This window comes from Bos javanicus, chromosome 7 (assembly GCF_032452875.1).
Source record: "Bos javanicus breed banteng chromosome 7, ARS-OSU_banteng_1.0, whole genome shotgun sequence".
Lineage (NCBI taxonomy): Eukaryota > Metazoa > Chordata > Mammalia > Artiodactyla > Bovidae > Bos > Bos javanicus.
Window position 1 is genome coordinate 42,244,255 of NC_083874.1, and position 72,089 is coordinate 42,316,343.

Sequence of the window (72,089 nt, forward strand, 5' to 3'; positions counted from 1 at the left end):
TTTAGATTTTTGATCACAGCTTCAATTCGGTGCTTGTAACTCTGTTGTTCATAATTTCTATTTCTTCCTGGTTCAGTCTTGGAAGATTGAACTTTTCTAAGAATTTGTCCATTTCTTCCAGGTTGTCCATTTTATTGCCATATAGTTGTTCATAATAACCCTTGGACAAAGTAATTTAGATCAACACTTGTAAAACATTGCAACACCATTCAGTTTTTTAAAGTTTATTTATTTTTAATTGAAGGATAATTGCATTACGATATTATGTTGATTTCTGCTGTACATCAACATGAATCAGCCATGGACATACAAATGTGTCCTCCCTCTTGAACCCTCCTTCTGCCTTCCGCTCCATCTAAGTCGTCACAGAGCACTGGGTTTGAGCTCGCTGCATCATACAGCAAGTTTCCACTGGTTATCTTTTACATATGGTAAAGCATATGTTTCAATGATAACTCTCTCAGTTTGTCCCACTCTCCCCTTCCTCCACTGTGTCCACAAGTCTGTTCTTTATGTCTGCGTCTCCATTCAGTTCAGTTCAGTCCTTCAGTCATATCTGACTCTTTCAACCCTATGGACTGCAGAATGACAGGCTTCCCTGTCCATCACCAACTCCTGGAGCTTGCTCAAGCTCATCTCCATGGAGTCGGTGATACCATCGAACCATCTCATCTTTTGTCACACCCTTCTTCTCCTGCCTTCAATCTTTCCCAGCATCAGGGTTTTTTTCTAGTGAGTCAGTTCTTTGCATCAGATGCCTGAAGTATTGATGCTTCAGCTTCAGCATCAGTCCTTCCAATGAATATTCAGGACTGATTTCCTTTAGGATTGACAGGCTTGATTTCCTTGCAGTCCAAGGGACTCTTAAGAGTCTTCTCTAACACCACAGTTCAAAAGCATCACTTCTTCAGTGCTCAGCTTTCTTTATGGTCCAATTCTCACATCCATACATGACTATTGGAAAAACCATAGCTTGAACTAGATGGACCTTTGCTGCCAAAGTTAATGTCTCTACTTTTTAATATGCTGTCTGCTGCTGCTGCTGCTGCTGCTGCTGCTGCTAAGTCGCTTCAGTCATGTCCGACTCTGTGTGACCCCATAGACGGCAGCCCACCAGGCTCCCCTGTCCCTGGGATTCTCCAGGCAAGAACACTGGAGTAGGTTGCCATTTCCTTCTCCAATGCATGAAAGTGAAAAGTGAAAGTGAAGTCGCTCAGTCGTATCTGACTCTTAGCGACCCCACAGACTGCAGTCTACCAGACTCCTCCATCTATGGGATTTTCCAGGCAAGAGTGCTGGAGTGGGGTGCCATTGCTGTCTAGCGTTTGTCATATATCTAGCGTATGTCAATATGTTTGGCATAGCATTTCTTCCAAGGAGCAAGTGTCTTTTAATTTCATTGCTGCAGTCACCATCTGCAGTGATTTTGGAGCCCAAGAAAATAAATTCTCACTGTTTCCATTGTGTCCCCATCTATCTGCCAAGAGTGATGGTACCAGATGCCATGATCTTCATTTTTTGAATGTTGAGTTTTTTTTTTTTTCCCAACCCAGGGATTGAACCCGGGTCTCCCGCATTGCAGGCGGATTTTTTACCAGCTGAGCCACAAGGGAAGCCCAAGAATACTGGAGTGGGTAGCCTATGTAGCAGATCTTCCCAACCCAGGAATTGAACTGGGGTCTCCTGCATTGCAGGTAGATTCTTTACTAACTGAGCTATGACGGCTTCCCTTGGGAATGACATAAATAATAATCTTGATACAGAGATTGATTGAGTACCTGCTAGTGTCAGACATTGTGCTCAATCCTTTATCTAAATCCTTCTACAACACTAGAAGAAACTACTGTTGTCTTCATTCATTTTTCAGATAAGGAAACTGAGCTTTCCAAAGATGAAACAATTTTCCTAAAGTACCCCAGCTAGAAAGTGGAGGAGTTGAGAATGTGAATGTTGAGTTTTAAGCCAGCTTTTTCACGCTCCTCTTTCACTTTCATCAAGAGGCTCTTTAGTTCCTCTTCACTTTCTGCCATAAAGGTGATATCATCTGCATATCTGAGGTTATTGATATTTCTCCTGGCAATCTTGATTCCAGCTTGTGCTTCATCCAGCCTGGCATTTCACATGATGTACTCTGCATATAAGCAGGGTGACAATATACAGGCTTGACACACTTCTTTCCCAATTTGGAACCAATCCATTTTCCATGTCTGGTTCTAACTGCTGCTTCTTGACCTGCATACAGATTTCTCAGGAAGCAGGAAAGGTGGTCTGATATACCCATCTCTTGAATAATTTTCCACAGTTTGCTGTGATCTACACAAAGATTTTAGGGTAGTAAATGAAGCAGAAGTAAATGTTTTTCTGGAATTCTCTTGCTTTTTCGATGACCCAACAGATGTTGTCAGTATGGTTTCTGGTTCCTCTGCCTTTTCTAAATTCAGCTTGAACATCTGGAAGTTCTTAGTTCATGTACTGTTAAAGCCTAGCTTGGAGAATTTTGAGCATTACTTTTCTAGCATGTGAGATGAGTGCAATTTTGTGGTAGTTTAAACATTCTTTGGCATTGCCCTTCTTTGGGATTGCAATAAAAACTGACCTTTTCCAGTCCTGTGGGCACTGCTGAGTTTTCAAAATTTGCTGGCATATTGAGTGCAGCACTTTAGGATTTGCTGGCATATTGATTGGCATATTTTACGATATGAAACTGCTCAACTGGAATTCCATCACCTCCACTAGCTTTGTTCATAGTGATGTTTCCTAAGGCCCACTTGACTTTGCAGTCCAGGATGTCTGGCTCTAGGTGAGTGATCACACCATCATGGTTATTTGGGTCTTTAAGATCCTGTATAGTTCTTCTATGTATTCTTGGCACCTCTTCTTATTATCTTCTGCTTCTGTTAGGTCCATACCGTTTCTGTCCTTTATTGTCCCCATCTTTGCATGAAATGTTCCCTTGGTATCTCTAATTTTCTTGAAGAAATCTCTAGTCTTTCCCATTCTAGAAAGGAGGAGGCAATCATCTCCATTGCTTCCCTGCAAATAGGTTCATCAATACCATCTTTCTAGATTCCATATATATATGTGCTAATATGTGATATTTGTTTTTCTCTTTATGACTTACTTCACTCTGTATAACAGGCTCCAGCTTCATCCATCTCACTAGGACTGACTCAAATTTATTCCTTTTTATGTAAAACATGTATAATATACATTGTATATATGTACTGCAGCTTCTTTATCCATTCATGTCTCAATGGATATCTAGGTTGCTTCCATGTCCTAGCTATTATAAATAGCGCTGCAGTGAACACTGGAGTGTGTGTGTCATTTTCAATTATGGTTTTCTCAGGATATATGCCCAGTAGTGGAATTATTAGGTCATATGGCACCCCACTCCAGTACTCTTGCCTGGAAAATCCCATGGATGGAGGAGCCTGGTGGGCTGCAGTCCTTGGAGTCGCAAAGAGTCGGACACAACTGAGTGACTTCACTTTCACTTTTCACTTTCCTGCACTGGAGAAGGAAATAGCAACCCACTCCAGTGTTCTTGCCTGGAGAATCCCAGAGACGGGGGAACCTGGTGGGCTGCCATCTATGGGGTTGCACAGAGTCGGACACGACTGAAGTGACTTAGTAGCAGCAGCAGCATGGTAGTTTTATTACAAGTTTTTTAAGGAATCTTCATACTATCCTCCATAGTAGCTGTCTGAATTTGCATTCCCACCAACAGTGTAAAAGATTTTCCTTTTCTCCACAGCCTCTCCAGCATTTATTGTTTGTAGATTTTTTAATGACGGCCATTCTGACTGGTGTGAGGTGATACTTCATTGTAGTTTTGATTTGTATTTCTCTAATAATGAGTGATGTTGAGCATTTTTTCATGAGTTTGTTAGCCATCTGTATGTCTTCTTCAGAGAAATGTCTGAACAACAATAATGTTCTCCAAAACCCTGTACTAAGTACCAACTGGGAAGTTTTCTCAGTCTAGTTGTTTATTGCTAGAACTGGATTACAAATTTTTCTCTTATGGTCAAGCCTCAAGAGGCTTAAAACGTAAGCCTCTAATGTTTTACTAAAGAATAAGAACCCGCCCCAATTTTATGAAAAGAACCTGACAAAATAGCTTTCAAGGCTCTACATCAAGCAGAGTTTGATGAACTTACCTGCCCCTTGGGTATCACAGTTATCAGATTCCCTTTTACCATTTGTCTCTGAAAAGGAAGGGAATGCCCTTGGGGTACTCATACAAAACAGGGGACTACCATCAGCCTTTAGGGTATTAATGTCAGCAACTGAACCAATGGCACACAGATACCCTCCTTGCCTTGAGTGCCATTATGGGTACTACCTTTTTGGTTAAGACCTCTGAGAAAATCATTGTGGGATCCTCTTTAACCATTTTTGCATCTCATTCAGTAAAAGTTCTCTAAAATTCTCATCACACTCAACATTCCTCAATCAGCTGCCTCACCTCATATGAAGTCCTATTGTTAACCCTCTTTACATAACTACTTTATGTTCTGATATCCTTAACCCTGATACTCTCCTCCCTCTATCTGATGCCCTTCATGATTGTTTAATGCTGATGGATCACTTTCTGATTCCCCATGGTGATGTTTAGATATTTCTTTGAGTAACACTGACTTCTCATGGTTCACCAATGGTTTGTATTTGAAAGGTGACAAAGGTAAATATTGTGCTGGGTGTACAGGAACTCCCATGGACAGAGGAGTCTGGTGGGCTACAGTCCATGCGGTTGCAAAGAGTTGGACATGACTTAGCGATTATACAACAGATCCTCTTGCAACTCCTTTTGATGTCGTTAAGACAGCATGTTTACTATGGCTGCTTCTATTCAAGTGGCTGAAGTATATGTTCTTACACAGGCTTGTACTTTAGCCAAGGACAAAGCTGCCAATGTTTATACTGATAGTAGGCTTGCTTTCTGCATAGCTCATGATTTTGGAATGTTGTGAAAGCAGTATGGTTTCTTTTCTTCTAGTGGAAATAAAATTTTAAATTGTCCCCATCTTCAGAAAGTATTAGATGTAATACTTTAACCTGCCACTTTCACAATTATTAAGATTCTGGGGCATTTTAAACTCGACATATTGGAAGCTAAGGGAAATTACTTTGCTAACATTTTGGCAAGGAATGCTGCCCTTAAAGGGACCAGCAGTAGTCAAACCTCTGTCACAGGCCAAAGAAAAGTGATAGTCACTCAGTCATGTCCAACTCTTTTCAACCCTATGGGCTGGAGTTCACCAGGCTCCTCTGTCCATGGAATTCTCCAGGCAAGAATACTGGCGTGGGTTTCTGTTTTCTTCTCCAGGGGATCCTCCCAACCCAGGAATTGAACCCAGGTCTCCTGCATTGCAGGTGGAGTCTTTACCATCTGAGCCACCAGGAAAGCCCTATTTCCCCAAATGACAACTTAGAAAAACTGACTAGAGGGACTTCCCAGATGGTCCAGTGGTTAAGAATTCACCTTGCAATGCAGGGGATTTGGGTTTGATCCCTGGTCAGGGAACTAAGATTCCATATGCCTCAGAGCAACTAAGCCCACACACCACAACTAGAGAGTCGACATGCAGCAACTACAGAATCCTGCAGAATCTGGAGCCATGGAACACACCTCCTGAGCCTGAGCACCACAGCTAGAGAGTCTATATGCAACAGTGAAATCCCACATGTCACAGCAAAGATCTCATATGCTACAACTAAGACCCAAGACAGTCAAATAAATATTTAAAAAGAAACACTGGTTAGAGAACCTCAACAAACGGGCCCAAGGAAGGGAAAAACAAGACTGGAAATAGAACAAATTTTGACCTGATCAAATTTTCTCACTTGAGGTCAAATAATAACTCAGTCCTAACCAGAGATTCTAAAATCCCCAATGTTCACCACTGTACACACATTAAGCCATTGGTCTATGGACAACATGATATCACTCAAGAGTCAATGTTGATGAGGGGAAATGAACAAGGCCACAGAAAATGCATACCTCACTTGCCCCACTTATACAAAGTACAACCCAGGGAAACATGTTCATACTGCTCCAGGACATTTTAATTGGCCCAATGGACAATTCACGTTCTGGTAAATGGATTCCATTCAACTTCCTTCATCTCATGAATATAAATATGATTTAGTCATGGTCTGTGTGTTTTCACATTGGACCAAAGTCTTCTCTTGGAGACAGGCTATGGCCTCTTCTGTGGCTAAAGTCCTTTGGGAAAATTTCTGTTTACCTGGGAAACTCCTCTCAAACTGCATAGTGATTGAGGAGTAAAACCTAATTTTCTGGTTAAGTACTTCAACAAACTGTGCTATTTGGCAGGTTTTCCCCACTTTCACTGTGCTTATCATTCTCAGTTATCTGGCTTAGTTGGATGCACTAATGGCATTATTAAAATTCAGTCAGCAAAAATTCACAGAGGCCTTCCCAATACCCTTGCTAAAAGCATTAACATTGGTCCTTCTAAATGTCAACATCACTCTTCTTATAATCTATAAATTCTCATCCTTTGAGATAGTCATAGGATGCCCAATGCAATTGGATCATGCTTATTTTGACTGACAGATGATGAAAGGAGAGATACTTCAATACTGCAAATGCCTAATTGCTTCTATTAAACCATTTTTTGGTGACATGAAATTGTTAGTCACTCGGTTGTGTTTGACTTATTGCTACCTCATGGACTGTACCTTCTGTCCATGGAATTCTCCAAGCAAGAATATTGGAATGGGTAGCCAACCTCTCTCAAGGGCATCTTCCTGACCCAGGGATCAAACCTGGGTCTCCTGCATTGCAGGTAGATTTTTTTACGATCTGAGCCACCAGGGAAGCCCATTCTTTGGTAGAGCATTTTCTTCACAGTGAGCTCTTGAGAAATGAAGGCCTTAAGCATCATATTATACTTTGCAACCTAGATAATTCATATTGCAAAAGTCCCCACCAGAAGAACTCTACTTAACCTCACTGGAAAGACTCCAATCAGGTACTACTAACCAACCCTTGTGCTGCCAAACTCCAAGGAATAGACTCTTGGATTCATGTGATATACCTTAAAAAAGTGCCAAACTCTGAATGAATCTACACATTGTCTGGTGACCTAAAAGTATAGATTTCCTCAAACTGAAGTAGATGACATCAGATGAGACTACTTTTCTAAAATATCTGGACCAGGCCTGTTGGAAGTTTGTTGCCCAACCTCTGATGATACATAACACTTCATATGATCTTCAATATCTGTGATCTTGATAACAGATAATGGGCTTTAGGTAAAACCTTCTTGAGACTTCTCTCTCCTACCCCTCCTTGTTATTTGAATGTGACCTTAATAGATCTCCAAAACATGCCATTTCCCTCCAATTTGAGACACTAAACCCAGTAAAGGTCCTTCTTGATGTTGAGACGAAAAGTCACTGAAACCAAAAAAAACAAACCTAATTCTTGACTAAGTTCTGCTTTCAGAGAAACTTCTTGCTTCAAAGGGGGAAATACAAAAAAATTAATCAACAGAAACCTCATTTAAATAGGATTGGGAGACCAGAAGAGGGAGCTCTCATACCTTGCAATGATAGCAGATCCCAGGTGGGATGAAGAGATGGTTTTTCTGGTAAAGACTCAGCCAACAACCCTGGAATTCTTGGCTTATGATAACCCTCCCAGCTTCCTTTTTCACTCTATAAGAGTGTTCTCCTTCCTTTGCTGTGCAAGAAACTTGTATGTGGCTTGCCATGGTTGCAGACCCTGAATTGTAATTCTTTGCTGAACCCAAATAGACCCATCTTAGCTGGAGAAATAAATGGCAGTCTATTTATTCCAGGTCAACAAACCTCATGTTTGTTGTCAAAACTCCAGCCTCTAGCCTGGTGTCTGGCTCAGAAAAAGCATGTGAGAAATGTTGGATTGAATTCTGAATCAAGATGTGAAGATAGTCTTCTGCGGTCTGCATTGCTGAAGACTGAGGCATGTGGCAGAAGCTGGGTTTGAAATGGAAGTTCTAAGGTCTGTTCTCACCCTCCTGAGATTTGGGTCCTCAGGACCTTCAGGTCCTCCCTGACTTGCAGATAGCCACCTACCTGACAGATCCTCACACGGTGAAGGAAGAGAGGGATCTGTTTTCTTCCTCTTCTTCTACAGGCACTATTCCCATCCAGAGGCTCCTCCCTCATGCTCTCATCTAAACCTACTATCTTCTGAAGGCTCCAGCTCTGAACATCACATTATGGGTCAAGGCATAAATCATACCTCTTGCCTCTCCAATCATCCTCATAATTAAGCTCATTTTCCTTCTGTATGCAGGAGTTTCTGAGGGAGAAGAAATTTCCGCACAGAGTGGTGCTGGGCAGTGGAAAAGAGGGAAAGTAAGGTGGAGCCTGGGTCAGGGAGGGGCAGAACTGGCTCACAGTTATGCAAGAAGCAAGTGAATTGGAAGCCCAAGGTTTTGGCTCCAGTGTGAGTAGTCACAGGGGTTAGGCCCTCTTTTTGAGCCAGTTCTGTACGTTACATATTATAATTCATCTAACAGTAGAGTGCTATTGCTTCAGTTTTACAGATGATCAAAGCAAAGATTAGAGATGCCAAGTCAACCTCCAAGGCCACACCATAGAGCTAGAAATGGTGGAGACAGCGGAGCCTGGCTCCTGGCCTTTCTGAATGTCATCCTTGCTCCCAGCATCAGAAGCATCATGTGAGAGGAGATGACCCACAGTGACTCACAAGTTAGGGGCAGCTTACATTTCAGTGTGAGTTTTTGTCAGTCTTAGAGTCTCTGGGTTACTCTTGGTTCTGTGAGAAGAAGAGGGTGAGGGAGGAGAGACCCCAGTGAAGTGGGAGAGTGGACCAACCTGCTTACTTATCTTGGGGCTCCAGCCACACAACCCAGAACTGAGGCAATTCTCGCAGCAGTACACTCCTTGGCTGGGCTGCTTCTTTGACTTCTTGTTTGGTCAGTGCTATTTACCACCAGACCTCAGACAGCAAAGGGGCTGTTTTCCCCACTGTGTGCCCTGTGGGCCTTTCTCAGTGGCACTCAGGATTCTTGTGGGTCTTCCCTGCCCACTTCTTCCTCACCCCTCCTACCTCTGCTGAAGAATGTTTGCAGCTTTTGGGTCCCCAGCACTGAGTTTGGAGACTCTGGGCAAGAAGATTGCTGAGGTCCCTTTCCAGCTCTGTACTCTGTGATCAGTATCATCACTCTCACTGGCCTCAGTATAGGGAGAATGATGCACTGGCCACTCCGGCCCTGCCCAGAGCTTCATCTGTGAGCCTTGGGCTTCTTTTATACTTAGCTGAGAACTACTAAACCGGCATCAAATATTTCCTATGCTTAATGCTTTATCTAGATGTCCTACTTCCTCCTGACCTTTCTACCTATTTTCCCTTGCTACTTACTTTTTAAATTTAAATATTAAGTGTATTTTAAATTTAATGCATTAAATACAGTTATTATGACCTGTTCTTGAACTTCATTTAGACAGCATCACCGTTCTCTCAGCTCTGTGTTTGTAGGATCTATTCGTATTTGTTTAAAATAATTTTATTTATTTATTTATTTTTGTCTGCACTGGGTCTTCGTTGCTGTGCTGGGTCTTCTCTAGTTGCTGCAAGTGGAGCTACTCTTGGTTGCAGTGTGTGGGCTTCTCATTAAGGTAGCTTCTCTTGTTGTGGAGCACTGGCTCTGTGGCCCCCAGGTTCAGAGTTTGGCTTCAGGGCTCTAGAGCACAGACTCAATAGTTGCCGTTCACCAGCTTAGCTGCTGTTCTGCATGTGAGATTTTTCTGGACTAAGGATGGAACCTATGTCTCTTGCACTGGCAGGTGAATTCTTCTCTGTTGAGCCATCGGGGAATCCTGCATCTATTTATGCTGTTGCTGTAGTAAGTTGGTATCATTTTTGACGCTCATGATATGCCACAATTAATTACTCATCCCACTGTTGATGAACATTTGGGTGGTTTCCAGCTTTTGGCTTTTGAGACTAAAGTTGTGAGAGCATTTTAGCACATGACTTTTGGTAGTGATAAGTACTTATTTCCCTTGGGCATATGTCCATTCTACCTGAGTTTTAAACCTACATCATGAAGGCCTTTTCTCTATGTCCAACTTCATTAACAATTAAGAAAAAGTAATTATAATACATTACTTTTACAAAAAAGTAAAAGTAATATTTACAAGTATAAATATTGTCTTTTGAATATATTTTGAATGTATTATATGAGTTGTCACTTGGGTCTGTAAAAAGATACTAGCCATTTGGGAAAAATAAATAAAATTAGATTACTACTCAATGCCAAAGCAAAATAAATCCAGATAGACTAAATTTTTGCAACTACTTTTATTGTTAAATGAAGCACAAATTCAGGAAACCAACAAATGACATAATACCTTTTACGAATTGCCACCGCATAACCACCATCCTGGCAAAAAAATCAGTCATCCAATGGCCCCCTCCTTGTGCCCACCTCAGTCACACTGGCCTCAACCAGGAAAGCAAACTCCAACTGATTTCGTAACAGTTTCATCTGCGTTTCTCTATAGCTTTACCACTCAAAGAACATCCCCGACATTATGATTTAGTCTCATCCTTCCTTCATTTTACAATTCACAATCTGCTAAAGGTGTTGGGTGTTTGACTTGTAGTTTCTCCTAGTCTGCACATAGCTGTTTGCAGACTTGTGGTGCTGTTTAACCTGCTTCTCTGTCCTCAGAGCTTTGGGTTAACTGGTTGAGAGGCTTGGGCAGATCCAGGTTTGTCCCCTTTGTCAGGAGATAGTGGCATATTCCTTCATCAAGAGGAACCTCATGTCTAATTTGTCTTTTGCGATATTAGCAGCTGTTGATGCTCAATGCCCGAATCCATTAAGTTCATTACTTCATTGGGAGTTACAAATGTGATATTCTAAAACAATCTTTTTTTTTTATTAGTTGGAATACTTTTTATAAAGAGGCATTTCCGCTTCTATACCTATTGGTATGAATCATACAAGAAAGATAAATTTTTCTCTTTAATTCACTACTTTTCAAGATAATATTCTATGCTATATAATTCTCCAAGTGTAACCAAAAAAATTTTTGGTATCATTATGAAATTGCGATTTTTAAGCATATAGGATACATTTTAACCCTTTGCAATTATTATCATTATTGAAGTTCAGATTGTCCCATCTTAAAAAATAATTGTCCCATCTTTGACTGGTGGTAGCCCTTTCAAGTTGACCTTTAAGTGCTTTAGTCATGACCCTTATAGTTCTTCTAGATTCTTGGCTTTCTAGCATTACAAGATGTTCTAGGCTTGTCTTGTGTATTTCTTGTTCTGGACCTGGAATCAACCATTTGTCCAAGTCTCTTTGGTTTCTTTAACAAGGAAATGGTATTTCAAAACCATGATCTGTTCTGGGGGTGAGGAATACTCAATGCTACTTAGCTGGTTATTATTTATAAGCCTTTTCAGTGGACAGAATGGAAACATTAGACACTTCATACATTCATACTTATAAATTAAATGCAGCTTCAAAGATTTTTAAAACTAAATCTCTTCTATAATACATCTTTACCTCATTTCTTAAACCTTGAGAATCCTGGATCTCAAGAAAAGAGGAAATAATGGAATTAGCATGATTTAGTATTATGTTTGTTTTTCCCTGTATCACATATGCAACAGTTTCAGTAAAGGTAATACTAATACTGACATCAATTTTATAATTACTGAAACCAGATTAACATTTTTTCTGTTCATTCTCTCCTATTTAAAATACATTTGTACTATATTTGCATGATTGAACATATAGACACTACAAACTATTTTCTGTCTTTCACCCTTTATCTAGTACTAGTTCTACAAATAACTCTGTATTTAATGTCCACTTGTATTCTTTACGTCAGTTTTCTCCTGTCATTTTCTTTGTCTAAAGCCCATTCTCTAGCAGATACATACAAAAGTGCTCATAGGAACAATTGTCTTTGAGCTCTTGCATGATAACCACCTTTTGTCTATTCCCTTTGGTCACAATGAGTATCAATTTTGTTGGTGATAAAAGCATTAATCATAAAATCATTAATTTCCTTGAGTATTTTAATGTCAATTTTTTTTGGTATGAGTGCTGCCAAAAGTTTGATGATAACCTAATTTCTTTCTTGTCAAGTCACTTATTCTTTTTGTGAACACTCTCAAATTATTTCTTTTTCTTTTTCTCTCAAATCCAATAATTTTACTAGTTTATATCTCAGTATCACTCATTATAGGTTGGTATATCTAGACTTATGGTGTACTCTTTCAAATATAGGTTCAAATATTTTTTTGTCTCTTTCTTGAAAGTTTTTTAAATTCTAGCTTTCAGAATTTTTTCTGTTATTTTGCTTTATTTTTCTTTATAATGCATTTGCATTATCCATATTGTGGATTTTCTTTATTATGTTAAATTTTTAAAATTATCTTGAATCATTTTCATTTTTTCATTTATTGATTTTAAATTGTTTTCTTCCTTTTCATCTTCTATTTGTATTAAGACTTTTTTGATATGGTCTTTTATTTTTGTATTCCTTCTAGTTTAGTTTTTGATTATGATATCAATTTTTCTTATTCTAATTCTTCCCTAAACAAAAACTCCAATGTTTTTCTATTTCTGATTTTTGTTGTTTTTTCACATCTTATGTTATTTTCTAAATGTATTTTAGTTCTTTTTGAACTCTTGGGTGATTTGTGTCATTGGCATGTCTTTCTAACTTATTTCCATTGTTTGTAGAGACTTTATTTCACTCTTATTCTCTCTTTTTTCTTATAATAGCATTGTATGAACTGAAAACTTCCAGATGTACAAGTTATGTTTAGAAAAGGCAGAGGACCCATCAATCAAATTGCCAACATTTGTTGGATCATGGAGAAAGCAAAAGAATTTCAGAAAAACATCTACTTCTGCCTCATTGACTATGCTAAAGCCTTTTACTATGTGGATCACAACAAACTGTGGAAAATTATTAAAGAGATGGGAATGCCAGGCCACTTTACCTGTCTCCTGAGAAACCTGTATGCAGGTCAAGAAGCAACAGTTAGAATCTTAAACATGAAACAACTGATTGATTCATAATTGGAAAAGTTGTATGACAAAGCTTTATAATGTCACTCTGCTTATTTAACTTATATGTAGAATACATCATGTGGAATGTTGGGTTGGAGGAATCATAAGCTGGAATCAAGACTTCTGGGAGAAATATCAACAACCTTTGATATGCAGAAGATACCATTGTAATGGCAGAAAGTGAAGAGGAACTAAAGAGCCTCTTCATAAGGGTGAAAGAGGAGAGTGAAAAAGCTGGCTTAAAAACTCAACATTCAAAAAACTAAGACCATGGCATCCAATCCCATCACTTCATAGCAAATAGAAGGAGAAAAACTGGAAGCAGTGATAGATTTTATTTCCTTAGGTTCCCAAGTCAGTGCTGAAGAGTTGATTCTTTTGAATTATGCTGCAGAAGACTCTTCAGAGTCCGTTGTACTACAAGGAGATCAAACCAGTCAATCCTGAAGGAAATCAATGCTGAATAGTCATTGGAATGACTGATGCTGTAACTGAAGTTCAAATACATTGGCCATCTGATGTGAAGAATTGACTCATTGGAAAAGACCTTGATGCTGGGAAAAATTGAAAGCAAATGGAGAATAGGGCAGCAGAGAATGTGATGGTTGGATAGCATTACCAACTGAATAGATGTGAATTTGAGCAAACTCCAGGAGACAGTGAAGGTCAGAGAAGCCTGGCCTGATGCAGTCCATGAGGTCACAAAGAGTTGGATATGACATTGCAACTGAGCAACAAAAATAAATCCAAGGAGAACTCTGTGGGGCCTTTCTGAGACAGACAACTCCAGTCGCTTATTGTGCCATGCCTCACGTTTGTAGAAAAACTTTAGCCTCCTAAGCCTTCCCTGAGTTCCAAAGAACAGATTTAATAGAGGAAGTGAGAAAATGCAGAAACAAAGGAAAACAGTCAAGCAAGACAAAATAATAATAGTTTAGCCATTAAACCTAACATCTTTAGTTCTTTTTCTCCGGGGCCAAAGATGATATTCTAAGCCATGTCCTTGAGGTACTTTGCAGATACTGAAACCCCCATCTGGTGGAGGAAGTTAACTGCATGCTACCACAAACACATAGGCTCCAGACCAATTTGAACCATGAGGCTGATGATGTTCATTCCTGATTACCTCACCACCAACCAATCAGAAAAATGCCTATGAAGTGATCATGCACTCTACAACTCTCTCCTTTACCCTGTCTTTAAAAACCTTTCCCTGAAAGCCATTGATGAGTTCAGGTCTTTTGAGCATTAGCAGTCCCTATTCCTTGTTTGGGCTTTTAATAAATATTGTACTTTACTTCACCACAACCTGGTATCAATCAACTGGCTATATTGTGGACAAGTGAGAGGACCTTATTTAGTTCAGTAACAATTTGACCTTGATTTTTTTTCTGCTGTTCACTTCCCTGTGAAATTTGTTGTCCTACACATTAGGAGCCATGGTTCAGGATAGCTTTTCTAACTTCATGGAGCTATCTCTTCTATTGCTTCTAAAAAGTGGTTGCTCACTCTCTGACATTTCCTGGTCTATCCCTATTTTTTCAGAGCACAGTTACTATTGAATTGGGCAAAATCCCTTCTAATTTCATCTGCTGTTCTCAAATTAATTGGCTTGCTAAATTTTCCAATAAGTATCTATTGACAATTTTGTTGTTCTCCTGTTTTCAGGTTGTCAGATACCTTCTTGTTTTGCTTTGCTTCCCCTACACAGACTCCAATAGCGTGCTGGTGTTGTGACCCACTATTTTGTCCTCATCCTACTGGTACTTTGGATTTATATGGATATGTGCAGGCATGTGTGCTAAGTTGCTTCAGTAGTGTCCAACTCTGTGTAACCCTATGGACCATAGACCGCCAGGCTCCTCTGTCCGTGGGATTCTCCAGGCAAGAATACTGGAGTGGGTTGTCATGCCCTTCTCCAGGGGATCTTCCCAACCCAGGAATTGAACCCTCATCTCTTAGTTTCCCGAAAAGTGGCAGGCCAGTTCTTTACCACTGCACCACCTGGCAAGCCCTCATAGAGATAGCTTGTCACTTAATGTTGTTATAAACACTGTTGATGAGATTTTGCAATCTAGTTTCTCTGGTTGTTTCTAGGACTGAATACAATAAAAACTCTACCACCAAGACTAACTTTCCAGAATCCTCCACTAAGGCTTTAAATCCAAAAAAAAAGGGGGAGGATTGTAAAAGTATTAGTTAAAAATACAGATGAATTATTTCATCTGCTCTAAGTGCAGAAGGTCTTTCTAAACATAGTATTAACCAAACATTATGGAAACCAAAGTGAAAAACATATGCATTTGACTACATAAAAAAATCTGTGTACAAACACCAGCATAAGCAAAATAAAAGACAAAACATAAACATGAGTACAATTCATGACAAAAGAGTAGTATTCTTAACATATGCTATCTTATAAATTAATTTTAAAAATTCATTGGAAGCTGCCAATTTATAAGAAGTAAGATGGACAAGAAATTGCAAAAAAAAAAAATTAAGATGACAATCTTTTTAAGAGTATGGGATTTGTAGAGTTTTAAATAAAATAATTGACATAACTTTCCTGGAGGAAAGTTTGGTAATATATATGTAAAACCCTTAAAAAAATACATTCCCTCCTACACAGCAATAATACTTTTAGGAATTTATTCTGAGAAAATAATTACTAAAATGTTGCAAAGATGTGTAAAGGAGGTTCACGAAAGTATTATTTTTATATGAGAAACATTGAAAAAATCTAAATCGAATTCATTCACTGAGGGATTTTTAAAACAATCATTGTTAAATGAATAATGGGATACCTCTCAGTCATTACAAATGTTGTTGTGTTTGCTGCTGCAACTCCATGGACTGTACCCCGCCAGACTCCTCTATCTGTGGAATTCTCCAGGCAAGAATACTGGAGTGGGTTGCCATTCCCTTCTCCAGGGGATCTTCCTGATCCAGGGATCAAATCTGAGTCTCCCACATTGCAGGCAGATTCTTTACCATCTGAGCCACCAGGGAAGCCCTACAAATGATGATGTAGTGCTAAGTTTATTGACATGGAAAGCAGTCAATGATTTATCGAGTGACAAGCCAAAAGCTTTAAAACAGCCATCATAATGTGGTAAGTAGGATGACTTCCTCAAACCTCAATGTGTAAAAATTTCTTCCAGCATAATCAATCACCATTTGCGGAAAGGTTAAACACAATTTTACATGTCTACTACAGTCCGTTAAAAATGTGTTCAGAAGGATAGTCAATTCCTGTTTACAGGAGAAAATTTGGAGAGGGCCAGGCCACTCACGGGCTTTCCAGGTGGTCCTAGTGGTAAAGAACCCAGCTGCCAATGCAGGAGACATAAGAGATGTGGCTTCAATTCCTGTGTTGAAGAGCCCCTGGAGGAGGGCATGGCAACCCACTCCAGAACCTTACCTAGGGAATCCCAGGACAGAGGAGCCTGGAGGGCTATAGTCCATAGAGTCACAAAAAGTCGGACACAACTGAAGCAACTTAGCATGCACACATGCACATACTCAGGCCACTTATACTCACTCTTAGGCACCTGTGTGGAGAAGGCGATGACACCCCACTCCAGTACTCTTGCCTGGAAAATCCTATGGACAAAGGAGCCTGGTAGGCTTCAGTCCATGGGGTCGCAAAGAGTAGGACACGACTGAGTGACTTCACTTTCACTTTTCACTTCCATGCATTGGAGAAGGAAATAGCAACCAGTGTTCTTGCCTGGAGAATCCCAGGGATGGCAGAGCCTGGTGGGCTGCTGTCTATGGGGTCGCACAGAGTCAGACACAACTGAAGCAATTCAGCAGCAGCAGCAGCAGCAGAGAATTAAGGTTGCACATGTAGTATATAGAATACTAGTTTGCTAATCGATGGACTTTGCAATGGAGAGATTATCCTAGATTATCTAGGTGGGCCAAATATAATCACAAGGTCCCTTAAATGTGGAAGATAGAAGCAGAAGAGCAGCTCAGAGTGAAGTGACATGGAAAGGACTTAGCTCGACAATGATCCTTTGAAGAGAGAAGAAGGGGCCATAAGCAAAGGAATGCAGACAGCTTCCAGAAGCTGGAAAATCAAGGAAACATACTGCCCCTAGAGTCTCCAAAAGGAACACAGTCCTGCCAACATTTTGACTTTAGCCTAGCAAGCCCTGTGTCAGACTTCTGATTTTCAGAACAGTAAGACCAAAAAATTGCATTGTGTTAATCCAATAGAGTATGGATCACAATAAACTGTGGAAAATGCTGAAAGACATGGGAATACCAGACACCGGACCTGCCTCTTGAGAAACCTATATGCAGGTCAGGAAGCAACAGTTAGAACTGGACATGGAACAACAGACTGGTTCCAAATAGGAAAAGGAATACGTCAAGGCTGTATATTGTCACCCTGCATATTTAACTTATATGCGGAGTACATCATGAGAAACGCTGGGCTAGAAGAAGCAAAGACATGGGAATCAAGGACCTGCCAGGAGAAATATCATGTATTTCTCATGGAACATGGTTCCAGAAAAGGAATACCAAGGCTTATATTGTCATTAAGCGGAACATAAAAACCTCTAGAAGCAAGCTGGAATCAAGATTGCCAGGAGAAATATCAATATTTCTCAGATATGCAGATGACACCAACCTTATGGCAGAAAGTGAAGAGGAACTAAAAAGCCTCTTGATGATAGTGAAAGAGGAGAGTGAAAAAGTTGGCTTAAAGCTCAACATTCAGAAAACGAAGCTCATGGCATCTGGTCCCATCTCTTCATGGCAAATAGATGGGAAACAGTGGAAACAGTGTCAGACTTTATTTTCTGGGGCTCCCAAATCACTGCAGATGGTGATTGCAGCCATGAAATTAAAAGACACTTACTCCTTGGAAGGAAAGTTATGACCAACCTAGATAGCATATTCAAAAGCAGAGACATTACTTTCCCAACAAAGTTCCATCTAGTCAAGGCTATAGTTTTTCCAGTGGTCATGTATGGATGTGAGAGTTGGACTGTGAAGAAAGCTGAGCATCAAAGAATTGATGCTTTTGAACTGTGGTGTTGGAGAAGACTCTTGAGAGTCCCTTGGACTGCAAGGAGATCCAACCAGTGCATCCTAAAGGAAATCAGTCCTGGGTGTTTATTGGAAGGACTGATGCTGAGGCTGAAACTCCAATACTTTGGCCACCTGATGTGAAGAATTGACTCATTGGAAAAGACCCTGATGCTGGGAGGGATTGGGGGCAGGAGGAGAAGGGGACGACAGAGGATGAGATGGCTGGATGGTATCACTGACTCAATGGACGTGAGTCTGAGTGAACTCTGGGAGTTGGTGATGGACAGGGAGGCTTGGCATGCTGCAGTTCACGGGGTCGCAAAGAGTCGGACACGATTGAGTGACTGAACTGAACTGAAGCCAATAGATTTGCATTTAATTTGTTATAGCAGCAAAAGAAAATTGCTGTTTTACAGATTTACCATCATTTGAATTTTCAAACCTAGTCTCAGTTCAGAAACAACACCCCTTCACATTATTAGACTCAAGACTAATAAAAGGATCCCACCCCATTTCTCATCATCAACAGGGCTTGACAAAGATAATCTCATCAGTCCTGTTGATCTCCGTCACCAGCCCCATCTATCTACATTGATAAAAAGAGAAAAGGGTCAGGGACTGGTTCCCCAATTGCTTCTTTCCTAAATTCTGCATCCAGAGATCTGTCTTACAGTGTGGTATCTGATGTCCATCAGATTGGTGACTCAGTTTATTTCTTTGTTTTGGCCACACTGTGTTAGTGATCTTAGTTACCCGACCAGGAATTGAACCTGGACATGGACCATGGCAGGAAATGGCAACCCACTCCAGTGTTCTTGCCTGGAGAATCCCAGGGACAGAGGATTGGTGGGCTGCCGTCTATGGGGTCACACAGAGTCAGACACGACTGAAGTGACTTAGCAGCAGTGAAAGCACTGAGTCCTAACCATGGACCACCAGGGAACTCCCGATGACTCAGTTTAAACTGAAGCAGAAAGAATCCTATTTTAATATCCTGCTACACAATCAAATACATAGTAGTTGCTAAATAAATACATGCATCCCTTGAGACCAGCCTATATATTAAATTTGATGTTAGAACAAAATTTCTTGTACCAAGTCCTTGCTGGGTGAACATTTTTCACAAGTTCATCTTGTCAAGTCCCCATCAAGCTTCTGCTCTTAGCTAGCTTGGAAATTGATCTCTTCCTAGCAAGCTTTCCTATCCTGCATGCATACATCAAAGTACGATGTGTTCCCTTTAATAATCCGTTTTAAGATAGTTTGTACAGACAATGGTTGCCAAAGGCTTTTCTGAGATTATCTCTGGTTTGCAAAACTTGCCCCACATCCAAACTGGCAAAGTGGTGAAGACAGAGCTCTCAGCTCCTGCCAGGTTTCTATGGGGAATGCTTATAGTTTATTGGCATAAAGGTAGAAATTAGAATTGTCAATGATATGCATTGTTAATAATAATGCAATAATAAATTCTTGTTAACGATGTTATTAGTAACAATATCATCAGCCTGATACTTAAGGGTACATCCATTAATAGAAATAGTGTTGTCTATACCCACTCCAGTGTTCTTGCTTGGAGAATCCCAGGGATGCGGGAGCCTGGTGGGCTGCCGTCTATGGGGTCGCACAGAGTCATACACAACTGAAGCGACTTAGCAGCAGCAGCATATCCATCCTAATGTGATCAACTAAATGAGTTCTATCCTCTGGGACTAATTATTCTTTTGAGCTGAGAAATGAAGGTGATTGTTAATTTGGTACCAAGAGATTCATCACTTTCAGGACTCCTTCAGGGATTGTTTCTGCTCCATCTGAAAGTTTGATCTCTTTGAATTAAAATTATACAGACTCAGGTTTTGAACAAACATTACAACTGAAAAGTATCTTCCCAGGTGTTGGGATGGGAAATGGGGGTTGGAGGATCTGGTTTTCATGTGTGGTTCAGGTCTGACAGCACATGCAGCCTGGCCTTCTGGGGACAGGGAATGTTGGTGGGGCCTAGGGACTTAGCATAATAAGTACTCCCTAACCAGTGCCACATGGGTCCTCCCTGGAGTGTTTAATAGGAAACTTAAAAAAAACAATAGATGCTTACTTTTTAATAATGCAAGCAGTCAACAGGGAACTTGCAGTGGAAGAATCACGCTTTCTCAAAGAGCAGGCTAATCAGAAAAACTCAACAGGGTAAAACCCTGTGGCCTGCTGGCAGCCAACTCACTCAACGTGGATCATATATATGTATGTTTATATGCATACATACATATATGTCTATGTGTGTATACATACATAGACACGTCTGCTACTTATTTAGAAAGAGTTTTAAACTTACAGAGAAGTTACAAAAATAGTAAAAAAGAGAATCCCTTTCAGTCAGGTTCTCCTAATGCTAACCATAGTACAGTTATCAAAAGCAGAGAGTTAACTAAACTACAGGCTTTACTCAAATTTCACAAGCTGTTTCACTAATGTCCAAACAGTATCTTGTATTGCATTTTGGTGTTGTGTCCAATCAAGGATACTGTGATTTTTAAAAAATTTTTTGTTTTGTGTTGAGGTATAGCCAACTAACAACATTGTAATTGTTTCTGGTGAACAGGGAATGCACTCAACCATATATATACACATGTACCCATTCTCCCCCAAACCCTTCTTCCATTCAGGCTGTCACATAACACTGAGCAGATGTCTATGTGCTATACAGTAAGTCCTTGTTTGTTATCCATTTTGAATAGAGCAGTGTGCATATGTCCATCCCAAACTCCTTAGCTATCCCTTCCTCCTGGCAACCATAAGTTTATTCTCTAAGTTTGTGAATGGCTCTCAGATTGGTTTGATTTTTTTTTTTTTTTGGCTTTTTACTCATTGTTAAATAAGGACTTGCATTCTCGTCAAGTGTCACAGAAAGGATGTTGTGTCCTTCCCAAAGCATTGTATCAGGAGATACCTGATGTCAGTCTGTCTTGTTAGTGATGATGTTAAACTTGATTAGCAAAGACAAGTTTTGAGTTAAGAGGTGGTGGGAGGAACATGTGTTACAAAAAGCGGAATGTTCCAGCCTGGGCAAGTGTCCAGCCATTGCTTTGGGAAGTATGTCTGTCCACTCACTGCCCACAGGGGAACTTAAACCTAAAGTGAACGTCTATCCCTCAGGCTTGGGCTGTACAAAACCACCATCCCTTCTTCAGGTGTTAAAAAATCAGGCTGGCTTGATGGAAGGCACTGACTTTGGCTTTGTCAATCATATCCTCTAGGTTACTATTTCTCAAACACTTTCTCATGTTTGACCATGATTTATAATAATAGCAACAGTAATAAGAATGATGAAAATAAAATAAATAGTACTTACTGAGCAAGGCATGGTACTAGATGCTTTACATTTTTTTTTTTAATTCAGTCCTTATGATAACCTTGAGGTAGTTACTTTTTTTTTTTTTTTTAAAGAAATTGAGACTCAATGAGTTCAAGAAAATTATCCAAAGTCACAAAATCCCTAAGATGCAGGGCCGGGACTCAAGGCCAGGCCTCTGGGCCCTTGACTCTTACCCTTCACCACTTAACCATGCTGTTTCCAACCAGCCAAAGGGCCTTAGGAGTTCAATTCAGTTCAGTTTAGTCGCTTAGTCGCATCCAACCCTTTGTGACCCCATGAATTGCAGCACGCCAGGCCTCCCTGACCATCACCAACTCCTGGAGTTCACCCAAACTTATGTCCATGGAGTTGGTGACGCCATCCAGCCATCTCATCCTCTGTCATCCCCTTTTCCTCCTGCACCCAATCCCTCCCAGCATCAGAGTCTTTTCCAATGAGTCAACTCTTCGCATGAGGTGGCCAAAGTATTGGAGTTTCAGCGTCAGCATCAGTCCTTCCAATGAACACCCAGGACTAATCTCCTTTAGAATGGACTGGTTGGATCTCCTTGCAGTCCAAGGGACTCTCAAGAGTCTTCTCCAACACCACAGTTCAAAAGCATCAACTCTTCAGCGCTCAGCTTTCTTCACAGTCCAACTTTCACATCCATACATGACCACTGGAAAAACCATAGCCTTGACTAGACGAAACTTTGTTGGCAAAGTAATGTCTCTGCTTTTCAATATGCTATCTAGGTTGGTCATAACTTTCCTTCCAAGGAGTAAGCGTCTTTTAATTTCATGGCTGCAATCACCATCTGCAGTGATTTGGGAGCCCCCCAAAATAAAGTCTGACCCTGTTTCCACTGTTTCCCCATCTGTTTACCATGAAGAGATGGGACCAGATGCCATGATCTTAGTTTTCTGAATGTTGAGCTTTAAGCCAGCTTTTTCGCTCTCCTCTTTCACTTTCATCAAGAGGCTCTTTAGCTCCTCTTCATTTTCTGCCATAAGGTTGATGTCATCTGCATATCTGAGGTTATTGATATTTCTCCTGGCAATCTTGATTTCAGCTTGTGCTTCTTCCAGCCCAGCGTTTCTCATGATGTACTCTGCATATACTGTCTCTTATGCTTCACCACTTAACCATGCTGCCTCCAACCAGCCAAAGGGCCATAGGAGTAATATACGTCAAGAAAGGACCCAGCCCACTCATGAACACATACCACCTCACACACTCTCCTATACTTACACAGTCACACACACAGATACTCATACTTACAGTTAACATAACTGAAATAAAAGGTATACAGAATCTGCCTCTACCAGGTGTGATGCCTGAATTTCATCTTGTCTTCCATTTCATTTTTCAAAATGTTGGACATCAATGATTCTCTGAAGGATGGGGAATCCCTGCCTGCAACCCACTAGCCTGAGAGATGCTCACACTGTACTTTCTTTCAGGTGTTGACCCTGGGGCCAGATATCAGTGGGACCCAGAGGGTAAGGACTGTGTAGATTGGCTGTGTCACAGATATTTCTGGGAAAATCTGTAATTATGACAGTGGAATATGGGTTAAACTTTTTGAGTTTCCTCATGTACATTTTGAAGATTTTGATTCAGTACTTATCATTCTTTTTAAAATATTAATTATATATTTTGGCTGCTCTGCATCTTTGTTGCTGTGTGCAGGCTTTCTCTAGTTCAGCAGTTGCAGCGCATGGGCTTAATTGCCTCGAGGCATGTGGAATCTTCCTAGACCCGTGTCCCCTGCATTGGCAGGTGGATTCTTAACTACTTGTCCACCAGGAAAGCCCCATCATTCCTTTTGCTTAATAAGAATTATGTACTTTGATGGAAAGTCACAAGAAAATCATCAAAGATACTTTTAAAATATGTTTTGAAGAAAAGTCCAACCCCTTGTAGCCAAAGTCTTTACAGATAATTTCTTCTTTTCTAGGCAATGACCAATGAAATGAAAGTTTCTAAGCCCTTTATGAGGTCTAGGCAGTAAAGACTAAGGAGATCTGCAGCTTCCAAACCTTGCACATTCCAAAGAAGGCTTTGCCTGGCTCTTGGGAAGTAACTTATAAGACCTTGGAATAACTTGTCTGATAAGAGTCTTTGTTTGCCTGGGGCTTGGGCCACCTCATATAGTCTACAACGATAACTTGAGTTATATTGGATACCTTGGGCCATGCAGTGTCGACTTGACCTCTGCAAGGGCTGGAGACTAAGATCAACCATAAAAACTTCCATAAAACTCTGAACACCAAGGCTCAGGTGAGCTTTTCTGGATGATAGTATTTTGTGTTGTCATCACTGGAGAACTAAGCACTGTTTGTATGACTCCACCAGGAGAGAACACCTGGAAGCCTGCTCCTGGTCTTTTCTGGCCCCTGTATGTTTTGGGGGGAACCTGGACCCTGTTACTTATTTTACTCTTTATCCTTCCACTGTAATAAACCATATAAATTAATATAAAAGATTTTCTCAGTTCTGTAACTCCTTCTATTGAAGCTGAGAATCGTCTTGGGGATCCCCAACAACAGGCTGGTGATTGGGAGTTTAAACAGAAAGCAGCCAGAGGGGTGTGACTGTGGCTGCTATCTAGTTTTGCTCTGACTTCATGGAGACTAGTCCCAACCCTGCAGTGTTAGTTCTTTTGGTGTGAGTGGCCCCCATACATGCAGAGGCCATATTGCCAGCCCAACTGAACACACACTTGGGTATAAAATATAAAGGGGAGGATGTGAGCAGCGAGGGGTCTGCTGCTCAAGGGAGCAAATCTGTGGCAAGACTGCCTTTGAGAATGTTGTGACTGATGGACTCTGACCCTGAGAAAGCTGCTGAAGGAGAAGCAGCAGCATGGGTATGAGGGTGGAGAAAGACTCCTGTCTGTCTTTGGTGGACCAGGAAAAACAAAGTCAACCCTTGCTTTATTCAGAACGCTGTTAATCAGTTCCCTCATTTAATTGGAAATGTGACTTTCTGATATCCCTTTTGGGGTGGGGTGGGAGGAGCTAAATTACAGGGAAATGAGCAAACTCAGAGATTTGAGAACTATAGCCTGGGGGGGCCTGGCTTCTGTTGGGGAGGTCCAAGTTCAAGAGCCTTATTCTAATAAAAATCAATGATTTGTGAGTGACTCAGTGGTTGTTGCCAGACTATGAGCAGATCAGTGAGTTTCAGGAAGAGTTCTACCCCGTTTCTGTTTTATCTTCACATAACAGAAACTTGAATTGAATACAGAACCCTAAGCTCCTTCTTTGAGATTTGTCTGAATTGTCTGGGCTCCCAGGCCATATCAGAGAGACCAGCACCCTGTTCTTTCCAGGTTGGTGGCTGAGATCTGGCCTGCATGCACAGGTAGGTATTGAGGCCACTGAGATATTGAAGTTCACTCAGCTCAGCCTCCTTGATTGGGAGGACAGGTGGCCTGGAAGGAGCTCCACTCATACCCTGCAATCCAATCCACTTACCCTCATGGCTTGTGCTTTCCTTGAGGCTGGCAGCTTTCAGTACCATTTATATTCTGCCTACCCCAGTCTATCTGTCTAGCCAGGAGCTCTACATTAATCTATTGGGATATTTAATAAGCACCTCACATGGGTCAAATTGATCTGCTAATTTCTGTCCATCCCAGCCCAAACTTGCTATCTTCCCAGTTTAAATAAAAATATCCCCACACTTCCAGCTGCTCAAGACAAAATCCAGGGGATCGTTCTGGATTCCTCACACTCACATCAACAGATTCCATCAACTCTACTTTCAACTTCTCAGCACTTCCCCTGCTCCTATCCTGGTCCCAACCACCATCTTCTGTCTGGATATCTCTGTAGCCTCCCAGCTTCTCTCCTTGCATCTGCTGGCCCCTACTTGTCTATTGTCAACATGGCAGTTAGAGACCATGTCTCCTTCAAGTGTTTAAATTAAGGGAAGGGCATTATACATGGATTCAGACTCTGTATTAAATTCAGATAAATAATATTTTTAAAATATAAGGACATATATTAAAAAAACAAAGAAATGAATTCTTTGTATTCAAAACTCTTTTCATGTGCTATATCTATATAGAAGATGTGAAAAAGAGTGACATATTCCTCTGTATGCCAAGTTTCCGTGCTTTCCCCACTAATATTTCTATTAATGCTATGTATGTTTAATTTTGTATAGTATATACTATATGTTGTCATACATAAGTATCATGGAATTAATACTATATAATATGAATATAATATTACCCTAAGCATGTACATTGTATTCTTGGTGTTACATAATACATATTATGTTTAATTGTGCATATGTTTATCATCTCCATGGATATTCTTTACCAATAGTAATTTTAGATTTTACATAGGACATTAACTCCTTAATCATACAGAGTGTATTCAATCAGTTCTATTCTTATCAGCATGCATATCACAGTCAGTATCATCCCTTAACAAGCAAGTTTGGGGAAACAGCAGCCTCTTGGTTAATGCCATTTTCATTGCCCTGGGCCTGTTAATAGCAAGAGATTCCAGCTTGACTCTATACTTGGCATCTGATTCTTTCTTCAGAGCCATCTTGCCTAAAAACTTCATGCACTCCCCTAAATAAGACACCTTGATGAACAGATGACTAACCTGCTAATGGTCCCATGACATAGTGATGTCATGCATGTGGCATACTTAATTGTTGAGTAGCCTGTGATTCTTCTCATGGCTAATGAAGGCCTTGACACTTAAGTTCAGGTAGCTGAGCTATAATTGAATGTTATTTATCAACATCATCAACCATAAAGTGTTATTTAGTTCATGCTTGGCAGACATGATAATTTTAATATGTAAAAATTTATCCCACACATACACGTGTAGATGTATATGCATACACGTGAAATAAACTCAGTGATCACTTAAATAAAGATAGAAGTTTCATTCCTCCTGTTCCTTTTCCTCCTTAAATATGTCTTACAGCATTTTTACAAACACCCTAAAAAAATCATCAACCCCCTGAAGCTCATTTATAAATGAGCTACAACAGATTTATTTGAAATTTGCTTTTAAGATAATAAATTTAAAACTTTTTTCCCCCAAATTTGTTTCTTTAAAACATCCTATTTCTCAATTAAAGACAATTTCAAAATTTATATTTTAGAAAGAATTCTGGTTTAAAGGCCTGATTTTTCTAATTCCTATAATGTAGGTTTTTTCCTCCTTTTCATCCCCAATTTTTTGCATCATTCTTCATTTGTTAATATGGTGTATCACATTGATTGATTTGTATATATCCTTTGCACCCCTGGTGTAAACCTCACTCGATTGTAGTGTATGATCCTTTTAATGTATTATTGGATTCTATTTGCTAGTTTTCCATCAAGGATTTTTGCATTTATGTTCTTAAGTGATACTGGACTGTAATTTTCCTTTTTGTGTAATATTATGTCTGGTTTTGACATCAGAGTGATGGTGGCCTAATAGAATGAGTTTGAGGATATTCCTCCCTCTGCAATTTTTGGAAGAGTTTGAGAAGGATAAGTGTTAACTTGTATCTAAATGCTCGATAGAATTCACCTGTGAAGCCATCTGGCCCTGGGCTTTTGTTTGTTGGAAGATTTTTTATTACAGTTTCAATTTCAGCACTTGTGAATGGTCTGTTCATATTTTCTATTGCTTCCTGGTTCAGGCTTGGAAGGTTGTACTTTTCTAAACATTTGTCCATTTCTTTGAGGTTGTCCATTTTATTGGCATATAGTTGCTTGTAGTAGTCTCTTATGATCCCTTGTATTTTTGTGGTGTCACTGGTAATTTCCCCTTTCTTCATTTCTAATTTTATTGATTTGAGCCTTCTCACTTTTTTTCTGAATGAGTCTGGCTAGTGTGGCACTAATGGCAAAGAACCCACCTACAAATGCAGGAGATATAAGAGACGTGGATTCCATCCTTGGGTTGGGAAGATCCCCTGGAGATCTTGGGGCAACTCATTCCAGGGTTCTTGCCTGGAGAATCCCATGGACAAAAGAGCCTGGCAGGCTACAGTCCATAGGGTAGCAAAGAGTCAGACACAACTGAAGTGATTTAACACAATGGTTAACCTATTTTGTTTATCTTCTCGAAGAAGCAGCTTGTAGTTTTATTGCTCTTTGCTACTGTTTTCTTCATTTCTTCTTCATTTATTTCTATAATTTCTTTGCTTCTACTAACTTTGAGGATTTTTGGGGAGCGGGGAGGGGTTGTTGTTCTTTCTCTAATTGCTTTAGGTGTAAGGTTAGGTTGTTTGAATCTTTTTCATGTTTCTTGAGGTAGGATTGTATTGCCATTAACTTCCCTCTTAGCACTGCTTTTGCTGCATCTCATAGGTTTTGGGTTGTGTTTTCATTCTTTTGTTTCCAGGTACTTTTTATTTTCTCTTTGATTTCTTAAGTGACCTCTTGGCTATTTAGTGGCATATTGTTTAGTCTCCAACTCAAATTTTAAAAATTGTTAATGTAGCTTAATTCCAAGCAAGGCACTGAAAATGTCTACATGGGCTCTTCAAATCTCTGTAATTAATTTTTCATAAAGTTACATGTGCTAGCATTCACGTGTAACATTAACAAAATGCTCCATAGGTGACAAACGCTCTCTAGATGCGAATGCTCTCAGAATTCTCTCTACATTATAAAAAGCTGAAGGGAGCAAGCTCTGAGCACACTGTCTACGTACTGTTTATGTATCTCATTACTCCTTGCTCAATTCACTTTCATGGGACACAGCAATAATAAAAATTCTGCAATAAATGAAAGTTTGACTGAGTTATACTCAGAAGCATATATAAGGGTTGATAAATTTCATACCAGTCACTGTGAGCATATGCTAACTCAACAAAATTTGTCACAACGTGTATTTAACAGAAATAAGAAAGTTAAACTTTAACCAAAGCCATTAAAAAGCTCTAGCTGAAATAAAAATAATCTACAAAAGTGATTTTAACATTTTAAAATACATGAAAACCAAGATTCCACCATGCTGAGCCCTAAACCTAAACAACTAACAAAACACATTTTTTGTTTGTTTGTTTTGCCAGAATACTATGAGCAACAGCTTAAAACACAAAAGTGAGATGATGGATGTCCTTATAGAAGACAGAAAAGCAGAAGGCACACACAGACACATGTTGAAGAGGCAGAGATTGAATTGATGAAGCCACAAGCCAAAAACACCAAGGACACTCATCATTGGATTTAAGCCCCACCATAATCTATGATGATTTCACTTCACCTTTATCATATCTGCAAAGACTCTTATCCCAAATAAGGTCATATTCTGAGGTTCTGGGTGGATATAGCTTTTGAGGGAGCATCAATCAATATGCTACAGTGCTGGTTAAAACATCCAATACCGCTAGCAAAGGAATTGTTTATATAAAAAATTTTCTTCAGTGTACTCTGAGAAGGCAGCTGAGTGTCAAAATTAATAAAAGGAACTATATTAGAGTTGGGAGGCCAGAATGGGAAGCTTCACACACATACCACTCCATGGCAATACAAATCTTAATAGGAAGACACCTGCTTTGCATCTCTGGCTGAAAATGACCCTACTTTATACCCACTGCCAGCATGAGGAAGAAAGATGTTTTTCTCCTTGTTTGGCAACAGCACAACAAACGTGACATTGTCACAACTCAGCCAATGAAAAGTCACTATACTTCAGTGGACTTATTGTAACAGCCCATCCCAACATCTTTTATTCTGTAAAAGGTTTCCTCTCCTTTTATAGGACTTGCATGTGGCTCACCATAATTGCAGTTCTTTGCTGCCCCCCCCCCAATAAACTCATTTTTGCTGGTAAAATAATTGGTTGTTTTATTGTTTTAAGGTAACATCAGTCAAGGAGAGAGCACCTGCATTACTAGATGGGCTCACTTGGAGAACCCTGGCACTACCCCATCATTCTCCTCTTTCTTCTCTTTTCCACCTCAGTCCATCTTTTCATGATTATTTTCTTCTCCATTTTGATCTATGCTTATTTCTCCCTGTATCTTAGACCCCCCTCTCCCCCAAATCTCTATGATCCTAATATCCCAAAATAGGGATCTGATATTTCTAGTGGTTTGTATGCAGGTTTATTCTGGAACAGTGTTGGCCTCTTATTCTCAGAGTCCTCCATCCTCTATTTGAGGTGATTTGTGAATGAAGAGCCACAGTTGCCAGCACATGTACTGCTGTATGAATAGTGCAATCCTTTCGCATACCCCTTCTGTTATCTGAAGAGGAAGGAATTGGGGATCCAGAATGGAGGGGGATGGTTCAGTGTAATCCTTCCCAGGCTAAACTCTGTGAATCACCCAGGGATTGTGAATATTTTCATTATTTATATGAAGAAGCTAAATTTTGAGTGTAACAAACCAGTCATCCAGGCAAAAATCTCAGATTTTTACTGAGCATTTATGCAGGAGAAAATGACTTAGCTAAGGATCCTAACCATCAATTTAGACAGAGGTGGGTATGAGTTGAGTAAGTATTTCTCCATCTAGAAAAGAAAGCCAGTCAGTCACCTCCACTAACTTGTGAAGCAAGGTCCCAAAAGAATGAGGATTATGTTGTTGTTTGGTCGCTCAGTCATGTCTGATTTTTGCAACCCCATGGATTGCAGCATGCCAGGCTTCCCTGTCCTTCACTATCTTACAGAGTTTGTTCAAACTCAAGTCCATTGAGTCAGTGATACCATCCAGTCATTTCATCCTCTGTCTCCCTCTTCTCCTCCTGGTCTCAATCTTTCCCAGCATCAGGGTTTCCAATCAGTTGACTCTTCCCATCAGGTGGCCAAAGTATCAGAGCTTCAACTTCAGCATCAGTCCTTCCAATGAATACTCAGAGTTGATTTCCTTTAGGATTGACTGGTTTGATCTCCTTGCTGTCCAAGGGACTCTCAAGCATCTTCTCCAGCACCACAGTTCAAAAGCATTAATTCTTTGGTGCTCAGCCTTCTTTATGGGCCAAACCTCACATGTGTACACGACTACTGGAAAAAACCATAGCTTTGAGTATGCAGACCTTTGTCGCCAAAGTGATGTCTTTGGTTTTTCATACGTGTCTAGTTTTGTCGTGTCTTTTCTTCCAAGGAGCAAGTGTCTTTTAATTTCATGGCTGCAGTCACTGTTCACAGTGATTTTGGAGCCCATGAAAATTAAGTCTGTCACTGTTTTCATTTTTTTTCCCCATCTATTTGCCATGAAGTGATGGGGCTTCAGCAATATGTGAACCATGAACTTCCTGATGTTCAAGCTGGTTTTAGAAAAGGCAGAGGAACCAGAGATCAAATTGCCAACATCCGCTGGATCATCAAAAAGCAAGAGAGTTCCAGAAAAACATCTATTTCTGCTTTATTGACTATGCCAAAGCCTTTGACTGTGTGGATCACAATAAACTGTGGAAAATTCTGAAAGAGATGGGAATACCAGACCACCTGATCTGCCTCTTGAGAAATTTGTATGCAGGTCAGGAAGCAACAGTTAGAACTGGACATGGAACAACAGACTGGTTCCAAATAGGAAAAGAAGTTCGTCGAGGCTGTATGTTGTCACCCTGTTTATTTAACTTATATTCAGAGTACATCATGAGAAATGCTGGGCTGGAAGAAGCACAAGCTGAAATCAAGATTGCCAGGAGAAATATCAATAACCTCAGATATGCAGATGACACCACCCTTATGGCAGAAAGTGAAGAGGAACTAAAAAGCCTCTTGATGAAAGTGAAAGTGGAGAGTGAAAAAGTTGGCTTAAAACTCAACATTCAGAAAACGAAGATCATGGCATCTGGTCCCACCACTTCATGGGGAATAGATGGGGAAACAGTGGAAACAGTGTCAGACTTTATTTTTCTGGGCTCCAAAATCACTACAGATGGTGACTGCAGCCATGAAAATAAAAGACACTTACTCCTCGGAAGGAAAGTTATGACCAACCTAGATAGCATATTCAAAAGCAGAGACATTACTTTGCCAACAAAGGTTCATCTAGTCAAGGCTATGGTTTTTCCTGCGGTCATGTATGGATGTGAGAGTTGGACTGTGAAGAAGGCTGAGCGCCAAAGAATTGATGCTTTTGAACTGTGGTGTTGGAGAAGACTCTTGAGAGTCCCTTGGACTGCAAGGAGATCCAACCAGTCCATTCTGAAGGAGATCAGCCCTGGGATTTCTTTGGAAGGAATGATGCTAAAGCTGAAACTCCAGTACTTTGGCCACCTCATGCGAAGAGTTGACTCATTGGAAAAGACTCTGATGCTGGGAGGGATTGGGTGCAGGAGGAGAAGGGGATGACAGAGGATGAGATGGCTGGATGGCATCACTGAGTCGATGGACATGAGTCTGAGTGAACTCCGGGAGTTGGTGATGGACAGTGAGGCCTGGCGTGCAGCGATTCATGGGGTTGCAAAGAGTTGGACACAACTGAGTGACTGATCTGATCTGATGGGACTGGATGCCATGATCTTATTTTTTTGAATTTTGAGGATTATGTATCTAACACCACACTCCTCATCTCCCACCAAACCTGCTCCTTGTGCCATCTTGCCCTTCTCAGTCAATGACAACCTTATTCTTCCACTTGTGAAGGCCCCAAACCTGGAGTGTTCCCTGACTCCTTATTCTCATGTTCTACATCCAATCTATAAGCAAACTTTGACTCTACCTGCAAAATACTTTCAGAACACTACTATTTCTCTGTGGCTCCACCATTCGCACCTTGGAAGTCACTATAGTCTTTCTTCTAAACCACTGCAATAGCCTCCGGTGCGGTTCTTTGCTCTTGCTTCACCTCAGAGGACACTTACAAAAGCTTCATCAGACTGCATTCTTCCTCCACTAGAACCCTAAATGCATGCAGAGGCTGGCCACATATCTGGCATATAACTTATCATCTCTCCAACTTCATTGTTTTGATTCCCCTTCTTTACTCAGCTGCAGCTATTCCATTCCTCCAAAGTGTTGGGGTTCATCCCACCTCAAGGTCTTTGGACATGCTATTCTCCCCATCTCAAGTATTTCCCTGCTTGAATTCTGCATGGCTTATTCTTCATAACTTTTGGCTTTCCCCTCAAATATAATTTTTTTCAGGGATACTTTCCATGACCACACTATTTAAAACAGGATACAACATCCCCCTTTTCTGATTTCATTTTCTCCATAGAACTTTCCACTTATAATAAATATCACATATTTTACTAGTTTGTTTATTGTCTGTTTCTCTCACTGGGATATAAGCAGTGACTGTCACAGAGTGGGCACTCAGTAGCTGTGTTGCCAAAATCTTGGCTCCCTGTCTGCCAATGCGAAATAGAAATACGGAGACAGAGTTTGGGGTAAACAGAAAAGAGTAGCTTTATTATTTTTGCCAGGCAAAAGGGAAACACAGTCGGCCAGCTCCTCAAGAACTGTGCCCCCCTTGCTCAGGAATAGGGAAAGGTTTTATATCCTCTTAAAGGTCTTGCTTTTTTTTTTTTTCCTTCTGTAGTCTCAAAATGGCCACAGCTGCCATCAGGCAACTCAGCAACTGGGTCTAGTGACCCTGCAGTTATTGGCCCATGACCTTCTTTTTGAAATGCAGACTGCTACAAGAGTGTAGGGTCAAAGAATGCCAGGTGCAGAGTATAATCTATGTATCAGTCAGAGAATGATTAGCTTTGTAAAGGACAAGTTCAGCTACAAGTGTTTGCTAGTAGCAACAGCTGCTGCTGCTAAGTTGCTTCAGTCGTGTCTGACTCTGTGCGACCCCATAGACAGCAGCCCACCAGGCTCCCCCATCCCTGGGATTCTCCAGGCAAGAATACTGGAGTGGGTTGCCATTTCCTTCTTCAGTGCATGAAAGTGAAAAGTGAAAGTGAAGTCACTCAGTCGTGCCCGACTCTTAGCGACCCCATGGACTGCAGCCTACCAGGCTCCTCCATCCATGGGATTTTCCAGGCAAGAGTACTGGAGTGGGGTGCCATTGCCTTCTCCGAGTAGCAACAGCTAAAGAACAACAAAGATTGTTTAACTCCTGCAGGCCTGTTTGACTGGTATCTGCCAAAGGCCATTCACTCATTTCTGTTTTTACTGCAACAGATCTTGCTGAACATGTGAATGAATGAGATGTAGGTATGGGGAACAAAGGAAGATAGGAATAACTGCACTTACGTTACCTAAAATAGCACTCCACCCTCCCAGAACTCATCTACCCACTTAACTTACTTCCTTTTTCTTCACAGCATCTATCACCTTTGACACTATTTGTTTCTCGAGTGCCTCTTTTATTAAAAAGAGACTCCACTGAGAACAAGAACTTTTTTGTTCTCTGCTGTATCTTGTTTGCAGGCCATCAATAGATTTGTGGAATAAACAATGACAAACTTGAGTGTGCCCTTGGCTCCAGAATCTCACAAATGAGGATGACTTATTTTCCTGACCTAGGTGGTTTACTCTTTACGTTAACCAAAACCCTTATGGAGAAATGCCAACTTAGAGAAGCCAATACAGAATCTTCGCTACTTGGCCCTCTTCTTGAATATTTAGCATGATTTGGTCCCAAGGATTTTTGTGTTTAGAAAATCCCTTGGAGGTCAAAGCACCTTTTACTGTAAAGTACACTCATATATACCTTATGGAGCTGAGTCTCAAAGTGTGTGTATAGGGAGGAGATGGGGGTAATCTTGGGTGGAAGGGGGACTTTGCCCACCACCCCCTTCATAGTACCTGCAGACAATTTTAGTTGTTGTCAACTAAAAAAAAAAAAAAAGCACAATGTGAGAGTTGTGAGTTAAGTTTTATTGGGGACAAAAATGAGGACTGCAGTTCAGGAGACAACACCTCAGATACTTCTGAGAAACTGCTCCACGGAGGCAAGGGGGAAAGGTCAGTATGTATGTGATTTTAGTAATGGGGGGAGTACTTGCAATCAAGCACATATTTTCCACAAGGTTTCTACTAGTCTCGTGAAGCTTCTGCTAGTCACAAGAAACAGTCATCACCATGAAGGATTTTGGTGCTTTTCTAGATATGAGATATGAGAATTGGGCTCATAAAGTCAGCTCCTGAGAATACCTATCTGAAGAACCTGTCCTGCCAGTTTTTCTCTGAGCACAGAGCACCTCATTTCTTCTCTCCAGCCTCAACTCCTTCAGGGGGTGTTGAAGGTCAGCAGCTGCAGCAGCACATGACTTAATCCTTGTAGAAGTAGATGGAAAGCACCCATGGCAAGTGCCAGTTTGTAGTTGATGTTATCATAACTGGTGGAACAGGGGGTGTGGTTTGCTACTGGCACCTAGTCGATACAGCCAAGGGATGCTCAAAATCCTAAATCAGTGCTACCAGATTTAGCAAGTAAAAATACCTATAGGTAGAATCAGCAAAAGGTCTTAATGACTTGGATAACCATGATGGTGTGGCCACTCCCATAGAACCAGGTATTCTGGAGTGTGAAGTCAAGTGAGCCTTAGGAAGCATTACTATGAACAAAGCTAATGCAGGTGATGGAATTACAGCTGAGCTATTTCAAATCCTAAAAGATGATTCTGTTAAAGTGCTTCACCCATTGTTGTTGTTCAGTCACTAAGTTGTGTCTGATTCCTTGTGACCCCACGGACTGCAGCACACCAGGCCTCCCTGTCCCTTACCATCTCCCAGAGTTCACTAAGTTCATGTCCATTGAATCACTGATGCCATCCAACCATCTGCTGCCCTCTTCTCCTTTTGCCTTCAGTCTTTCCCAGCATCAGGGTCTTTTCCAGTGAGTTGGCACTTCACATCAGGTGGCCAAAGTATTGGAGATTCAGCTTTAGCATGAGTCCTTCCAATGAATATTCAGGGTTGATTTCCCTTAGGATTGACTTGTTTGATCTCCTGGAGGAGGGAATGGCAAGCCACTCCAGTATTCTTGCCACAAAAACTCCTCCCTCCATGGGATTCTCCAGGCAAGAGTACTGGAGTGGGTTGCCATTTCCTTCTCAGGGGATCTTCCTGACCCAGGGATCAAACCTGGGCCTCCCACATTCCAGGCAGATGCTTTAACCTTTGAGCCACCAGGGAAGCCCACAAAAACTACATGAACAGTATAAAAAGGCTGCACTCAATATGCCAGCAAATTTGGAAAACTCAGTAGTGGCCACAGGAAAAGGTCAGCTTTCATTCCAATCCCAAAGAGCAATGCCAAAGAATGTTCAAACTACTGCACAACTGTGCTCATTTCACATGCTAGGAAGGTAATGCTCAAAACCCTTCAAGCTAGGCTTCAACAGTACTTGAACCAAGAACTTCAAGATGCACAAGCTGGATTTTTAAAAGTCAGAGGAACCAAAAATCAAATTGCCAACATCCGTTGGGTCACAGGAAAAGCAAGAGAATTCCAGAAAAATGCCTTCTTCTGCTTCACTATGAGAAAGACTTTGTCTGGATTACAACAAACTGTGGAAAATTCTTAAAGAGATGGAAATACCAGACCACCTTACCTGCCTCCTGAGAAACCTGTATGTCAGTCAAGAAGTAACAGTTAGAACCAGACATGGAATAATGGACTGGTTCAAAATTGGGAAAGGAATATGTCAAGACTGTACACTGTCACCCTGCTTATTTAACTTATATGCAGGGTATATTATGCAAAACATTGGGCTGGATAAATCACAAGCTGCAATCAAGCTTGCAGGAGAAATATCAATAACCTCAGATATGCAGATGACACCACCCTTATGCAGAAAGCAAAGAGCAACTAAAGAGCCACTTGATGAAAGAGGAGAGTGAAAAAGCTGGCTTAAAACTCAAAATTCAAAACACTAAGATCATGGCATTTTGGTTCCATCACTTCATGGCAAACAGATGGTGAAAAAATGGAAACAGTGAGACTTAATTTTCTTGGGTTCCAAAATCACCGTGAATGGTGACTGCAGTTATGAAATTAGAAGATGCTTGCTTTGTGGAAGAAAAGCTATGACAAACCTACCATTAAAAAGCAGAGACATCACTTTGCTGATAAAGGTCCACATATTCAAGGCTATGGTTTTTCCAGTAGTCAAGTACAGGTGTGAAATTTGGACCATAAAGAAGGCTGGGTGCTGAAGAATTGATGCTTTTGAACTGTGGTGCTAGAGAAGACTCTTGAGAGTCCCTTGGGCAACAAGGAGATCAAACCAGTAATTCTAAAGGAAATCATCCCTGAATACTCATTGGAAGGACTGATGCTGAAGTTGAAACTCCAATACTTTGCCACCTGATGGGAAGAGCCAACTAACTGGAAAAGACCCTGATGCTGGGAAAGATTGAGGGCATGGGGAGAAGAGGGAGACAGAGGATGAAATGGTTGGATATCATCACCAACTCAATGCACATGAGCTTGAGCAAACTCTGGGAGATGGTGAAGGACAGGGGAGCCTGGCATGCTGCATGCAGCCCATAGGGTCACAAAGAATTGGACAGGACTGAGGGACTGAACAACAACAGCGTCACCAGATGAAATCCTTAACTCCTAGATTAATTTTATTGTTCAGTCTTGTCCAATTCTTTGCTGCCCCATGGACTGCAGCATGCCAATCTAAGATTAATCTTAGGGTATATATTTATCTGAAATTCGAACTTAACTGAGCACCCTGATTTATATCTGGTGATCCTACCTGCAATACACAGGACAGACCCCCACGACCAAGAATTATCCAAACTAAAAAGTCCAAGGTGTAAAGTTGAGCAGGTTATGCAAGTTACTGGGCCAAGCCTCGGAATTTCTGATTAGGTATTTCTGGGATGGGGCCCCAGAATATGCATTTTTATCATGTTCCCAAGCGAAGCTGTTGTTGAATTATATTGGAGAACCACCCACCTAGAGAGAAAAAAAGGTTCCGTCCCTTGGTAAGTAATAGAGAGCAAAGTGCCTAGGCTAGCAAGTAGAGGAACCGGGGGAGTGGAGGGTGCAAGAGAGGCCTTGGAGAAGTGCAAGAGGTGCAAGGGGTGCAAGAGTATATTTCACTTCCCTGGCCCCGGCTTCAGAGGCACTTCCGGGTTTCCCCTAGGCACAGCGGAAGCCCCAAAGTCTCGTTGGTTGCTGGGATCGGGGGCGTGTCCTAAGCAGGGTGTGTCCTGGGCGGGGAGCGGAAGGCGGGCCGAAGGCGAGTGGAGCGCTCTCTTGCCGGACGTTGCGCTGCCGCGACGGCCGACGCCAGCAGCGCCGAGGCGCTCTAGGCTCCGCGCTACTAGTGGTATCTGGCACGAACCACGAGGCTCCAGTCTGTTCATCGCAGGTCGAGGTCGCCCCGCTTGCACCGCCGACTATACCCCTCTTGGATGTGGGAGCGGCGGACCGTAGCGATGTTTTTTCTCAACGGTGCCCCAGGCGTTGGGCCTCGATGCCGCGGGCGCACGGTGAGTAGGTGTGACTCGTACAGGCACAACGGACCTCGGGGCTTCGAGTTAACAGAGCCGTTTGAGGGGGTCCCCCTGCGGGGAGGAAGGCGGGGCCGGCACCGGGGCGGGGTTAACTGGGGCGGAGCGAGCGTGGGGGTGGGAGCCTTTGGGCTAGGCCGGGTTGGGGGAGAAGCCGAGGCCCGCTAACGCAGAATGTACTAAGGGAGGAGTGACCCGGGCTCTTGGGCGGGATCGGGGGCGGGGCAAGGCCGGGCTGGGGCGGGAAAGACTGCTGTGGGCGGAGCTTGGGCTCGGGCGGGCTGACGCTGGGGGCGGAGCGGGTGGACATCTGTGGGCGGGGTCGGCGGGATCGGGCGGGCTTAGAGGCCTTGCCCTTTAGGAGAGAAGGGGTTCTGCGTGGGGATACGCTGTGTGAAGGGCGCTTTTGGCATTTCCACAGTTTCTGCCTGCTTCTGGGATCTCTGAGGTTGCATAGCATCTTTGTTTTCCTCTCTTCCCCTTTTTTGTTTAGCATTGAGATGCGTACGAGAAGGAGAGCCCCCATATCTCACAAAGGCCATTCTTGAGCCGTTTTGCATCTGGCTTGACTTTGAGGCATTTACGTTTATAAAATGTCTTACTAAACAATGTTTTTTCTAAGTAACTTTAAAAAATGAGAAAAGTTTGAAAACTAATACAAAGAATCCCTACATTCAAGTCACCTGGGTTCCCCAAATGTTAACATCTTACTTAAGAGAGCAGTTAGCGAAACCAGGACACCAAAGGTCTACAGGCCTTGTTCAGAATTTTTCGCTCTTCTCAACCATTTCCTTTTTGTGGTATAGGATCCAAGTCAGGATTTAGTTCCATTTAGTTGTCCTGTCTCATTGGAAAATTTAATATTTTAAGCACTAGAGGTCCCCTCACCTCTAAGATCCCTCAGAATGGCCCTAGGAACATCAGATCTCAAATCTAAGAGCCTTTTCTTCCTGGGTGCCAGAGTCAGTTGAAAATGTCCAGCTGAGCCTCTGGGAATGTCCAACTGAGAATGTCCAGCTGAACCACAGCTTTGCACACCTGTGCCTTGACACATCTGGCCCTTGACTGCTCAGCATTTCCTGGTTTTTCTGTCTCTCAGGTCAACCTCCTGCCCTTATATCTCTTAGACATCTCTGAAGATGCCTTTTCCAGCTTCTCTTTCATTTCAGGCTTCCTCCCTGGGTATCACCTGTGGCTTCAGGGATTCTTGTGGATTTGGGGCTTCCACAAATCCTCAGAAAACTGACTCACTTATGACTTTATCCCAGGCCATTTCTCAGACCTAGAGGGACTGTGGCCTTTCAGTACCTTTCTGGGTTATCTCAAAAGCACTTCCATCCCAATATGTGCAAGACACAGGTCCAAATCACCCACGTCTCATGCCATTCTTGTGCTCCTGGCCTCTGTGAATGGCACCACCCTACTCTAGCCACTAAACCTTAACTCTGGGAGGCCTCCCTGATCAGCCCTCTCCCTCCCCCTCAATCATCCAAACTTGTTGGTTTACTTTTTGAGTCCTACTTGGGTTGGCCCACTTTTTGCCATAAGCACCACCATCCTGATGATCGCTCTTATCTCCTTACGTCTGCTTTGGTGCCCTCACTCAGTTGTCTATACCACAGTCAGAATAAACTTATTAAAATGTAAAGCCAAATGTGTCATGCTCTGCCTATAACCTTCTTTGATTTCCCTTTGCTTTACATTAAAGATAAGTCTCTTTAAACAGTGCCTTCAAGACATGGAATAGTTGATCCAGTCTCTTTGTATACCCTCTCCCTTGGGTTCTCTACCCTGTCATAATTGTCTTTGCTTTCCCACGTATTTGCTGTTTCTTCTGCTTGGGATGCTGTTCTCTGCCTCCTCGGGGAATTTGTACTCTTTTGGAGGGTCTGTTTCCTGCTGCTGCTACTGCTGCTAAGTTGCTTCAGTCGTGTCCGACTCTGTGCGACCCAATGGACGGCAGCCCATCAGGCTCCCCTGTCCCTGGGATTCTCCAGGCAAGAACACTGGAGCGAGTTGCCATTTGCTTCTCCAGTGCGTGAAAGTGAAAGTGAAGTCACTCAGTCGTGTCTGACTCTTCTCGACCCCATGGACTGCAGCCTACCAAGCTCCTCCGTCCATGGGATTTTCCAGGCAAGAGTACTGGAGTGGGGTGCCATTGCCTTCTCCATCTCTTTCCTAGGGGAGGTCTAATTATCCTTTCCTTAGAAAGAAGTTCTGTGACTTTCCTGACTAGATCTAACTAAGTCCTGCTTTGTAGATCTTAATCTCGCCTACCTCTGCTTTTTGGTAGCCTTGTTAGAGTAGTGATTTTATACATGCTTAGGTGTCTAGTAGGCACTTCTGATGTTTGCTAAAGGAGTGAAGAAATTAAGGGCTGCTTTATATGGCTGCCCAACAACCTCTTTCTGGAAATCATTCCCGTTGGGAATTTGCTTAGCCTGCAGAGGCACTGTTTACTCTTGTTCAGCTCCTCTGGTGGTTCTGTCAAGAAGGGCAAGAAGGATGGAAGGGCCATGCAGTAGGGTATGGAGGGACTGAGGAGCACGGCCAGAGGACCACTGAAAGAGAAAAATGGCTTTTCCTACCCTTTCTGCCTAGCTATCCCTTCTGTTCTTGAGTCCACTGTATCAGTTGGCTCTCCATTGCTAGACATTTCGTATGCAAAGTTTTAGAGAATCTTTAGGAATGCATTTTTGTTAGGGTGAATTAAGTATTGAGTTCCTTAGTACTTTACTAAATAGCTGTCTTAAAGCCAAAAAGTTAAGATGAAAATGAAAGCCTGCTATAGAATTAGGAGAATGCCCTGCAGTATGGCCATTTGCTCTACAGCAGAAGTTGTTCAGTTCAGAAGGTATTTACTGTGTGCCTGTTACATGCCAGGGGCTGTGTTGGCTTCTAAGGATCAGTCAGTTCAGTCACTGAGTCATGTCCGACTCTTTGTGACCCCATGGACTGCAGCACGCCAGGCTTCCCTGTCCTTCACCATCTCCCAAAGCTTGCTCAAACTCATGTCCATTGAGTCGGTGATGCCATCCAACCATCTTGTCCTTTATTGTCCCCTTCTCCTCCTGCCTTCAATCTTTCTCAGCATCAGGGTCTTTTCCAATGAGACAGTTCTTCATATCAGATGGCCAAAGTAATGAAGCTTCAGCTTCAGCATCAGTCCTTCCAGTGAGAATATTCAGGGTTGATTTCCCTTTAGGATTGACTGGTTTGATCTCCTTGCAGTCCAAGGGACTCTCAAGAGTCTTCTCCAACACTACAGTTCAAAAACAACCTACTACAGATTTGTTGGAAGTTTGATATAGTTAAAATTGTCCATCCTCCTTTGAGTTTCTGTGTTTTCTAAAAGAAAGGTTTCCCCATGCTGTAGTCATTAATATACTTCAAAAGTTTTAAAGTTGTGTTTTTGTTTTGTTTTGTTGCAATTAGTGCTTAATACATCTAGGACTTCACTGTCTAAAAAGTAGCCATGGTCCACATGTGACTGTGTAAATTAGAATTACTAAAAATTAAATAAATTAAAAATTCAGTGTCCCAGTCACACTAGCCATATATCCAGTGCTTAATCTTCACAGATGTCTCATGCCTACTATATTGGATAGCACTGATGCAAAATATTTCTATCACTGTGGCAAGTTCTATTGGCAGCACTGATGTAGGACTGTAGTTTTCAACCAAGGCAGATTTTACCTCCAGTCCTTCCCACCAGGGAACGCTTGGTGATGTCTAGAAACCCTTTTGTTTTTCACAACCAGTGGGACAGTTGTTCTACTGGTATGTAGTAAATGGAGGCCTGGGATGCTGTTAAACATCACACAATACATAGGAGAGCCCCCCACAACAAACAATGCCAATAGTTCTGACTATTGGAAACCCTGTCCCAGAATGTATTTTGTTGTGAGGTGTGAGATGAAGGAGGTTCTTCTTTTCTTCTCTGACTAGCCAGTCAACTACACATCATTTTCTGTGTGTACTTGATCCATTTCCCTCTGGTTGGTAGTGAATCTGGAGATTTTTTTCCCTCAAATGATAGAGAAGGTCCTATTGTCTTGCGTATGATTTCTTAAAACTGACTTCCATTTTCTTACAGATTCTTAGACTCTGCAAGTAAAGATAACCTGGTGTTCCCAGTATATCATGGCTTCATCTTCAAGGTAGGAGTAATGTTTGATGAAAGGCTTTATGCAAGTACAGTTGACTCTTCAACACACGGGGACTAGGGTTGCTCACCTCTGTGCATTCACAAATCTGTGTGTAACTTTATAATGGAGCCCTCTGCACTGCTGGCTCCAACTGAGGATCGTGTAGTACTCTAGTACATATTTACTGAAAAAGAATCCATGTATAAGTGAACTCACATAGTTCAGTTCAGTCGCTTAGTCGTGTCCGACTCTTTGCGACCCCATGGACTGCAGCATACCAGGCTTCCTGTCCATCACCAACTCCCGAAACTTGCTCAAATTCATGTCCATCGAGTCAGTGATGCCATCCAACCATCTCATCCTCTGTCATCCCCTTCTCCTCCTGTTTTCAATCTTTCCCAGCATCAGGGTCTTTTCCAGTGAGTCAGTTCTTCGCATCAGGTGGCCAAAGTACTGGAACTTCAGCTTCAGCATCAGTCCTTCCAGTCAATATTCAGGACTGAATTCCTTTAGGATGGACTGGTTTGATCTTCTTGTAGTCCAAGACTCTCAAGAGTCTTCTCTCAGTTTACATAGTTCAAACCTGTGTTATTCAAGGCTAACTGTATTTACCCCTTTGCTTTTGAAAGGCCAAGTTTTTAACATTTTCAGCTCTCAGTCCTGCCAGCCACCCTAAGCGCTTGTTGTCTATGAAGCACCAAGGAGGGAGAGGAGAAAGGAAGATAGGAGAAAAGGCAAGGCAGACAGGGGAGTGTGTGGGGTGCTATGGATGCAGCTGTGTAGCTCTACTTCCACACTTGATCTAAAGATGTGATTTGCTTTCCCCATCCTTCAAGACACAAGAGGGTTCTGTATGGAGCTGCCTCAGTTCCTGTAGGCTTTCTCAATACAGGGGTGTGAACAGCCAGGCAGAGAAGGTGTTTGAGGGCCTGTGGGTGCACAACAGCTTGAGTGGTGAGATTAGCCAAGACCATGGGTGGGCAGGTCTGGATCTGCTGCTATAGACCATGGGTGGCTGGAGGAGGCATGAAAAGGGCTGATGCTCTTTGAGAACATGTCTTCGTTTGAGGTCTGTGGAGAGGCGGAGCTTCAGGTTTCCTCTCCCTTTCTGGCTGGCCCAGAGAGCTTGAGGTGTACCTCATCTCCCCAGAGGTCAGATGTCTTGTGCCCTAGCCTCTAGTATGGGGGCTGGTGGAGCCAATGCCCTGAAAGTGAGGTTGGAGTGAGTCTCTAATGCAGCCTAAACTCCAAAACTACAGGGCAGGCCTGCAGAGAAATAGCCTTCATGGTAAAGTCTGTATCCTCCCTCTGGTGTGTGGCTTTTCTCATGTAGTGGCCAGGAAATAGGACATCAGCGTGCCCACCTTCTCAAGTCCAGTCTATTCTCATAGCCACAGTGATGTATTGACCACTCACTGTCCTGCTCCATACCCCTTAGGGACTTTCTCTGATAACCTGGAAGTCCTCATCAGGACTCTGGAACCCTGTGGAGCCTTGGCCCTGGACCTAGCTACCTCTGCTCTACTCTTCTCCCCTCACTATGGTCTGCAGTGTCACTAATCTCCTTGCTCTTCATAGATCTCAAGGCCCTTCAGCCACAGGGCCTTGTGCCTGTACCTGCAGTTCTCTCCATCTGGGATACCCTGCAAGGCTGCAGGCTCACTCCTTCACCTTGCCAGTCTGTCTGCCCTGTAAGCCTTCCCTCATCATCTGTCTAAAGTAGCACCCCCAGCCCTATTCCTTTGCTGTATTCTCTGTCCCTTATTCAGGATGGCCCGCATCACTACCTAATGCCATCCTGTATAGCTACTTGCTTGTTGATATGTCATTTGTTTCCTTCATTTGGAAACAAGTGCTATGCAGGTTGGGGAGCGGAGTGTGCCCACTGCAGTCCCTGAGCAGCACTAAATACAAACATCTCTTGTATTTGGTTCCCACATGGACAGGCAGAATTAGAATAACAGGGGTTTCCATGTTTCCAAATCCATTTGGCAGGCAGTATGGAGAAGGCAATGGCACCCCACTCCAGTACTCTTGCCTGGAAAATCCCATGGATGGAGGAGCCTGGTAGGCTGCAGTCCATGGGGTCGCAAAGAGTTGGACACGACTGAGTGACTTCACTTTCACTTTTCACTTTCATGCATTGGAGAAGGAAATGGCAACCCGCTCCAGTGTTCTTGCCTGGAGAATCCCAGGGATGGGGAAGCCTGGTGGGCTGCCGTCTATGGGGTCACACAGAGTCGGACATGACTGAAGTGACTTAGCAGCAGCAGCAGCAGCATGCAGTAGGATAGCAGATGTTGAGGGAGCCATGTGAAAATCTGTCTGAATCTGGCTAGGTCTTGAATTTGGGTAGTGAGAGTTCAGGTAGGGAGAATGAGAATTTGGGAAGTGAGGAAACATATTTGTCAAGTGAGTAAGAACAAGGGAAGAGAGAGGTAAGGCAGAAGCGAAAAAGCAGGGCTGCTCAGGTCACTGAGTCAAGAGACATCAGTGGAGGTCACTTCAGCAGCCCAACCTTCCCATTGGCAGTTACTGTTAACCAGGTGATGACAGTGGCATCTGGACTCATCACTAGAGAGAATCCTCTATTCAAAGACTTGAAGAAGGAAAGGAAGTATGGAATACCTCTTTAGAATGCCTCCCTTTATTAAAACACAGATTAGAAGAGCACTCTGTGTTTGTCTGGAACTTTGACTTATCTGGCACATTGCCTGGTGCTGTTGGATCTGAGATGCTGTTACAGCGGGAGTGCCCCCCCTCTTGGGCAGTGGTTTGGTGGAGTTTTCTGCTGAAGCACTAGCTTTCCTGCGTGGCCTCTCTTCATTCTGTTTCCTGTCATTGCAGCGGCCTCTTTACTGGGAAAAGTACCAGCTCAAAGCTGAAGTCTGTGAAGTTACTTGAGGTTCTGAATGCTCTGGAAGAGGAGGAATCTGGCCACAGTAGGGAGGAGATCTTCATTGCACCGCCCAAAAATGCTGCAGGGGACTTCACTGATGAAGACTCAGGTGATGAAGATGGTCAGCGAGGAACCCACGTGCCCGGTAATGTGCTGCATGCTTTTGTGGTCCCTGAGGACTCTGGCACCGGGGAGGAGGAGGAGGAGGAGCTGCAGCTGCAGCCAGCCATGAAGAAGCAGAAGGCAGTAGTGGAACCTCAACGTGTTTGGACCAAAAGAGATATCCGCCCAGACTTCAGCAGTTGGACAGCAACAGATCCTCATATGGAAGATCTCAAAAGCCAGGAACTGAGTCCTGTAGGTCTCTTTGAACTGTTTTTTGATGAAGGAACGATTAATTTTATTGTTAATGAAACCAATCGTTATGCTAGGCAGAAAAATGTCAACCTGGGTCTCACAGCCCAGGAATTGAAGTGTGTCTTGGGCATTTTGATTTTAAGTGGGTATATCTCTTATCCAAGGAGAAGGATGTTTTGGGAAACATCTCCTGACTCACATCACCATCTTGTGGCTGATGCAATTCGAAGGGACAGATTTGAACTGATCTTCTCATACCTACATTTTGCAGATAACAATGAGCTTGATGAAAGTGATAGGTTTGCCAAGGTCAGGCCTCTCATCGTACGCATGAACTACAATTTCCAGAAACATGCACCCTTGGAAGAGTTCTATAGCTTTGGCGAATCCATGTGTGAATATTTTGGATACCGGGGGTCTAAGCAGCTGCCTTCAGGGAAGCCTGTGCGGCTGGGCTACAAGATCTGGTGTGGGACGACCAGCAGGGGCTATCTGGTATGGTTCGAGCCCTCCCAGGGCACACTGTTCACTAAGCCAGACAGGGGCCTGGACCTGGGAGGCAGTATGGTGGTGAAATTTGTGGACGCACTTCAGACTCGTGGCTGTCTGCCATACCACATATTTTTTGACAAGGTTTTTACAAGTGTCAAATTGATGTCCATTTTAAGGAAGAAAGGAGTGAAGGCCACAGGAACTGTTCGTGAGTACAGAACTGAGCGTTGTCCCCTTAAAGATCCCAAAGAACTGAAGAAAATGAAGAGGGGTTCGTTTGATTACAAAGTTGACGAGAGTGAGGAGATCATTGTGTGTCGCTGGCACGATAGCAGTGTGGTCAACATCTGCTCCAATGCTGTGGGCATAGAACCAGTGGGGCTGACGAGCCATCACTCAGGAGCAAACAAGATGCAGACCCAGGTTCATCAGCCATCCCTGCTGAGACTGTACCAGGAGAAGGTGGGGGGTGTCGGCCGTATGGACCAGAACATCGCCAAGTACAAGGTGAAGATCCGGGGTATGAAGTGGTACTCGAGTTTCATTGGTTATGTTATTGATGCAGCTCTTAACAATGCTTGGCAGCTGCATAGGATATGCTGCCATGATGCCCAGGTGGACCTCCTGGCCTTCCGAAGATATGTGGCCTGTGTGTACTTAGAGAGCAATGCAGACACATCATCCCAAGGGAGGAGAAGCAGGCGGCTGGAAACTGAGAGCCGCTTCGACATGATTGGGCACTGGATCATCCACCAGGACAAGAGGACCCGGTGTGCCCTGTGCCACTCACAGACCAACACCCGCTGTGAGAAGTGCCAGAAGGGCGTCCATGCCAAGTGCTTCAGGGCATACCACATCCGGTAATGCCTGATGGGCAGAGGGAGCCCTCGGGATATGTGGTTTGCAATGAGATGTTTACAGCTAATTACATAGAGCATTTGGGGCACTTGTGGTGGTGTTGACAAGAAAGAGACCTGAGTCCTTGATTTGGTTTTGTATTTTTCCCCATTTTCATCACCGTTACCTTTTAATTATCTTCTATTATGCCTACATGTAATATACATTAATATTTACATTAGTAATCATAAATTTTTGTAAAGATATATTTTATACAACTATTTATTTCAACTTATGGGCCCTTTTTATTCAAATAAAATTCTTCCTTTGGGGTATAGCTGTCTGGTAAGGACAATTGAATGTAACCAAAACCTTATAGAAACTTGTGAACAGTAAAAAGATTTTATAGTATATGCTATCAGTTATACTAATCTGATATAGGCAATATTGTATCAATATGATGAAGGATATCTTAATCATATTTATTTCATTTTATCTAATGCTAGCAAACTTTCCAGGGATAGATAATCTGCCATTATTTACCCAGCTGACTAGATGTATAGAGTTTGTATTTTCTTGATAAAAAATATTTTCCTAATACATGTATATCCATATGGAATCCATTTTTATAAATAGTGTGGAGGGAATTTTTTCACCCAAAAGGATGGTCAGCATCATTTATTAAAGATTAAATATATTTCCCCAATGATTTAAATTCTTCCTTTAAAAATTCCTGAACTTTTGGGGAAAGTATTAAAACAAAGAAAAAAGTTTATGTTGGAAAGCCTAGTGGAATATAATCCAGAAGAATATAAGAAATACATATAAAAATTTGGACTTAATAAAAAACCTAAGAGAGCATGTTGAGTATTTTTATTTGGGAAAGAACTTGCTACAATAGCACAAATAAAAAGAGTATATCAATATGTTTGACCATATACAACTAAAACATCCATTAGCAAAGGAAAACACGAGGAAATTCAAAAGATATGTTTCACATTATTCCATTTGTAGTAGTATCTTCAGTGCAAAAAGATCTTATAAACACATAGGTGGCAAGAATAAAATGTGCTCTTATATATAAAAGAACAAATGGAAGATGAACAGTGAAGATACATAAGTGATGGACAGGGAAGCCTGGTGTGCTGCAGTCCATGGGGTCGTAAAGAGTCGGACACAACTGAGCAACTGAACTGAACTGAGATATCCTTTTTTAAAAAAACTAATTTATTTGTACCTAATTCCTGTTGGTATGGTGGAGAAAGGTGACAGGCTCATGCAGTACCTGAGGAAGTATGAATCTGCAGCCTTTCTGAAGGTGATCTAACAGGTCCATCCAAAATCTTAAAAATTGTTCATACCCATAGAAAAGCAAATGTCTGGTCCCTTGTGATGTAAATAAAAGGGAGAAAAGGGACAGATCCTTCTTTTAGTAGAATCCCAACGAATAAATGGAGAAGGGAGGATGGAAATAAAATACTGCTATTTGGCAAATGTCACAGCAGTAATTTTTCAGCCAATAACTATCCGTAGATGCTAACCTTAGGGGCAAGAATTTCCTTAGGGGCAAGATTTCCAGAGGGAATAAACAGTAACCACTTAGTGGGAAAATCAGGCACACCACCACAACCAAACAAAGTTAATACTACCAGTGTTGAGATATAGATGTCCTGTGCTACCCACCTCACCTCAGGTATGGTAGGTACACTTTGATATTCCTGCCCAGAAGATACAACCTGAATTCTAAATCATGAGAAAACACAAGATAGACCCAAATTGAGGGACATATCACAGAACAGTTGGCTAATAGCTTTTGAAAGTGTTGAGGCTGTAAAAGAAAATGAAAAGGAGGATCTGTTCAAGATAAGATGGGACCAATGAAGTATAACAAATACAGTGTGTGATACTGGCCAGGTTCCACAAAAAAAGGTTTAGTGGGATAACTGATGAAACTTGAATAAGGTCTGAAGTTACACCATTTTAAAATATTCATTTCCTGCCTTTGACAATTGTACTATGGTTATGCAGGATGTCAACATCTGGGGAAGACAGGTAATAGGAGCTAGCTATCTAGTACCACTGGAACTTTTGTAGGTTTGACATGCTTTCAAAGTGGATGTTAAAAAATGTTTAAACCTTTGGCACATCTTTAGGAATCTAGCCTGGACACTTAAAACATTTGTCTTAAGAAGTTTGTTGATCAAATTTTACTTTTCAGTTTTTGTCTCTTGCATCATGATGATCCTGAGATTTTAGCATTTACTTATCAGGTATTTTTTACCTAACTAATCATCCAACTGAATTAATTGAATGGTTGTGAGAACAGTTTGTAAAGCTTCCAGAAGCTACAGAATGGCCAATTGTGACTTCTGTGGTGGCTCAGATAGGAAAGAATCTGCCTGCGATGTAGGAAACCCGGCTTCAACCCCTGAGTCAGGAAGCTCCTCTGGAGCAGGGAATGGCTACCCGCTCCAGTATTCTTGGCTGGAGAATTCCATGGGCCGAGGAACGTGGCAGGCTGTAGTCCCTGGGGTCGCAGAGTCACACACAACTAAGTGACTAACACTTGCTTAAGAGCTAAAGGAAAAATTCCCACTGAGACTGACGGATAGTCTCAAGTTGTAATTGATGTAGGAACATGTGCAGACTATTCCAGGCCACTGAATGATGCCAGAACTAATACAGTAGAATCTGTGTAGACAATACCAAGTATCACACTGGCAGTCAAGGCCAGATGACATTCCTTGTTGGCATATTCCCAAAGGAATTTAGGGTACAAAATGAAACTATGGTTGGTCACCAATCCCACAAGTAAGGAAGCACTTGAACCGAGTGTCTGCCTTGTGTACTCTAGCAGAACCATTCACAAATCTTTTAACTGGAAAGGATATGAAAGTTGTCCTGGTTATTCTGAATGACATTTCAAAATCCTTCCAGTTGTTAAGAAGCTGGACAAAATTAAAACAAACAAAAAAACAGTATACCAGACTGTGGAAACATGTATAACATTGAAGTTCTTCTAATGAACAATGAAAACGACTTTGTCTTAAGGCTTCATTGATTACCAGACAATTATGTCTTTATACAATGACAAATGTAAAACACATAAAATTTGTCTTCACTGTTTTGAAGTATATATAGTTCAGTAGTGTTAAATATGTTCACGTTGTTGTGCAAAAGATCTGTAGAACTGAAACTCTGTATCAGTTGAACAACTCATCTTCCCTCTTCCCTCAGCCTACAACCCAGAAGTCTCCCAGTCTTTGTCGTGGACCTCAGTTTGCGTGCTGGGACCTGCCTTCAGCATGGAGTCAGGCTGTGCAGTTTCCCCTCAGCCTTCACTTCCAGCTTGTGTTGAGCCTCCTTGTTAACCAGAAGTGAGTGCTTAGAGCTTCTCAGGTATTCCTGAGTAAGCACAAATCTCTGACAGTGTACACAGTCCTATGAAAGCACATGGCCTTCAAGAATCCCAGGACTGTGTGAAAGCTTTTCACGATCTGCTATAGATATCTCATTCCCCAAGTTTTCTTTTTAAGCCTTTTGGTTAACCAATTTTTGCCCAAATAGTATGTATTGCCTTTGGCGGTCACGATGTTCCAACAGTTGCCTTTGATTGTTTTTTTTTCAAAATGCCTGTGGGGCCTATTTGTACTGGATGAGTGCTGAGTCAGATCAAATATAGATGGTTTTGCTAGTGAGGATCTTCCAGGGAATCAGCAAACAGAGTACATGATAATTCTCTGGGGTTTGGTCTTTGAAGGAGATCCAGTCTTGACTTGCCACTCCAGTTATTGCCCTGCTCCTGTTTTTTCCATTTCAGGATGTTGTTTTTCAATAGCTAAACAGGAGAGGGAACAATAAGAATAGATGAGTTAAAAGCCCATAAAACTCACTGATTTAGTAAGTTTCAGCCATTTTTCTCAAGAAAATCCTCACCAGATTGCTGAAAGCCTTTGTTTAATTTTCAGAAGTCTGAAAAAAGTTGATTCTAGAAAAATGTCCAGTGTTTTCATTGCTTTTATGGGTATGAAATTTATTTTCAGAAGTCCTTACTCTGGCATTTTTACTAACATTAGTTTTGAAAAGTTGTTTCGGCTGCATAGACAAGTTTTTCTTTCTGTCCTCTGAAGATACCTGTTCATTGTCTGCTGGCTTGCATTGTTTTTTTTTTTTTTTTGGTAAGTCTCTTGTAATTCTTATTCTCTTGGTTCTGTACATAATGTGTCTTTTTCTCCCCAGGTGCTTTAAGACTGTCTGTCTCTTTATCACTGATTTTTAGCAATTTTATTATGCTGTTCTTTGTAGTTTTCTTCCTATTTCTTCCCATTGCTTGGGAATATTTGAGCTTCTTGGGTATGTCAGTTCAATTTTCATCAAATGTTTTGTTTAAATATCTTAATACTCTTCAGAACTGTCCTTTGTGAATGTTAATACTCTTCAGAACTGTTCTTGAATGATAGAAGAACTATCCTTGTGAGAGGTTGTTGCTGAGCCACGAAAAGGCACTGGGATTCTTGGCCCCCCAGAGGAGAAGAATTCAATCCAGGGCCAGAGATGAGGCTTGATCGCTCAGAGCTTTTGTGTAATAAAGTTTTATTAAAGTATAAAGGAGATAGAGAAAGCTTCTGACATAGACATCAGAAGAGGGCAGAAAGAATACCTCCCTGCTAGTTTTTAGCTGGATGTGATATAGTTACTAGCAGTCTGTTAATGAAAGAAGGAATGTCTTAAAACTCAGAGAATGGCACCAGGCCCCTCATCCATAAGATGTATTTTGGGATAATCTTGGCACCAGACGAGTCATCCCCGGCCATAAAATGATTGACTTGAATCTTGTAGAAAGGCAGATTACCATACAAATAGTTTTACTTGCATAGATTAGAGAAACAATGTCTGAGTATAACCTACTGGTTTGTCAAGTCGATTCTGAGCCATTAGGTGGAACCAACTTAAAGACAGAGGCTGGGGTAAATTCGTAGTACATTAACATGCTGCTGCTGCTGCTACGTCGCTTCAGTCGTGTCCGACTCTGTGCAACCCCACAGACAGCAGCCCACCAGGCTCCCCCGTCCCTGGGATTCTCCAGGCAAGAACACTGGAGTGGGTTGCCATTTCCTTCTCCAATGCATGAAAGTGAAAAGTGAAAGTGAAGTCACTCAGTCATGTCTGACTCAGCGACCCCATGGACTGCAGCCTACCAGGCTCCTCTGCCCATGGGATTTTCCAGGCAAGAGTACTGGAGTGGGGTGCCATTGCCTTCTCTGAGTACATTAACATAGCTTAAGACAAACATTTCCATAAGAAAAATGCATTGGTTAACTCAAGGTTTGAGAATAGATAAGTTCAAGTGGAACCAGGTGTCATTATGGCAACACAGTATTTTAAGAGAAACCTCTTTTTAAATTTATATAGAGAAGGGGCGGTGGGGGTTGGGGGAATGTATCAATAGTTTGTTTCCTCCTGCCGCTTAAGAGAGAGAAAAATATCTGACACTTGCAGCCTATTTCCTCCGTTTGGAGACCCCTGGCCTTCCTGCCTGTTACCCTCTCACTTATTTCTTGAATGATAGAATAACTGTCCTTGTTTCTTAAATGATAAATGAGGGGTGTAGGTGTGCAGTGAATCAAAGGGAAAAATAAGTTGCTTTTCCCTGTGTACATGGGTGGTCTCTGGGGTTGTAGATGTAACAGTGGCAGCACGAGAGTAGGGGCTCAGCACTTGGGAGGGGTACTTATAGGGGTTGGGGAGGGTAAGTTATAAAAAGAATAAGTTAAACAAACCTTGAAATCAAAAACTATGTGTAGTGAAATTCAGAAGTGAATTTCAGGAAGGCAGTGATTTCACAGAAGAGATGATGACGCTCTCCTTCAAGGTGTAGGTAGAGACAGTGATGTGTTGGTAAATTAGCTCTCGAAAAAAATATGCCAAGACAAAAAAAATAAAAAGCCTTAGTTTATAGTCTTTTTCAGCTGCCATGGTCTGAATACCTCCACCACGCTATCAATGGTTTAACAACCAGCTTGCAGAAGTATTTAAGATTTAACAATTAGCTCTTGTGAGTCGGTGTGAACCAGCTCCAGAACACTGGTAGTGGAATATATGGCACAAACCATAAGGTTTAGAAAAAACAAGCCACCTAACCCAGCACTCAGCAGGCATTTCACCCAGACCCTTGGAAGGGTGACAGCCATAGATCAGAAGACACAGAAAAGGAAACATTCATCAAATAAGATGTCAGTGAAAGAAAATATGTGCTCCACAGCCCTTTTGAGTGCTTCTTTATTCTTTAGAAGCTGGAGGCTGTCTTGGGGATGTTGGTGGATGAAGCAGGGCACGGAAAAAGGTGCAGATTGCATGAAGAAAAGTCAGGTCTGTGTTTCCAGGGACAAGCAACCTGGAAAGAAGGTGAGTGGAAGTGAGGTAGCAAGGAAGTTCTAGAGAATAGTTCTAGAAAATGAAGTCTTGTGTTAACTTTTATTTCCTTGCCTCATAGTTTAGCCTTGATTGATTTCATCTGAAAAATTATGGGAAGGAAAACCAGAGTGTGTGGTTTTGTAAATTTTTGCAAAACTTTTCTATCTTGTTAATATAAACATTTTACTTCTGGCTCCATTTATTAGGTATGTTCAGACATGTGGTAATATTTGAATGTGTGGAAGATGGCAATTTTTTAATTGATATTAAACTGCTAGCTGGTTTGGTGAACACAGAAACCTAGGAGTAAGAGACTATTCTTGCCTGGATTACCTCAAGAATGTAATATTCTTACACAATACCTAGGTCACCCCAAGAGCATAACAGCTTTGATCTTAGTGAGCATGGTCCAGAAATGATCCGGGAGTGTCAGGTACTTCAGTAAACCCTCATGGGGATGAACAGAGTTGACAGTGCAGAAAACTGCATGTAACAGTCTACATTTGCACTCATCCTTAGTGGATGATTGTGCAGAACCAACTGTGACAGCAACTTGGTAGCTCTGTCACTGTAACTGAGTGGTGTCGGTTTGCACTCTTGTTGCTGGTGTCATATGAATTAAATCTGAGAAATTCTAGTGTCAAATCTTTGGAATAAAGTCATCTAGTGTTACCTTAACTTAGAGAAAATATATCCTCAACCTCCCTACTTTCCTCCTTTTCAGTCTCTCTCTTTCTCTGTTTCCCTCACTCTGAATCTTTGACATTCCTTCTAGCTTTAATTCTTTGGTTCAAATTCTTTCTCATGTTGATGGGTTTGGTTTCCTCATCTAAAATTTGTGTCATTGCATCTCTAGCATTTATGAAATCTTCAAAATTAAGGATTCTGTAAGAAAAACTGGGGAGAAAGCATAATGGTCACTCACAGAAAGGTCCTGAGACAGTTGCTGAGAAAAGTCCTGTCCTCCGGGACATAGGGTGCTGTTTATGCTCTTTTCCTGAGATGATTCTGCAATTGGTTCACCACTGGGCAGCTCTAACTGCAGAATTCTGGAATCATTCAGGGTTGGAACACGATATATATATATAGCATTAGAAATTTAGCTCTTAGCATTTATATTGTGAAGTGAAAACAGAGGGGCAGGGAGGCTGGTTAAATCACAATAAAAATGGCAAATGAGGTGGAATCTAGATCATTCATGGAAGGAAATAGATTCAAATAAAGGAACTGAAATCATGCTAGATCAATTATTTAGAATTTAAGAATGACTTTACTATATTCAGTGATGCAGCTTGGTCTGATAGTGAGGATGCTGTTCATCTAATTGTTAATTTCAGAGGAAGAGGGCAATAAAGGACCAGTGACGATTTCAGTCTTCTACAAAGACTAATTTTTGTTTCAGTGAGGTTTAAGTTTATGTTAGAGACTCTCCCCTCTGAAGAGATTCCAGTCTAAAAAGAGAAAAGTTGGTTTCCCATTCTGCCTTACCCTCACTCTGTCGCAGGTCTTTTCTTAGTCATTTTTATCTTTTGAAGTATCTCATTTCTCTGCACTAGATAACTTTATCTTCTCTTTTAAGACATATCCAGAGGTTTCCCTGGTGGCTCACATGGTAAAGCATCTGCCTGCCATGCAGGAGACCTGGGTTCAATCCCTGGGTCAGGAAGGTCCCCTGGAGAAGGGAACAGCAACCCACTGCAGTATTCTTGCCTGGAGAATCCCATGGACAGAAGAATTCATGGGGTTGCAAAGAGTTGGCCATGACTGAGCGACTAACACACACACACAGAGGTTTCCAATTAGATCAGAAAGAAGTGGTTTCTGCCATGTGGCTTCATTCTCCATGGAGAGAGATTTTTGATAGGTCAATGAACTTTTCAAGGGCCGTGGGGCTGCCTTTGTCTTTTTCCTAGCTGCTGAGTTGAGTTGGTTATGCATCCCATTTACCGGAAGCCTGTTGATAAGGGATGTGACATTGGCAGTAGTGAGCAAATGGATGAGAGCCTTGCCTAGGAATTTTCTTTGCCCAGTCTGTCTTTTTTATTATCTTAAAAATAAGTCAATTTACTAAAACTTAATTTTGTTCTTGCATGGAGGAAGAGGGTACTTATAGAACTTTGTGTGGGCATTTGTAAAGCACTTCCTCTCTGGTTTCAATTAGTATAATAATAGAATGGTTATATCAGAAAGAAAACTGAAGTGCGAGGAATTCAGCTTTATTGCCAGAAGTAGACAGGCTCAAACCTGACAAGTGATACCTGAATAAATGCTTATGGGCTGTAGCATGTGTCCTTGTTCAATCACTATCAAAGATTTCTAGTTCATACCTTTCCCCTAACCCTCCCTGCTCTACACCTTGATCAGCACATACATTTCTTTCTTGTACAGATAATTTATGTTAATCCCTTATGTGAAGAATGTCCTAAAACTTTGTTACCCACTTGGTAGATTAAAACATTTCTTCCATATAATACTCAAAATATTATTAAAAATAAATCACCTTCTTCCCACTCTGCCATATATATACATATATATATGGCTTCCTAGGTGGCACAGTGGTAAAGAATTTGCCTGCAGTGCAGGAGACTTGGGAGACACAGGTTTTATCCCTGGGTCAGGAAGATGTCCTGGGGGAGGAAATAGCAACCCACTCCAGTATTCTTGCCTGGGAATTCCCACTGACAGAGGAACCTGGCAGGCACAGTCCATGAGGTCGCAAAGAGTTGGACATAACTGAGCATGCGCGCGCGCGCACACACACACACACACACACTCATATATATGAGTGTGTATATGTGTGTGTGTGTGTATATATATATATATATATCTTTTTTCAGATTCTTTCACATTATACGTTATTACAAGATTAAAATAGAGTAATTTAATTGGATTCTTGTTTAGGTCTGTTTTTAGCCAAATTTTAAAAATTTGACAGCAAGAACTCAACTGTTTTTATCTTCACTTAAGGGTCTTTTGTGGTAAAGAATCCACCTGCAATGAGGGAGACCTGGGTTCAATCCCTGGGTCAGGAAGATCCCCTGGAGGAGGGCATGCCAACCCACTCCAGTATCCTTGCCTGGAGAATCCCCATGGACAGAGGAGCCTGGCGGGCTACAGTCCATGGGGTCACAAAGAGTCGGACCTGACTGAGCAACTAGGCACAGCACAGCACAAGGGTCTTTTAGAAGCTGCAGCATTTTGGGACTTTCAGTCATGGTTGGCCTCTTTCAAAGACTATAATAGACTCGAATTTCCTTTGTAGTTGAAAACAGCATCATCGATCCAGTTTTCTTGGTGAAACTTCATCATCCTTACCATCACTACATCTGCCACCTCAGCTACCATCACTCCAATTACACCTTTTACCACCATCATTATTGCCACCATCACTATTCTCACCACTACCAGTGCCAACACTACCACTATCACCACAACCACCACCATCATCAGTCCTACAGTGCCCAATTTGAGAACGTGGGCCTACAATTCTCAAAGAAGCATGAAGAGGATAAACACAGGTCACTAGTTTTATGTATATATGAACTGAACCCATAAAGTCAATGATCCCGTTGCAATTTCAAGTATGAAAAGACCAGGGCTGAAATGGAATCTAAGCAGCACTGCTTTAGAATGAAATAGAGCTAGTGATCAACATCCATCATGTTTGTATCTAAACTGAGGTTAGGCAGCATCCCAACGCCATTTGCCAAGCGCACACCACCTCCTTGTTCCTCAGACTGTATATGAGGGGGGTCATCATAGGAGTGAGAATGGCACGAAGCATAAAAAGAACCTTGGCCAGCTTGGGACTGTGGTGAGAATTAGGCTTCATGCAGACCAGCATGGCTGGGCCAAAATAGAGAATCACCACAGTCAGGTGGGAGGAGCCGGTGGCCAGGGCTTTGTTCCTGGCCTCAGGGAAGTTTGTGCAGAGGACAGCAAGGAAGATGAGGGCATAAGAGGACATGATGAGGGACAAGGGGATGAGGAACCCCGTGATGCTTGTCATCATCACAGCCTTCTCATAGGCAGAGATGTCTTCACAGGCCAGTTTCAGGATGGCCATGACCTCACAGAGAAAATGGGGAATCTCTTTGGAACCACAGCTGGGGAAATACATGGTTCCTCTATTGTTACATATGTCTATATATCTGCTCTTATGTTGGCAACATACTGTTTTAATTTACTATAGCTTCGTAATATATTTTGAAATCAGGAAGTATGATGCCTCTATTTTTGTTTTTCTATCTGAAGATTGCTTTGTCAATCTTATTTTGTTCCTGAATTTGAAATATTTTAAGCTTTTCATGATTACAAGTGATGTTAATATTGGTTTGACCTATATTATTTGAGGTAGTTTCCCTGTATTCCCACTTCCTTAAGAGTTTTTAACCATAAATGGGTATAGAATTTTGGCAAAAGCTTTTTCTACATTTAGGGACATGATGGTATGTTTTTTATTCTTCAGTTTGTTAATGTGCTATATTACATTAATTTGCAGATATTGAAGAATCTTTGCATTTGGGGGTAAATCCCACCTTGATCATGGTGTGTGATCCTTTTAATGTGTTAGTGGATATGGTTTTCTAGATAATTAGTTTTTAACATTTATTTTTATTACATAAAAGCTTCTGCATTTTTATAATTAACAACAAACTATTCAAAAAGGAAACCCAGAAAGAATTTCATTTATAAAAGCAACAAAAATATATAGAAATAAACTTAACCAAGGAGATGAAAGACTTATACACTGAAAATTATAAAACATTAGTGAAAGAATTTGAGCAAGACAAAATTAAATGAAACAACATGCCTCATATGGATTAGAAATATTTAGTATTATCAAATGTTCATATTATTGAAAGTGATCTACAGATTAAGTGCAATATCTTATCAAAAATTCTAATGGCCCTTTTTAACCATCTTTTTTGGTGCCCCAAAGTAAAGAAATAAAAGCAAACATGATTAAACTTGAAAGCTTTTCACAGCAAAGGAAACTATTGATTAAGTGAAAAGATAACATATTGAATGGGAGAAAATATTTGTAAATTATATGGCTGATAAGGGATTAATATCCAGCAAATAGAAACAGTTCATACAACTTAATAGCAAAAGAAAAATAAAAACAAACAACCAGTTTTTTAAAAGGGCAGAAGACCTGAAAAGACATTTTTCCAAAGAAGAAATGCAGATGGCTGACAAACACATGAAGAGTTCAACATTGCTAATAATCAAGGAAATTCAAATAAAAACATGATGAGATATCACCTCATACTTGTTAGAATGGCTATCATCAAAATGAACACAAATAACAAGTGTTGATGAGGATGTGGAGAAAAGGGAGCCTTTATACACTGTTGGTGGGAATGTAAATTGAAGCAGTCACCATGTAAAATAGTGTGAATGTTTCTCAAAAAAAAAAAAAAATAGAGCTATTATCTGACCCAGCAATTCCACTTCTGGGTATATATTTGAAGAAAATAAAAACACTAATTTTAAAAGGTACATGCATCCCAATGTTCATGTTAGCATTATTTACAATTGCTGAGATACAGAAACAGTCTAACGGTCCATCAACAATTGAATGTATAACGTGCAAATGGTATGTGTGTGTATATATATATATGAATACATACACATATGAATACTACTGATAAACTCAAAATGGATTAAAAACCTAAATGCAAGGCCAGAAACTATAAAAATCTTAGAGGAAATCGTAAGTAGAACACTCTTTGACATAAATCACAAGATCCTCTATGACCCACCTCCCAGAGTAATGGAAATAAAAACAAAAATAAATTGGACCTAATTAAACTTAAAAGCCTTTGCACAACAAAAGAAACTTGAAACACAATGAAAGACAACTCTCAGAACAAGAGAAAGTTGAAAATGAAGCAACTAACAAAGGATTAATCTCCAAAATATACAAGAGCTCATGCAATTCAATATCAGAAAAACAACAACCAAATCAGAAAAACAACAACCAAATCAAAAAATTGGCAGAAGACCTCAATAGATATTTCTCCAAAGAAAACATACAAATGGCCAACAAATGCATGAAAAGATACTCAACATCACTCATTATTAGAGAAGTGCAAACCAAAACTACCATGAGGTATCACCTCACACAGTGAGAATGACTATCATCAAAAAATCTACAAATAATAAATTCTGGTGAGTCTGTAGAGAAAAGAAAACCATCTTGCACTGTTGTTGGGAATGCAAATTGATACAGCCACTATGGAGAACAGTATGGAGATGACTTAACTAACTAGGAATAAAGCTATGACCCAGGAATCCCACTACTGGGTATATACCCTGATAAAACCATAACTCAAAAAAGACATGTAACTGAATGTTCATTGCAGCACTATTTCCAATAGCCAGAACACAGAAGAAACTTGGATATCCATCGACAGATGAATGGATAAAGAAGTTGTGGTACATATATACAATGGAATGTTATTCAGCCATAAAAAGGAACAAATGTGAAACACTTGATCATAAAGCTTGTTATACAGAGTGAAGTCATAAAAATGAAATCAAATATTGTATACTAATGTATATATATGGAATCTAGAAAAATGGTACTATTTGATGAATTTCTTTAAGGGCAGGAATAGAGATGGAGATGTAGAGAAAAGATTTGTGGACACAGAGGGAGAAGGAGAGGGTCGAGTGAATTGAGAAAGTAGTATTTACATATACCCTACCATGTGTAAAATAGATAGCTAGGAGAAGCTGCAGTATAACATAGGGAGCCCAGTCTGATGCTCTGTGGAAACCTAGATGGGTGGAATGGGGAGTGTGAGAGGGAGGCTCAAGAGGGAGGTGATACATATATGGTTATAACTAATTCATGCTGTTGTGTAGCAGAAGACATCACAACATTGTAAAGCAATCATCCTCCAATTTTAAAAAAAAGAAAGCTTAAAAGAAGGAAATTTTGCAATTGTTTCAAGTGGATGGACAGGGAAAGCACTTGCTACATGAAGTCATATGGAGAAAGACAAACACTTTATGATATCACTTATATGTGGAATCTAAAAGATACACCAAACTAGTGAATATAACAAAAAGGAAGCAGATTCAAACGCAGAGAAAACAAACTGCTGGTTGCCAGTGTGAGTGGGGAGGGACAATATACCTGGGAAAAAGTGGAAAGAAGTGGACATTTTTACTCTATTGGGTGTAAAACAGGCTCAGGATTATATTGTAAACACAGTGATATGGCCAATATTTTGTAATAACCATAAATGGAAAGTAACCTTTCAAGATTGTATTGAAATAACAAAAAAAAAAAATTTAAAGGAATGGACTTAATTGGAGCAGGAACAGTCTTCCTATCCTCATAATTCAGATCACTGGGTTTTTTATTTTCAATTTTTATTGGACTGTAGTTGATTTGCAATGTGTAGTTTCAGGTCTACAGCAATACGAATCAGTTATGCACATGTATATATGCACTCTTTTTTAGATTCTTTTCCCATATACATCACTGCAGAGTATTGGGAAGAGTTCCCTGTGCTACACAGTAGATATTTATTATTTATCTATTTTATATATATCAGTATGTATAAGTCAATCCCAATCTCCCAGTTTATCCCTCCTCCTTTTACCTCCATCATAACCATGTTTGTTTTTTATATCTGTGACTCTATTTCTGTTTTCTAAATAAGTTCATTTGTACCATTTTTTTTTTAGGTTCCACATATAAGTATTTTCAAATTATGGTTTTCCTCTGGATATATGCCTTTCTCTGGTAGAATTGGTTATGGTTTTCAAATTATGGTTTTCTCTGGTAGAATTGATGGATAATATGGTAACTTTATTTTTAGTCATTGAAAGAACCTCCATATTGTTCTCCATAGTGACTATTCAAGCCTGCATTCCCACCTACAGTGTAGAAGAGGTCCTCTTTTCTCCACACCCTCTCTAGAATTGTTTGTAGATTTTTTTTTTTTTTTGATGATGGCCATTCTAACAAATGTGAGGTGTTGTCTCATTTTAGTTTTTATTTGGAGAGCAAGATCAAACCAGTCAATCCTAAAGGAAATCAACCCTGAAATTCTTTGCAAGAACTGATGCTGAAACTGAAGCTCCAATACTTTGGCCACCTGATGTGAAGATCTGACTCATTGGAAAAGACCCTGATGCTGGGAAAGATTAAGGGCAGGAAGAGAAAGGGGCGACAGAGAATGAGATGGTTGGATGGTATCATCAACTCAATGGACATGAGTTTGAGCAAACTGGGAGATAGTGAAGGACAGGGACGCCGGGTGTGCTGCAGTCCATGGGGTCACAAAGAATTGAACATGACTAGGCAACTGGAGAAGGCAATGGCAACCCACTCCAGTCTTGCCTGGAAAATCCTGTGGACGGAGGAGCCTAGTAGGCTGCAGTCCATGGGGTCGTTAAGAGTCAGACACAACTGAGCAACTTCACTTACACTTTTCACTTTCATGCATTGGAGAAGGAAATGGCAACCCAGTCCAGTGTTCTTGACTGGAGAATCCCTGGGACAGGGGAGCCTGGTGGGCTGCCGTCTATGGGGTCGCACAGAGTCGGACACAACTGAAGCGACTTAGTAGCAGCAGCAGCAGCAGGCAACTAAACAACAATAATTAGAGATGTTGAGTATGTTTCCATTGTGTTTTTTTGGACAATTGCATGTCTTCTTTGGAGAAATATCTATTTAGATCTTCCAACCAATTTTTGATTGTTTTTTCTTTTGATATTGAACTGAATGACCTATTTGCATATTTTGGAGATTAATCCCTTGTCAGCTGCCCTGTTTACAAATATCTTTCTCATTCTGTGGCAGGTCTTTTTCATTTTGTTTAAGGCTTTCTTTTGCTGTGCAGAAGTTTAAGTTTAATTAAGTACCATTTGTTTATTTTTGTTTTCAGTTTCCTTACTCTCAGCAGTGGATTGAAAAAATGATCTTGCTATTATTTACATCAGAGAATGTTCTGCCTATGTTTTCCTCTAAGAGGTTTGAAGTATTGACCTTATATTTGTGTCTTTAATCCATTTCTTTGTATATGTGTATGGTGTTACAGAGTGTTCTAATTTCATTCTTTTTCTTGTAGCTGTCTAGTTTTCCCAGAACCATTTATTGAAGAGGCTCTTTTCTCCATGATATATTCTTGCCTCCTTTTTCATAAATTAATTGATCTTAATTAGTATGTGTGAATTTACTTCTGGGCTCTCTATCCTGTTCCGTTGACCCATGTTTCTGTTTTTTATTTGCGTGTGTGTCTGTGTGTGTCATTACTATACTGCTTTGATTATTATACCTTTGTAGTACTGTATCTTTGTAGTATAGTCTGAAGTCAGGAAGCGTGATTCCTCCAGCTCTGTTCTTTTTTCTCTAGGTTGCTTTGGATTTTCAAGGGTTTTGTTTTTCCATATAAAATTTAAAATATTTTGTACTAGTCCTGTGAAAAATAACTGTTGTTTTAGAGATTGCGTTGAATCTGTAGATTGCCCATTTTAACAATATTAATTCTTCCAATTTAAGAACATGGTATATATTTCTATCCATTTGTGTCATCTTCAATTTCTTTCATAAGCTTCTTATAGATTCAGGGTACAGATTTTTGCCTAGGTAGGTGTGTTCCTGGAGAAGGAAATGGCAACCCAATCCAGTATTCTTGCCTGGAGAATCCCAGGGACAGGGGAGCTTGGTGGGCTGCCGTCTATGGGGTCGCACAGAGTTGGACACGACTGAAGCGACTTAGCAGTAGCAGGTGTATTCCTAGATATTTTATTATTGTTGATATGATGGTATAAGGAATTGTATCCTAATTTCTCTTTGTGATCTTTCACAGTGAGCATATAGGAATCCAAGAGATTTATGTGTACTAATTTTGTATTCTGAAACTTTACCAAATTCATTCATGAATTGTAGATGGTTTCTGGTAGAATCTTTAGAATTTTCTTCATATAGTATTATGTCATCTGCAAACAGTGACAGTTTTCTTTCTTTCCAATTTTAATTCTTTTCATTTCTTTTTCTATTCTGATTGTTGTGTCTAAGACTTCCAAAACTATGTTGAATTGAAGTGATGACCGTGGACATTCTTTTTTTTTTTTTTTTAATCTTAGAGGAAATGCTTTCAGCTTTTCAGCATTGAGTATAACATTAGCTGTGGGTTTGTCATATATGGTCTTTATTATGTTGAGATAGGTTCTTTCTGTGCCTACTTTCTGAAGAGTTTCTATCATAAAAATATGTTGAATTTTATCCAAAGTCTTTCCTGCATCTATTGAGATGTTCATATAGTTTTTATGCTTCAGTTTGTCAACTTGTCATTGATTGATTTTCAGATATTGAAAACTGTTTCCATCCTTATGATAAAATCCCACTTGACTGTGGTGTATGATCCTTTTAATACATTGTTGGATGCAGTCTGCTATTATTTGTTGAGGATTTTTGCATTTGTGTCAATGACATTGACCTGTAATTTTCTTTTTTCCTGAATCTTAGTATCAGGGTGAATCTAATCTCATACATTGAGTTCAAAAGCAATATTTCCTTTGCAGTTTTTGAAATCTGAGAATGATAGGTGTTAACTCGTCTCTAAGTATTTGGTAGAATTCACCTCTGAAGTCATCTGGTCCTGGACTTTCATTTGTGGGAAGTTTTTCCATTACTGATTCAACTGACTACTAAGTAATGGTTCATTCTTATTTTTTTCCATGTATTATTGGAAGAGTTAATATTGTTAAAATGGCCATATTATCTAAAGCAATCTACAGATTTAAGGCAATTCCTATGAAAATACCAAAGGCATTTCCCACAAAGGTAGAATAATTTTATAACATGTATGAAACCACAAAACACCCCAAATAGCCAAATCAACCTTGAGAAAGAAAGGTGCCCGAGTATGTTGAGGGTTTGCTGTTCTATGATGACTGGGCCATTTCTTGACATGGTTGACTGCTGGTGCTAGTTGGCCACTGGGAGGTGGGGCTGGATTGTGGGCCTCCTCGTGGTTGGAATCAGGTCCTGGGGCAGCTAGGGGTTCAGTGGGTGCAAAGGGGGGCATCTGGCCTGATAATGTGTCCCTGCCTTACTAGCTGCATGGCCCACTGCATCTCAGGCCTGATGCCTACCAGCTGGTGTTTGGGGCCATGTCCCAAGACTAATAAATGAAAGGGAGGATCCAAAATGATGCTTTGCTGCATCAAAGTCCTCGTGGTGGGATGAGCTCCCTAAAATATATATTGCAATGTCTTTGTCCCCCAAGTGAGTCCCAGTTGCCTCCTGTCTCTCTGGGACACTCTCCATTATCAACAAGTAGATTGATCCCAGCAAGTTTCAAATTACTACTTCTATTCTTGACACCAAGTATATGAGATATTGTATACACTCTTTAAGACTGGAGTCTCTGTTTCCTTCAGTCCTTTGGTGCTCTAGAAATAAGCCCCACTGGCCTTCAAAGCCAAATATTCTGAGTGCTCATCGTCCCAATACAGGGTCTTCAGACTAGGGAGCCCAATGTGGGGATCTACTCTTCATTCCTTTTGGAAAACCTCTGCAATTTTAATTATACTCCTGTTTGGATCACCAATCTGTGATTATTGTTCCTGACCAATCTGCATCTCTGGCCCTCCTCCCTGTTGCATTGTGGTTCTTTCTTTATATCTTTTGTTGTAAACGATCTTTTCTGTTGGTCTTCAGGTCATTTATATTGGTAGATCCTTTGTAATAGTTGTAACTTTTATATGCCCTTGGGAGCAAATAAAGACCAACCACACAAACCTATTTCATATGTAAAAAGAAAGAAAAATAAGGAAACTCAGAAGTTCAAAATCCTAATTTGGTTATTTTCTTCATTTAATAAATGCTGTATTTCCTTTCCTTGCAAATTCTTGGATTTCTATAAACATTTTTATTGATTGGTTAGTTGTTTTTAAAAAAAACAGATTGCTAATCTCATGAATGTCCTTAATGAAACTAAATTATGCAATGTATACTTTTGTATACTTTTGTGTGATGCTCCAATTCTGATCACCATATGGTCAAGGGAATACTGAATTGTCACTGTGCTGCCTGTGACAGTTAAGACTGTGTAATCCTGAGTAGGCACAGTCGTAGTGGAGGAAGGCATCAGTCCCTTTCAAGACAAAGAAGTCACAATCATCCCACATTCTTAAGTGCAGAGTTAGAGATTTAAAGCTCTGGGAACAAGCACACTGGAAAGAGAAGGGAGGAAGGGACTGACTTTATTGAGGATCAGGCAGAATGATCATGGAGCAGGTGATATTTGAATAAGGAAATGAGAAACATGAAAGATATGACTGCTCCAGGCCAGGTATTGATTGGCATGTGAATTCTTTAGGTCCCTGGCAGGTATTCTAACTCCAATTCTGTACATGAGAAAATAGATGCATGACCACATTGTCCAATGTTCCATATCTGGCAAGTCAAGATTAAACCCAACTTTTTGCTCCAAACTCTTTGTTCATACCATGAATAAAAGGTCAGGACAGATGAGAAGGCCATTTTGGACAAGAACGTTGACTTTCTCAATAGTGGAAGACATACTCTGAGAAGAAAAACATGATTCTATGAAGCTGAAGTGTGAGTATGTGAAAGGAATGGAAGAAAGTAGTCAAGATTAAGTCTGGAGTCCAGTTAGATAATTTCTAAAGAGTTTGAATATAAGGTAGGCATTATTGTTGTTTTTTTTTTTAATCTTGTGGAAATGGAAGGAACATAATGACCTACTAGAAAACCTACTTCTAGCAACTGCATGGATGTTGTATGAGATGGGAAGAGTCTGGGGTATGAAGACCAGTAATGAAGCTATTGAAACAATAAAGGAACAGAGTATGAGACTGTGAACTAAGTGCAATTAGGGATGAACAGTGAAATTGGAATGGGATCAGATAGTCTTTTCCAGCTTTATGGGGAATATGGACCATGTGGGATCTTGGTTTGATTCAGTAAATCTGAGGCATGGCTTAAGAAAGTTTAGACTGTTTCATTTTGATGAGTGCTGATTTGTTGGCATTTTCTCAGTATTGTATAATGTTTTTACTGAAGTGCTGAGTGTTAAATTTCTTTGACATACAAGAACTGATTTGTAAGTCATAGTTCAGGGACTGAGATAATTTGGTCCTTTCTCTGTCAGCAGGTCTTTGCATAATTCATTCAATCATCATTAAAGAGACTGATATTTTTAAACCATGGAATACTCTTGAGTCATTGATCTCATTTAGCACATCATACTTTATTTTTGTTCAATTGTTAACGTTCATAAACCTTCAGTTCAGTTCAGTCGCTCAGTCATATCTGACTCTTTGCCACCCCATGGACTGCAGTATGCCAGGCTTCCCTATCCATCAGTTCAGTTCAGTCGCTCAGTCATGTCCAACTCTTTGAAACCCCATGAACCCCAGCACACCAGGCATCTCTGTTCATCACCAACTGCCGCAGTCTACCCAAACTCATGTCCATTGACTCAGTGATGCCATCCAACCATCTCATCCTCTGTTGTCCCCTGCTCCTCCTGCCTTCAATGTTTCCCAGCATCAGGGTCTTTTCAAATGAATCAGCTCTTTGCATCGGGTGGCCAAATATTGGAGTTTCACTGTCAACATCAGTCCTTCCAATGAACACCGAGGACTGATCTTCAGAATGGACTGGTTGGATCTCCTTGCAGTCCCAGGGACTCTCAAGAGTCTTCTCCAACACCACGGTTCGAAAGCATCAATTCTTCAGCGCTCAGCTTTCTTTATAGTCCATCTCTCACATCCATACATGACCACTGGAAAAACCATAGCCTTGACTAGACACACCTTTGTTGACAAAGTAATGTCTCTGCTTTTTAATATGCTTTCTAGGTAGGTCATAACTTTCCTTCCAAGGAGAAAGTGTCTTTTTTTTTATCTTAATTTTTTTTTCATTTTTCATTTTTAAATTTTATTTTATTTAACTTTACAATATTGTATTGGTTTTGCCATATATCAAAATGAATCTGCCTCAGGTATACATGTGTTCCCCATCCTGAACCCTCCTCCCTCCTCCCTCCCCATACCATCCCTCTGGGTCATCCCAGTGCACCAGCCCCAAGCATCCAGTATCGTGCATCAAACCTGGACTGGCGACTCGTTTCATATATGATATTATACATATTTCAATGCCATTCTCCCAAATCATCCCACCCTCTCCCTCTCCCACAGAGTCCAAAAGACTGTTCTATACGTCAGTGTCTCTTTTGCTGTCTTGTATACAGGGTTATTATTACCATCTTTCTAAATTCCATATATATGCCTTAGTATACTGTATTGGTGTTTTTCTTTCTGGCTTACTTCACTCTGTATAATAGGCTCCAGTTTCATCTACCTCATTAGAACTGATTCAAATGTATTCTTTTTAATGGCTTAGTAATACTCCATTGTGTATAGGTACCACAGCTTTCTTATCCATTCATCTGCTGATGGACATCTAGGTTGCTTCCATGTCCTGGCTATTATAAACAATGCTGCGATGAACATTGGGGTACACGTGTCTCTTTCAATTCTGGTTTCCTCAGTGTGTATGCCCAGCAGTGGGATTGCTGGATCATAAGGCAGTTCTATTTCCAGTTTTTTAAGGAATCTCCACACTGTTCTCCATAGTGGCTGTACTAGTTTGCATTCCCGCCAACAGTGTAAGAGGGTTCCCTTTTCTCCACACCCTGTCCAGCATTTATTGCTTGTAGACTTTTGGATCGCAGCCATTCTGACTGGCGTGAATTGGTACCTCATAGTGGTTTTGATTTGCATTTCTCTGATAATGAGTGATGTTGAGCATCTTTTCATGTGTTTGTTAGCCATCTGTATGTCTTCTTTGGAGAAAGGTCTATTTAGTTCTTCAGCCCATTCTTTGATTGGGTCATTTATTTTTCTGGAATTGAGCCATAGGAGTTGCTTATGTATTTTTGAGATTAGTTGTTTGTCAGTTGCTTCATTTGCTATTATTTTCTCCCATTCTGAAAGCTGTCTTTTCACCTTGCTAATAGTTTCCTTAGTTGTGCAGAAGCTTTTAAGTTCAATTAGGTCCCATTTGTTTATTTTTGCTTTCATTTCCAATATTCTGGCAGGTGGGTCATAGAGGATCCTGCTGTGATGTATGTCGGAGAGTGTTTTGCCTATGTTCTCCTCTAGGAGTTTTATAGTTTCTGGTCTTACGTTTAGATCTTTAATCCATTTTGAGTTTATTTTTGTGTATGGTGTTAGAAAGTGCTCTAGTTTCATTCTTTTACACGTGGTTGACCAGTTTTCCCAGCACCACTTGTTAAAGAGATTGTCTTTAATCCATTGTATATTCTTGCCTCCTTTGTCAAAGATAAGGTGTCCATATGTGCGTGGATTTATCTCTGGGCTTTCTATTTTGTTCCATTGATCTATATTTCTGTCTTTGTGCCAGTACCATACTGTCTTGATAACTGTGGCTTTGTAGTAGAGCCTGAAGTCAGGTAGGTTGATTCCTCCAGTTCCATTCTTCTTTCTCAAGATTGCTTTGGCTATTCGAGGTTTTTTGTATTTCCATACAAATTGTGAAATTATTTGTTTTAGCTCTGTGAAGAATACCGTTGGTAGCTTGATAGGGATTGCATTGAATCTATAAATTGCTTTGGGTAGTATACTCATTTTCACTATATTGATTCTTCCAACCCATGAACATGGTATATTTCTCCATCTATTAGTGTCCTCTTTGATTTCTTTCACCAGTGTTTTATAGTTTTCTATATATAGGTCTTTAGTTTCTTTAGGTAGATATATTCCTAAGTATTTTATTCTTTTCGTTGCAATGGTGAATGGAATTGTTTCCTTAATTTCTCTTTCTGTTTTCTCATTATTAGTGTATAGGAATGCAAGGGATTTCTGTGTGTTGATTTTATATCCTGCGACTTTACTATAATCGTTGATTAGTTCTAGTAATTTTCTGGTGGAGTCTTTAGGGTTTTCTATGTAGAGGATCATGTCATCTGCAAACAGTGGGAGTTTTACTTCTTCCTTTCCAATTTGGATTCCTTGTATTTCTTTTTCTGCTCTGATTGCTGTGGCCAAAACTTCCAAAACTATGTTGAATAGTAATGGTGAAAGTGGGCACCCTTGTCTTGTTCCTGACTGTAGAGGAAATGCTTTCAATTTTTCACCATTGAGGATAATGTTTGCTGTGGGTTTGTCATACATAGCTTTTATTATGTTGAGGTATGTTCCTTGTATTCCTGCTTTCTGGAGAGTTTTTATCATAAATAGATGTTGAATTTTGTCAAAGGCTTTCTCTGCATCTATTGAGATAATCATATGGTTTTTATTTTTCAATTTGTTAATGTGGTGTGTTACATTGATTGATTTGTGGATATTGAAGAATCCTTGCATCCCTGGGATAAAGCCCACTTGGTCATGGTGTATGATCTTTTTAATGTGTTGTTGGATTCTGATTGCTAGAATTTTGTTAAGGATTTTTGCATCTATGTTCATCAGTGATATTGGCCTGTAGTTTTCTTTTTTTGTGGCATCTTTGTCAGATTTTGGTATTACGGTGATGGTGGCCTCATAGAATGAGTTTGGAAGTTTACCTTTCTCTGCAATTTTCTGGAAGAGTTTGAGTAGGATAGGTGTTAGCTCTTCTCTAAATTTTTGATGGAATTCAGCTGTGAAGCTGTCTGGACCTGGGCTTTTGTTTGCTGGAAGATTTCCGATTACAGTTTCAATTTCTGTGCTTGTGATGGGTCTGTTAAGATTTTCTATTTCTTCCTGGTCCAGTTTTGGAAAGTTGTACTTTTCTAAGAATTTGTCCATTTCTTCCACGTTGTCCATTTTATCGCCATATAATTGTTGATAGTAGTCTCTTATGATCCTTTGTATTTCTGTGTTGTCTGTTGTGATCTCTCCATTTTCGTTTCTAATTTTATTGATTTGATTTTTCTCCCTTTGTTTCTTGATGAGTCTGGCTAATGGTTTGTCAATTTTATTTATCCTTTCAAAGAACCAGCTTTTGGCTTTGTTGATTTTTGCTATGGTCTCTTTTGTTTCTTTTGCATTTATTTCTGCCCTAATTTTTAAGATTTCTTTCCTTCTACTAACCCTGGGGTTCTTCATTTCTTCCTTTTCTAGTTGCTTTAGGTGTAGAGTTAGATTGTTTATTTGACTTTTTTCTTGTTTCTTGAGGTATGCCTGTATTGCTATGAACTTTCCCCTTAGGACTGCTTTTACAGTGTCCCACAGGTTTTGGGTTGTTGTGTTTTCATTTTCATTCGTTTCTATGCAAATTTTGATTTATTTTTTGATTTCTTCTGTGATTTGTTGGTTATTCAGCAGCGTGTTGTTCAGCCTCCATATGTTGGAATTTTTAATAGTTTTTCTCCTGTAGTTGAGATCTAATCTTACTGCATTGTGGTCAGAAAAGATGCTTGGAATGATTTCAATTTTTCTGAATTTACCAAGGCTAGATTTATGGCCCAGGATGTGGAGAAAGTTCCATGTGCGCTTGAGAAAAAGGTGAAATTCATTGTTTTGGGATGAAATGTCCTATAGATATCAATTAGGTCTAACTGGTCTATTGTATTGTTTAAAGTTTGTGTTTCCTTGTTAATTTTCTGTTTAGTTGATCTATCCATAGGTGTGAGTGGGGTATTAAAGTCTCCCACTATTATTGTGTTATTGTTAATTTCTCCTTTCATACTTGTTAGTATTTGTCTTACATATTGCGGTGCTCCTATGTTGGGTGCATATATATTTATAATTGTTATATCTTCTTGGATTGATCCTTTGATCATTATGTAATGATCTTCTTTGTCTCTTTTCACAGCCTTTGTTTTAAAGTCTATCTTATATGATACGAGTATTGCTACTCCTGCTTTCTTTTGGTCCCTATTTGCATGGAAAATCTTTTTCCAGCCCTTCACTTTCAGTCTATATGTGTCCCCTGTTTTGAGGTGGGTCTCTTGTAGACAACATATGTAGGGGTCTTGTTTTTGTATGCATTCAGCCAGTCTTTGTCTTTTGGTTGGGGCATTCAACCCATTTATGTTTAAGGTAATTATTGATAAGTATGATCCCATTGCCATTTACTTTATTGTTTTGGGTTCAGATTTATACACCATTTTTGTGTTTCCTGTCTAGAGAATATCCTTTAGTATTTGTTGGAGAGCTGGTTTGGTGGTGCTGAATTCTCTCAGCTTTTGCTTGTCTGTAAAGCTTTTGATTTCTCCTTCATATTTGAATGAGATCCTTGCTGGGTACAATAATCTGGGCTGTAGGTTATTTTCTTTCATCACTTTAAGTATGTCTTGCCATTCCCTCCTGGCTTGGAGAGTTTCTATTGAAAGATCGGCTGTTAGCCTTATGGGAATTCCCTTGTGTGTTATTTGTTGTTTTTCCCTTGCTGCTTTTAATATTTGTTCTTTGTGTTTGATCTTTGTTAATTTGATTAATATGTGTCTTGGGGTGTTTCGCCTTGGGTTTATCCTGTTTGGGACTCTCTGGGTTTCTTGGACTTGAGTGATTATTTCCTTCCCCATTTTAGGAAAGTTTTCAACTATTATCTCCTCAAGTATTTTCTCATGGTCTTTCTTTTTGTCTTCTTCTTCTGGGACCCCTATGATTCGAATGTTGTAGCATTTAATATTGTCCTGGAGGTCTCTGAGATTGTCCTCATTTCTTTTAATTAATTTTTCTTTTTTCCTCTCTGATTCATTTATTTCTACCACTCTATCTTCTAATTCACTAATCCTATCTTCTGCCTCTGTTATTCTACTATTTGTTGCCTCCAGATTGTTTTTGATCTCATTTATTGCATTATTCATTATATATTGACTCTTTTTTATTTCTTCTAGGTCCTTGTTAAACCTTTCTTGCATCTTCTCAATCTTTGTCTCCAGGCTATTTATCTGTGATTCCATTTTGATTTCAAGATTTTGGATCAATTTCACTATCATTATTTGGAATTCTTTATCAGGTAGATTCCCTATCTCTTCCTCTTTGGTTTGGTTTGGTGGGCATTTATCCTGTTCCTTTACCTGCTGGATATTCCTCTGTCTCTTCATCTGGTTTAAATTGCTGAGTTTGGGGTGTCCTTTCTGTATTCTGGCAGTT

At 40.7% G+C, this 72,089-nt stretch overlaps 1 protein-coding gene across 1 annotated transcript; it reads left to right on the top strand.

Moving 5' to 3' along the window:
* Positions 1–37,316: 37,316 nt before the first annotated feature.
* PGBD2 (piggyBac transposable element derived 2) lies at positions 37,317–47,065 on the top strand. Its single transcript, XM_061423230.1, has 3 exons — positions 37,317–37,817; positions 41,935–41,998; positions 44,834–47,065. Exons 2-3 carry the CDS (start codon positions 41,982–41,984, stop codon positions 46,596–46,598), a joined length of 1,782 nt encoding a protein of 593 aa, XP_061279214.1. The 5' UTR covers positions 37,317–37,817; positions 41,935–41,981; the 3' UTR covers positions 46,599–47,065.
* Positions 47,066–72,089: the final 25,024 nt, after the last annotated feature.